This window comes from Myxine glutinosa, chromosome 11 (genome assembly GCF_964187855.1).
Source record: "Myxine glutinosa chromosome 11, kmMyxGlut1.1, whole genome shotgun sequence".
Taxonomy (NCBI): domain Eukaryota; kingdom Metazoa; phylum Chordata; class Myxini; order Myxiniformes; family Myxinidae; genus Myxine; species Myxine glutinosa.
Genome location: NC_136271.1, coordinates 6,132,404 through 6,204,492, shown reverse-complemented (window position 1 = coordinate 6,204,492; position 72,089 = coordinate 6,132,404).

The following is a 72,089-nucleotide window of genomic DNA, read 5'->3' as shown; positions in this document are numbered from 1 at the left end:
TTAAGAGAGGTGCTTCGTCATGTTAGTAAAAATGGGTGATTAGGAGAGGTGCTTCGTCATGTTAGTAAAAATGGGTGATTAAGAGACGTGCTTCGTCATGTTAGTCAAAATGGGTGATTGAGAGAGGTGCTTCATCATGTTAGTAAAAATGGGTGATTAAGAGAGGTGCTTCGTCATGTGAGTAAAAATGGGTGATTGAGAGAGGTGCTTCGTCATGTTCGTCAAAATGGGTGATTGAGAGAGGTGCTTCATCATGTTAGTAAAAATGGGTGATTAAGAGAGGTGCTACGTCATGTTAGTACAAATGGGTGATTGAGAGAGGTGCTTCGTCATGTTCGTCAAAATGGGTGATTGAGAGCGGTGCTTCATCATGTTCGTAAAAATGGGTGATTAAGAGAGGTGCTACGTCATGTTAGTAAAAATGGGTGATTGAGAGAGGTGCTTCGTCATGTTAGTAAAAATGGGTGATTGAGAGAGGTGCTTCGTCATGTTAGTTAAAATGGGTGATTAAGAGAGGTGCTTCGTCATGTTAGTAAAAATGGGTGATTAAGAGACGTGCTTCGTCATGTTAGTGAAAATGGGTGATTGAGAGAGGTGCTTCATCATGTTCGTAAAAATGTGTGATTAAGAGAGGTGCTTCGTCATGTTAGTAAAAATGGGTGATTAGCAGAGGTGCTTCGTCATGTTAGTAAAAATGGGTGATTAAGAGACGTGCTTCGTCATGTTAATAAAAATGGGTGATTGAGAGAGGTGCTTCATCATGTCAGTAAAAATGGGTGATTGAGAGAGGTGCTTCATCATGTTAGTAAAAATGGGTGATTGAGAGAGGTGCTACGTCATGTTAGTAAAAATGGGTGATTAAGAGACGTGCTTCGTCATGTTAGTAAAAATGGGTGATTGAGAGAGGTGCTTCGTCATGTTGGTAAAAATGGGTGATTAAGAGAGGTGCTTCGTCATGTTAGTAAAAATGGGTGATTAGGAGAGGTGCTTCGTCATGTAAGTAAAAATGGGTGATTGAGAGAGGTGCTTCATCATGTTAGTAAAAATGGGTGATTGAGAGAGGTGCTTCGTCTTGTTCGTAAAAATGGGTGATTAGGAGAGGTGCTTCGTCATGTTAGTAAAAATGGGTGATTCAGAGAGGTGCTTCGTCATGTTCGTAAAAATGGGTGATTAAGAGACGTGCTTCGTCATGTTAGTAAAAATGGGTGATTAAGAGAGGTGCTTCGTCATGTTAGTAAAAATGGGTGATGAAGAGACGTGCTTCGTCATGTTAGTAAAAATGGGTGATTAAGAGAGGTGCTTCGTCATGTTAGTAAAAATGGGTGATTAAGAGAGGTGCTTCGTCATGTTAGTAAAAATGGGTGATTAAGAGACGTGCTTCGTCATGTTAGTAAAAATGGGTGATTGAGAGAGGTGCTTCGTCATGTTAGTAAAAATGGGTGATTAAGAGAGGTGCTTCGTCATGTTAGTAAAAATGGGTGATTAGGAGAGGTGCTTCGTCATGTAAGTAAAAATGGGTGATTGAGAGAGGTGCTTCATCATGTTAGTAAAAATGGGTGATTAAGAGAGGTGCTTCGTCGTGTTAGTAAAAATGGGTGATTAAGAGACGTGCTTCGTCATGTTAGTAAAAATGGGTGATTAGGAGAGGTGCTTCGTCATGTTCGTAAAAATGGCCGCCATAGTCGTGTTCAAAACAATACGACATCTCATGAAATGTTCACAAACATATCCTTGTTATGTTTATTCATAATATTCTTGAAATGTTCTTTTCATACTTTAATTGGTATTTCGACGATTTCATTGGTTGTCATGTTGTTTTGCATGTGCTTTGGCAAAAACTGTATTTCTCTTTTTACGATTAATCAATTAATTGAACAATTCATTTATTATTATCGATTAATTAAGAACTTATTTATTTCCTTTCTCATCTGGGCAATATCTCAGGCACCTTTTGAGTTATGAAGATGATATTTGGACACGACAGTGACCAAGTGATTTGGCTATGAAGGTTATTTTGATTTATTGATTAATGAGTTAATCGATTTATTCTTACATTTTTCGATTAATTATTAAATTTTCAGAAAGTTACAGATTTGGATGAAGCAGTCGTGGTTGATGTATGCTATTAGCCAATAAATTAAGAAATTAATGATTTTATGATTCTTAGTTATTTTAGTTACGCAATTAATCAATCAATTATTATGCACTGCTCCCTCCTAATTCCGTCTGCATACGTTGATAGCTGAGATATCGCCCGGACAAATAAACAAACAAGAAACTTGAGTGAAAACCTGGTACTCCCTTTCACGATGCGTCATTGCCAGGCCCCCTTCGGTGCCCGGCCCCCTTCGGTGCCCGGCGATGACGTCATGCGACGCCTGGAGATTGAATAGGAAAGGAGCGGTGCACCGTTACGTCTCAAACCATCCCTCTTGCAAACTTGCACTTGGCAACTGTGGTACAAATGATAAACTCTCGTATATTCTACGAGCCATTGCGTTTGTACTTTTCAAGATCATCTTGTTCTAATTTTGTCATTAAGTTTTGAATTTTGTAAAATAATTGTAAAAATGTTGTTGAGTTTAATTTCAAATGAAATGAACATTTCTCCTGTTCCTGCCCTTGTCTCTTTCCATATATTCTCCAGAATGTTGCTGTGGAGGAAGGAGTGATGTGCAAGGTTTGCGATGTGGCGTTTGTCATATTTGCCTTGTTGTTGTTCGCATGGGTAAATTCATTTGAACCATCATGTTGGTTCAGGAAGGAGAGACACAAAAAAAAGAGCTGCACTCACGGGTAAAGAACACAAGTGATTTTTAATCAATATTTATAATACCTTCATCCAAGGTGACAAGATAGCTCAGAAATGTGAAACGAGTTTGCCTTGAATGATCACAAGTAATCAAGTCTGACAAACGAATGCCTGGTCCATTGACAACAGGGAGTACTTGAACATGAAGCATACTACTCTCCTTGACAGGTGACATTGAGTCACCAGTGATACTCGTCATGGAAACATGAAATCATGTTCGTTGTCCGGAACCGGGCCAGTTTCTTGTCTGAATCCTGACAAACCATGATTAAAGTGGTCATGTGCTGGTCCACCCTCCTGTTCAGATGCTCCGCCATGAGTCGAGGTCTTGTATGCCGCTCCACCGCACGTTGGTGAAATGTTTGAGCCGATTGAGCGCCGTGCTGGTACTTCCCTAATGCCCATACCGACAACGCACAAAGAGAAAACCGTGTAGCCCCCACAGTGTGGACCGAGTCTCCGCCTGGTCCCCTTTTCACCCATCTTTATCCCTTTGGTGCACACTCCACCTTGTGACGTCATGCAGCTCCTCCCCTAAGGCACTTATTGGTCTTTTGGCCATTCATCAGGGGGAACCCCTCCCCTGAGCTTCTCTTTGATTCTTCCGAAAATCTCCGGGGCTCACCCTCCCACCAAAACATGTGCCTTTTACAGCACATTTCGGACAGATTACAAAGGAAATAACATAAACAAGGGATTTTCCACAAAAGTGGTTTTAGACACATATTTAGGAGGGGAGGTGACAGCTCTGTACAAATATCGACGCACAATCCTACATCACAATTAAATTACCTCACTCTTATGCTAATACATACAATATGGAAATAACTATTGCCCAGCTTTGGAATATTATCCCCTTTGAGCCATTCCCACAACACTATGATTCTGTCTTTCATCAGCATCATCCCTTGAGTCACTCTTTTGAATATATCCAGTCTTCTTCTTCTTCTTCTTCTTCTCCTTTAATGGCCACTATTACTCCCACGTTATTGTGGGGTTCCCCGGGGGAAGTCTACTCTTCATGAAGGACACTGTGGGATCTTTCCCGTTTAGTTGAATGTCCATCCGAGGGGATGCACACACATTGATAGCTGAACACCTCATTGGGGAGTGTGCTTACCTCTAAGTCTAAGACATCCTACCAGCTACCTGAATGGAAACTCTCTCTGCTTCAGGAAATATTCTTGGCTTAATTAGCAATTATGGTCTCAGTTTGTTATTTTGGAAGAGGAAAAGCAAGGAAGAGGAAATGAGGAAAAGGGATGAGGAAGCGCAGGAGTAATTATTTTGGTGAAACCTTTAACTACTCACAATGAAGTTAGAACCTTTCAAAGGTAGATCAGAGCTTCATCATTTCGTATGCATCCAGTGGCTGCTGGTTGCATCATTGATCGGAACGTGCCAAAACCACTGATGCAGTGCCCCCTATTTCCAGTAAGCTGGTACCCATTTTGCCAACCTTGGAAGGATGGCAGTTGAGTCAGTCCACCTGGGGTTATTTAACGGCACGACAGGGGCTCAAACCCAAGACCATAAGATTGAAAGCCAGACACCTTAACCGTTAAGCGAACACCTGCCTTACCAGCAAGCTCAATGTTTTACATCCTGTAACAATGCTACACTCATGGAACATGCTTTTCATCTTTTCTCAAACTGACAAACATTGTCTTTGTTTCTGCAGTTTTCGACGTGGCTGGAAGAATGAACAGAAAAAACAGGTAAGGAAAGAGCGGCCGTTGGTCCAGGAGTTTCAATAAAAGGAAGTAGTGGAGATGCGAGGAGTAAAGGAAGAGGAGAATCAGGGAAAGGAAGAAAAAAATGCATTACTAGCTAAACGAGAGGTGCAGAAGGAACAGAAAAAAGAACACCAATTAGAGCTTGAATCCACTAATTACCACTAATTACCAACTAATAATTATCATTATCGTTGCTTGTATGTGTGAATTATTATCTTCATTATAATATTTCTGTCTCTTCATGAGCGCAATGTTTCTACCACACAGGTTGAGGTTCTTTCACAATGCTTGAGCATTAAAGATGATCAATTCGATGAGATCACCATGAAAAACAACAAACTTTCGGAGGATCTCAAAAAAGTTTCCAACAGTTTGTCCGAAGTGCAACTTCAGCTCGAGGAGCAGCAACAACAACATGAGGAACAGCAACAGAAGAACATTGAGAGCTGCCAACAGGTAAATAACCGTTATCAAACATGTGGGACGACAGATGGCCATGGGGGTGAACATCATGCTCACCTGCACATGTTCTGATGAGTTTTAACAACTTGCAGGGTTCATGCTGGTCATGAGACTTTCACAAATGGAAGACTGTTGATTGGAATTTGTGAAACTAGTACACCTGCTAACTATGGGAGGGGCAGGAAGGGTCATTCCTCTTTGGGGTATATAGATTACAGTAGATCTATGGTCCATTCAAAACCGTTAAGGAACGGCTGGCTTGGCAAGCGCTACCTAGCTGCTTGGTAAAGGAGCACAACCCGAGCTTGTCCATTTCAGTTTCGTGTTAAACAGAAGGAGCGAGTTTCAAAAGTTCACTACGAAAAACGCCACGTTAGCGCCAGGAAAGGCCATGTTATTACCCCAACACTTGTGGGTTATATAGAGTACAGTAGATCTTCGCTCAGTTCTGTAAGTAAATCTTACTTCACAGATGTCGGGATTCCTCCAAATTTCTTCATTTGTGTTATAAACAGCATTAGCGACTGTTTAAAAAGCTAATCATACGTGTTTGTAGTTTATAATATGTTTTACTTCCCGTTGAAGCCGTTGCTCCCACAGAAACGCCATGATAACTATAAGCTATTTATACACGTTATCACTGCAGAAAAAACGCCTTGGGGAAGTGGGACATTTGTAATGTATGTTTGAAGTGCATGCAATTGAAAAGCAACTACATGGTTGTTGTTGTTGGTTGTTGTTGTTGGTTGTTGTTGTTGGTTGTTGTTGGTTGTCCCGAGGGACCCAGAAAATTAAACGGACTTCCGGCGCAGACCGGATGGCCTGACATTGGAGTTTTGCTTATGTTACATTGTTGTAAAAACCAGAGTTACAACATTGTCTCAGATCGTGAGTTGAATTCTGAATCGATCTCTAGCAATACCTGTAAAGAAATCCAGCAAGCATCATATCAATATTCAGCATTCATAGGAATCAGTAATGGGTTTGCAAACTAGCACAAGGAAGCCTGGAACAAAAGTGATTATACGCACCATCTATTTATGCACCACAACATACAATAAATGTCACAGGAATGATCGTAGCGCTGACTGTCCGAGTTCTTATAACAGCCGCGCAGTGGACGGAAGTCGCATGACACCTGGGTTCAAACTTAGACACAATTTCACAACATTCTCCCCGGCGTTAAAACTACACTACCCCTAGTGGTGGAAACCAAGCTAGCAAGCTTGACATCACTCAACACTCAATTGGGCGAGGTTTCGTGTATTCGCAGCTCTCCACGCTCTCCATCGAAATCGAAGTTAAGTAATTGTTCCCATTTGTATTTTCGTTATAACTGTATTTATTTTATGGTGTGTGTATGTATATTGTGTCCCGAGGAAGATTTTCGGTGCAAATCTTTCATACCTGTACTGAAAATCGTGTTAATTCATGTCGTGTCTTGAGGCCTTGTACAGTGTACAACCTTGAGGCTTTGTTTTTCTCTCAGCGGTCCGTTGTTTGTGCTCCAATAACTTTCGTTCTCTGCTTTTCCCAGCCTTTTCACCCCATAGCCTACTTCCTTGTGTAAATCTCAACTCAGAAAAAACCAAGAAAAAAAAAAAACCAACATTTCCTTCTCTGTTCTTATTCTTTGTTCTCATTCGTTTATTCGTTCTTATTCGTTCGTTCGTTCTTCGACCACGTGTTTCTCCCCCATTTCCCCAGATAGTTTTCACCTTACAATGTTTACACTTTCCCCTCAAGTTCTGTATTCTGTCGTATATTATAACACCTTTTCTTCTTCTTCTTTAAAAGGTTGCTTTCGACTTGCTCACCAAATCTATTCATCCCCAAAAAAAATTCCATCTCCGATAGTGCCTTTTTTCTACATTCCCTAAACTCTCCTGCACTCCATCCTCCATCCAGCGTCCTTAAACGTATTTTGGACTTGAAGGTCACAAGAAACTCATTTTGCAATAAATGTTCGTTTCCCATTAATCGTACACTTTCTAAAATCCAATCTCACCCCTCCCCTCCAAATCTTCCCCATAACCCCTCCCCTCCAAATCTTCCCCATCACCCCTCCCCTCCAAATCTTCCCCATCACCCATCCCTTTCAAATCTTCCCCCTTTCCCCTCCCCTCCTAATCCTCCCCATCACCCACCCCTTTCAAATCTCCCCCTTGCACCCTCCCTCCTAAACTACCCCCTCACCCCTCCCCTCCAAGACTCCTCCCTCACTCCTCCCCTCCAAATCTCCCCCATATCCCATCCCTTTCAAATCCCTCCCCTTGTCCCTTCCCTCCCAAACTCCCCCCTCACCCCTCCCCTTCAAATCTCCCCACCCTCATTTCTTCTCAATTTCCCCCCTCTCACTCCCCCTCCTCAAAGCGTCCTCCCCGCTTCTTCCCCCTTCCAACTCTCACCTCCATCTCCCCCAACCTTCTGCCTCGCTCTTCCCCCTCCTCAAATAACACCTCATTGTGCCTCACCCAATCACCATCAAACCTTTTGTCCGCCCCATCCTTCCCTTTCTCCGAGCTATTCTGAAATCTCTGACACACCTTCAACAGCTCTCCCTTACCTCTTCCACCTCTTCCACATCTTACCCTACCCCTCCTCCCCCGTGTTCTGTATCCGATGCTGCCCCTTCCTCTTCATTAACGGTATGGTCCTCAAACATCCGGGGCCTTCATTCAAACTTAACTGATCTCTCCATACAGGTTGCTTCTGTCAAACCAGACGTGATCTGCTTAACAGAAACATTCCTCCTTCATGATGTCTCTGATTCCTTAGTATCTCTCCCGGGTTACTCCCTCCTCCGGTATGATAGACCTGAGCCTCGTCCTGGAGGTGGGGTTGCTATCTTTATCAAAAACTCTCTTCCTCACTCGCCCTGCACTGCACTCTCTCCACCTCACCCCCAGGAATACCTTTGGCTCCGGCTTCCCCTTCGCTCCCACCTCTTGTTCATATGTGTGTTGTACCGTCCACCAAACAGTGATGACTCCATCTACATCTCGCTGTCTGATAATATGGACCAACTTCTATCTACTCATCCCAACTCTCTCTTCCTCATATGTGGTGATTTCAATTGTCACCATGCCAGTTGGCTGGGTGTGGGTACCCCTCTCTCACCAGCCATGGCTCCTCAGCAAAGGACTTCTGCGACTCACTGGGACTGACACAATCTGTCAATTTCCCGACCCGGATCTCAGTCAACGGAGCATCTTCTCTTCTGGACTTGGTTATGACTAGAGTCCCTGTATAAAGAGAGTTGCGCCATGCGCTGACCCGAGATTTCTGGTCACGTGATTTCGTGGCGCCATTTTGTGTCTAACTTCACCGTGCGTGAACGTCAGCTTGGTACGGGAATGTTGTTTATTGCCAAACAAAATGACTGGTTGTTCTGCTTTTCGTTGTTCAAACCAATCTGGGAAATATAAGATGTATAGATTTCCAAGTGATAAAGTCAGAAGACAAATTTGGGAAGCGAAAGTCAGACGAAAGAGCTGGAAAGCGATCGACTCCTCGAGACTCTGCCAGGTAGGCCCACGCCGCTTGATGATCGATGTTCAAAAGCAATTCTATCTGCTCGGTTTTTTTTTTGGTTGTCTGTCCGTTGAAAACCCTTTTAAAGGGAAGTGATTTGTGTTTGTTTATAATCTTCAAGGAGCTGACCAAAAATGCATTTCCGTGGGAAGAACCCTGCTCAATTTTTTTCGGGTCGTCCTAGCGGACCGCATATTGTCATTGATTGATGAAATGTCCCGGTACAGTGACATTGCCTGGTCTGCGGTTGGGTAGTCTGCGGGCAATGTCACTGTACTTTTTCAGAGGGAATTAATTTTGATTTTATAGGGGTGGGAAACCCATGGTCCGTTTTGTTTTCAGTTGTCTGTCCGTCCATTCAAAACTTATTCCGAGGCAAGTTATTTTTTTGGTTTAAAATCTTTAGCCTAATCGGCAATCATAAAAGCAATTTTAGGGGGGGACCTGCTCAATTTTTTTGCGGGTTGTGCAGCCATCCATACGTCCAAAATTTGACGAGCTATTGTTTGCTTTGTACAGTGCTCATGCGTCTTGTGGCATATTTGCTCAAATATTTCCCACCCCGGGATTTATGGCCAAATTGTAGTGATGGAAGATTTTGCACATTGGACAATCCCTATATATTTAACCTGGTGACAGCTATCGTTCCCAAAACATACAATATTTCTAGGTGATTAATGCAGTAAAACAGGTGTATTTGTGTACCCACATTTAAAACTGGCTCAACTTTCAAAAGCTGTTATCCCTGTTTGATATCAATATACATGTGGTCCATAGAGCTAGCGATTTGTCTGGCCATCTTCCGGAAGATTGTCCATGTGATTTTCTGTTGTGGAAGTACTAGTACAATGGAAATTGAATATAAATGTCGATAAAACGAAAGTTGTACACTATAGAAATATGGCAATACCACGTACAGAATTTGTTTTAAGTGTGTTAGACTATATGTCGGCTGGAAGTCCTACACCGGAATTGCTCTCGGCACCCTTTAAAAAATATTGGATATGCCCACACTCCTTTCTAAAAGTTATTAAAATTCAGAGAACGACAGCATTGGTTTGTCTTACTTATAATGTTAGCTCTTATATGCAGTGTTGGCTTGTAATATGCATTGCCATACCACTTTTAATATCACCACACAGCTCTTTTTCACGGCAATAGCTGAGTTTTTGACAAAACAAATATCACCTGTATGTAATAATAAGACTAAATATGTGCAGTAAATTTTTTTTTAGCAGGTTTAGAATATATCACCCCATATCGCGAATGTACATGTATATCTAATCCGACACACTTAGACACAAAATGGCGTCCAAATTTGAGTTGACACAACTCTCTATATACAGGGACTCTAGTTATGACTAACTTCCCTGAAAATGTCTGCTGCTCTTCTTCTGCTCCAATCGGATCATCTGATCATGTCCTTGTTAAAGTGGACATCTCTCTGACCATTCTCAGGGAGCCTGCTCAGCGTCGCCGAGTCTGGCATTTCACTCAGGCCAACTGGCACGGTCTTCAAGCAGCCATCAATCATCTGGACTGGTCTCCCATCTCTACCACCTCTGACATCAACTCATCCTGGGAATTCTTCCAAAGTAAATTGCTCTCTCTCATGCACAGATTTATCCCATCTCGTCTTCAGTTGTCATACCCTTCCTCCCGTCCATGGTACACGGAATCTTGTGGTGAGGCTGTTGCCCAGAAACGACTTGCCTTCGTCTCCTGGAAAGCAAATCCAACGGAAGGAAAGCTCATTTCCTTTCACAAAGCCCGAAACAAGTGTGTGTCCACCCTCAGCAGAGCCAGGAAACAATATCTCTCCGTTCTCAAGACCGAACTCTCTTATCTGTCTCCCTCTTCCAAATCCTGGTGGCATCTGGTCAAATCTGTTTCTGGTGTTTGTTCCCCCTCCACCCCCTCCCTTACTTCAAACGGCTACACAGCTGACTCCGCACGTGAAAAAGCTGAATGCATCAACTCTGTGTTTGCCTCTAAATCTTGTGTCCCAAACCAATCCCTCTCTGTACCCACCATACCCAGTCGTACCCAGCTGCTCCTGGACTCCATGTCCTTTCCTCCTGACAAGGTGGAAAAGTTTCTGTCAACCCTCGACTCTGATTCTGCAACTGGACCTGACGGCATCAGCCCACGGGTCCTAAAATCCTGTTCTTCCACTCTTTCACTCCCTCTCTCTGTTCTCTTCACCCTCTCTTTTGCTCAAGGTCAACTGCCATCTGCTTGGAAATCAGCCAACATCACCGCTTTGCACAAAAAATGTGCAAAAACAGATCCTAGCAACTACAGACCAATCAGCATTCTCCCAATTATCAGCAAAGTCATGGAATCCATCATTGCTTCGGATATGAAATCTTTCCTCTTCTCCAATGGCTTGATCTCTGATCATCAATTTGGTTTCAGACCAGGTCACTCTACTCTGGACATGCTGCTTCTGCTGTCTCAACAATGGATGGAGGTCCTCAATGCCAAACAGGAAATTAGAGCTGTCTCCCTCGACATATCACGTGCCTTCGATACGGTCTGGCACCCCGCTCTGCTCACCAAACTCTCCTCCTTTGGTATCCATGGAAATCTCCACGCATGGCTGGCGGACTTCCTCTCTAGTCGTAGTCAACGTGTGGCCCTGAATGGGTTTCTCTCATCTCCTCTTCCTGTTCAGGCTGGAGTTCCCCAAGGCAGTGTTCTGGGCCCTGTGCTTTTTCTGGTCTTCATCAATGATCTCTCTGACTCTCTTGAAAATCCTCTCTATCTCTTTGCTGATGACTCCACTCTGCCGCTCCATTCCTCATCCCTCAGATCGGCAGTCTGCAGCCTCCTCACTCTCTGCAGACCTGGACAAAATCACAGACTGGGCAAACAAGTGGAACATGTCTTTCAATCCTGACAAATCTCACACTCTTACGATGTCTCTCCGAAAAGACTGACTGGACAACCCTCCCATCTACTTTCTGAATAATCCTCTCCAAGAAGTTCTGTCACTCAAGCTTTTGGGTCTCACTATCTGCCACTATCTTTCCTGGGAAAACCACATTTCCAAGCTGGCCTCCAAAGCCAGTCGCCGACTGGGCATCCTCCGTCGTGCGAAGTCCTTCCTTGGCACACCTGAGCTCCTCACCACATACAAGGCTTTCATCCGCAGCTCAATGGAGTACTGCTCTCCCCTCTGGGCTGGTGCTCCTGCCTCACACCTAGCTCGTCTTCACGCTGTTGAAACCAAAGCGTTCAGAATCATTGGAATCTCCCGCGATGACGCTATCTCCGAGGGCCTTTCACTTAATCACCGCAGGCAGGTTGGTGGTCTTTCCGTCTTCTACCGACTCCTCTCCGGCCTTGCTCCCCCAGCTCTGTCTGGGCTCTGTCCCCCAAATATTCCTGCAGGTCGCACAAGATCTGCCTGCAACCCTCTTATGGTTAAACTGCCAAAATCAAGACTCTCTGCTCACCTTCACTCCTTCATTCCTCTTTTCTCACGCCTCTGGAACAAACTCCCTCACTCTCTTCAATCCCACTCCTCCCTCCAGGTCTTTAAAATGGCTGTTCACCACCATCTCTTATCTTCCCCAATCCAAAACCTTTATCTTTTCTACCCCCGCTAATTTCACCCCAAATCCACTTTTTTGAGGTGACTTTTGACTTCTTTCCTGGAAGTCCTTGGTGTCCTTGTGTTTTATACCTATCCTGCCTCCCCCCAGGCCCTCTCCCTCCAAAAACATCTCCCGATGTCCCTGCTCTCAAATGTTGTGTTTGTGTGCTTCCTCCCCTTCTCTCCCCATCTTGTCGACCGCTCCCCTTTTTTATATACTTTGTTTGCTTGTTTGATTGATTTGTTTGTTTGATAAATGTTAGCTCTTTCACGAGCCTCGACTCTTTATACAAAAAAAAAGAAGAAAAAAAAAAGCTGTAGCAGTAGAGAAACTTCAGTTAGCAGCAGTCCATGTCAATCCCAGCCATAACGATCGGGGTGGCGAATTTCTCTTCCAGCACGCGTTCGATAGGCGTCAGGAGTTTCAACCGCGAGGCCAAATTTCCCCGCATCGAGATAACCGCCTAACTCGGGTGACGGCGGTGGCACCACAAGGCCGTCCGGATCGGGCGATTACGGAGGTGGGGTTGACAGTGAATTCCCCATCAATGGATTCCCCTGGCTGAGTTCCAGCCCAACAGCATCCCCGCACGGGGCAATATGACGCACCGAGACTGTAGACTCACGTCCATTTGGCAGCAGTACTCGAGCGTGCTCGGGGTTGGCTTGGAGAATATGAACCTTGTCGACGAGCGAATCATATTTACTTGAGTGGACCGCGCGTTTGAGGAAAGCCTGTCCGGGCTCAGCAAGCCAGCCCGGCAAAGGATGGATACCACCTGAACGACGCGAGTAACGAAACATACATTCGTGGGGAGTTTGATTTGTAGTAGTGCACAATAAAGTCCTGATCGAGCTTAACGCCCCGGGTACTATCCAGGCCCATCAGTCCAGTCCTAGTCCGCGGGACTTAAGGCCCAGAGTAATGGCCTTCCATATAATGCCATTCAATCGTTCCACCTGTCCGTTTGCAATATTGTGTACCTTCTCTAATCACAGGATAAAACCCATCGCAGCCGTGGATCTTCCTGTTCAGTACCGTGGCAAGACAGTCACCACAGCGTTTGAAGTGGTTGCTCTCCCACAGGAAAACATAATATCCGGAGATACAGCTGAAGTTCTGGGTATGATCATCAGACTCGATTCCGTTGGAACTGAGGTGGACTCTGGTGACGTTCTTGCTGAGCTGAAGGAGTATCCGGATCTCGTGCGAACTACTGGATCTCTGCCAGGAATGTATACAATTAAAGTGCAATCTGGTGCGAAGGGAGTAGTACACGCTTCGCGGCGACAACCAGCTTCCCTCTTGACACGTATTAAAACCGACTGGATGAGATGGAATCCGATGAATACATTGCCAAAGTTAATGAACCAACTGAATGGGTCACCTCAATGGTGGTTTCTCTCAGAAATGACAAACTGAGAATCTATCTTGATCCATCTGATCTCAACGAGGTCATCAAGAGGGAGCACCATCCCATGCGCACTGTTGAGGAGGTTGTTGCAAGTATACCTAATGCCAAGGTGTTCTCAGTGCTTGATGCAAAGTCAGGATTCCTTCAAATCAAACTGGACGAGGAATCATCTTATCTGACATGTTTCAACACACCGTTTGGTAGGTATAGGTGGCTTTGTCTTCCCTTTGGATTGAAATGTGCGTCTGAAAATTTCCAGAGGATTATGGACCAGATGATTGAAGGCATTGATGGAGCATTCACAATCATAGATGACATTGTTGTAGCTGGTCCAGACGTGGAGGTCCATGATCGAATCCTCAAAAAGGTCATCGAGAGAGTAACAAATTACAATCTGAAGTTGAATCTGCAGAAGTGTAAAATCTGCCAGTCAAGGGTACAGTACGTAGGACATGTACTGTCTGCTGATGGATTATCTCCCGATCCGGCCAAAGTAGAGGCAGTTCACAGTATGCCGATTCCAACCGATAAAGAAGCTGTGAGACGGTTCGTCGGATTTATCACGTATCTGTCAAAATTCATCCCTCCTTTGAGGGACGAGTTCGCTCCACTCTGAGAGCTGTTGAAATCGGACGTTGAATATCAATGGCAACCAGCTCAAGCGAGAGCATTTGAGAGACTGAAGGAACTTTGCTGTCATCCGCCTGTTCTTGCATACTACGACGTCAACAAACCAGTCGAGATCCACTGTGATACTAGCCAAAGTGGACTTGGTGCAGTTCTCATCCAGGACAACCGATCCACTGCATACAGTACCAGTACTCTCACAGAGATGGAGACACGGTATGCATAAATAGAGAAGGAGATGCTATCCATAGTCCATGCCTGCAAGAAGTTTCACTGTTATATATTTGGGAAAACGGTCACCGTCTACAATGACCATAAGCCTCTGGAGATGATCGCCAGAAAGCCATTGCTGTCCGTTCCGATGAGACTACAGAGCATGCTACTACGATTGCAATGGTATGATCTCAACATTCGGTACAGAATAGGGGAGGATATGTAGCTTCCAGACACCCTTTCTAGAGCCTATCTGCCAGACACCCGTTCGGAACTGGACAACTTGGAGCATATTTGAATGTTGGACTTTCTTTCTATATCTGACAAGAGGTATGCGGATCTTCAAAAAGCAACTTAGTCAGAACTCACTCAGTTACACTGCATGATTCTTGACGGATGGCCAGACACCAGGCAAGGTGCATCACCCTGTCTTCGACCATACTGGGATTCCCAGAGTGAACTTTCAGTTACGGATGGCATCCTATACAAAGGCATGCGAATTGTCATCCCACCTACTCTGAGACCCCGCATGCTGAGCCTGATTCACGAATCACATCTCGGAATAGTCAAGTGTAAGCAACGAGCTAGGGAGGTTCTATACTGGCCCTCCATGAATGTGGACATAGAGCAAACTGTTCAGAAGTGTTCCAAGTGTGCAGATTATCAAAATCGTCTGCCTGCTGAGCCCCTGGAACAGACTCCTACACCAGATCTACCTTGGAGTGAAATTGGGACAGATCTTTAATTGCTAAGTAATTAATAAGTAAGAATAAATTGATAAGTAAGACAGATTGGATAAGTAACGACAGAATGTGTTGGCGTCAAAAATTCATCAGACAGACACAAATGGCGTATGTTAGTGTCTTTGTGAACTTTGTGAACCATGTGAACCATGTAAACTTTGAACTTTAACCAGAATTGATCCCACTTTAGACTTGAGAAGGACACCTCCATAAAGTCTTGATAATGTGGAGATCAGAAAACAGTAACTTTTAATGTAGATTACACTGTCATGTTTCTACCACACAGGTCGAGGTTCTTTCACAATCCTTGAACCTGCAAGAAGATCAATTCGATGAGATCACGGTGAAAAACAACAAACTTTCAGATGATCTCACAAAAGTTTCGAGCACGTTGTCGGAAGTGCAACTTCACCTCGAGGAGCAGCAACAACAATATGAAGAACAGCAACAGAAGAACGCTGAGAGCTGCCAACAGGTAAACAACCGTTATCAAACAAGTGGGAGTACAGATGGCCAAGGGTGTGAACATCATGCTCACCTGCACATGTTCTGATGAGTTTTAACACCTTGCAGGGTTCATGCTGCTCATGAGATATTTACAAATGGAAGACTGTTGATTGGAATTTGTGAAATTCCATTTGAACTTTGCACTTTAACCAGAATTGATCCCACTTTAGACTTGAGACGGACACCTCCATAAAGTCTTGATTATGTGTAGATCAGAAAAGAATGACTTTTACTGTAGATTACACTGTCATGTTTCTACCACACAGGTCGACCTGCTTTCTGAGCTGTGGAAAGCAAATGAGCATAAATACAATGGGCTCGCTGTCCAAGTTGAAGGATTTTCAGGGCATCAGTCACACCTGGCTGAACTGGGCAGCAGGTTTGCTGCAGTGGAACAGCAGCAGCAAGAACAGCGAGAGAGGCAGGAGCACCAGGATGTTGATTACCATCAACAGGTACAACTTGCTCTGTACTGTGTAACCTTTGAACACAAAAGAGCAGATACCAAAGAGTTGAAAATAATTTTTCCCTTGATGTGTTTTTTGTGTTTTAATCACTTGCAGGTAACGCAGCTGGAGACAGATTTGGAAAATCGAGACAACCGCTGGAGAGACGTGGCCGTTAAAAACCACAACGCCGTGAAAGCGATGAACGAGCTGTTCAAGTGGATGGAGAAATTGAAGGAGAAGGAACAGGTGTGCCGAAAGAACGAGCAGCAGGTGTATCGATCACAGCCAAATAAGGCACTGCCGCACAATCTCAAGAAGCCAACACAAATACTACAGTTAACCCATTAAGTGTTCCATTTACTACTTAGCAGTTACTGTTCCACACAAATACTACAGTTAACCCATAAAGTGTTCCATTTACTACTTAGTAGTTACTGTTCTACACAAATACTACCGTTAACTCATAAAGTGCTCCATTTACTGCTTAGTAGTTACTGTTCTACACAAATACTACAGTTAACCCATAAAGTGCTCCATTTACTGCTTAGTAGTTACTGTTCTACACAAATACTACAGTTAACCCATAAAGTGCTCCATTTACTGCTTAGTAGTTATTGTTCTACACAAGTACTACCGTTAACCCATAAAGTGCTCCATTTACTGCTTAGTAGTTACTGTTCTACACAAATACTACAGTTAACCCATAAAGTGCTCCATTTACTGCTTAGTAGTTATTGTTCTACACAAGTACTACCGTTAACCCATAAAGTGCTCCATTTACTGCTTAGTAGTTACTGTTCTACACAAATACTACCGTTAACCCATAAAGTGCTCCATTTACTGCTTAGTAGTTATTGTTCTACACAAGTACTACCGTTAACACATAAAGTGCTCCATTTACTGCTTAGTAGTTACTGTTCTACACAAGTACTACCGTTAACCCATAAAGTGCTCCATTCACTGCTTAGTAGTTACTGTTCTACACAAATACTACAGTTAACCCATAAAGTGCTCCATTTACTGCTTAGTAGTTATTGTTCTACACAAGTACTACCGTTAACCCATAAAGTGCTCCATTTACTGCTTAGTAGTTACTGTTCTACACAAATACTACAGTTAACCCATAAAGTGCTCCATTTACTGCTTAGTAGTTATTGTTCTACACAAGTACTACCGTTAACCCATAAAGTGCTCCATTTACTGTTTAGTAGTTACTGTTCTACACAAATACCACAGTTAACCCATAAAGTGCTCCATTTACTGCTTAGTAGTTACTGTTCTACACAAATACCACCGTTAACACATAAAGTGCTCCATTTACTACTTAGTAGTTACTGTTCTACAAAAATACCACAGTTAACCCATAAAGTGCTCCATTTACTGCTTAGTAGTTACTGTTCTACACAAATACCACAGTTAACTCATAAAGTGCTCCATTTACTGCTTAGTAGTTACTGTTCTACACAAATACCACCGTTAACACATAAAGTGCTCCATTTACTGCTTAGTCGTTACTGTTCCACACAAATACCACAGTTAACCCATAAAGTGCTCCATTTACTGCTTAGTCGTTACTGTTCCACACAAATACTACAGTTAACCCATAAAGTGCTCCATTTACTACTTAGTAGTTACTGTTCTACACAAATACTACAGTTAACCCATAAAGTGCTCCATTTACTGCTTAGTAGTTTCTGTTCTACACAAATACTACCGTTAACCCATAAAGTGCTCCATTTACTGCTTAATAGTTTCTGTTCCACACAAATACCACAGTTAACCCATAATGTGCTCCATTTACTGCTTAGTAGTTACTGTTCCACACAAATACCACAGTTAACCCATAAAGTTCTCCATTTACTGCTTAGTAGTTACTGTTCCACACAAATACCACAGTTAACTCATAAAGTGCTCCATTTACTGCTTAGTAGTTACTTTTCCACACAAATACTACCGTTAACCCATGAAGTGCTCCATTTACTGCTTAGTAGTTTCTGTTCCACACAAATACTACCGTTAACCCATAAAGTGCTCCATTTACTGCTTAGTAGTTACTGTTCCACACAAATACTACCGTTAACCCATGAAGTGCTCCATTTACTGCTTAGTAGTTACTGTTCCACACAAATACTACCGTTAACCCATAAAGTCCTCCATTTACTGCTTAGTAGTTACTGTTCCACACAAATACTACCGTTAACCCATAAAGTGCTCCATTTACTGCTTAGTAGTTACTGTACCACACAAATACTACCGTTAACCCATAAAGTGCTCCATTTACTGCTTAGTAGTTACTGTTCCACACAAATACTACCGTTAACCCATAAAGTGCTCCATTTACTGCTTAGTAGTTACTGTTCTACACGAATACTACCGTTAACCCATGAAGTGCTCCATTTACTGCTTAGTAGTTACTGTTCCACACAAATACTACCGTTAACCCATAAAGTGCTCCATTTACTGCTTAGTAGTTACTGTTCCACACAAATACTACCGTTAACCCATGAAGTGCTCCATTTACTGCTTAGTAGTTACTGTTCCACACAAATACTACCGTTAACCCATAAAGTGCTCCATTTACTGCTTAGTAGTTACTGTTCCACACAAATACTACCGTTAACCCATAAAGTGCTCCATTTACTGCTTAGTAGTTACTGTTCCACACAAATACTACCGTTAACCCATAAAGTGCTCCATTTACTGCTTAGTAGTTACTGTTCCACACAAATACTACCGTTAACCCATAAAGTGCTCCATTTACTGCTTAGTAGTTACTGTTCCACACAAATACTACCGTTAACCCATAAAGTGCTCCATTTACTGCTTAGTAGTTACTGTTCCACAGAAATACTACCGTTAACCCATGAAGTGCTCCATTTACTGCTTAGTAGTTACTGTTCCACACAAATACTACCGTTAACCCATAAAGTGCTCCATTTACTGCTTAGTAGTTACTGTTCTACACGAATACTACCGTTAACCCATGAAGTGCTCCATTTACTGCTTCGTAGTTACTGTTCCACACAAATACTACCGTTAACCCATAAAGTGCTCCATTTACTGCTTAGTAGTTACTGTTCCACACAAATACTACCGTTAACCCATAAAGTGCTCCATTTACTGCTTAGTAGTTACTGTTCTACACGAATACTACAGTTAACTCATAAAGTGCTCCATTTACTGCTTAGTAGTTACTGTTCCACACAAATACTACCGTTAACCCATAAAGTGCTCCATTTACTGCTTAGTAGTTGCTGTTCTCCACAAATACGACCGTTAACCCATAAAGTGCTCCATTTACTGCTTAGTAGTTTCTGTTCCACACAAATACTACCGTTAACTCATAAAGTGCTCCATTTACTGCTTAGTAGTTTCTGTTCCACACAAATACCACAGTTAACCCATAAAGTGCTCCATTTACTGCTTTGTAGTTTCTGTTCCACACGAATACTACAGTTAACTCATAAAGTGCTCCATTTACTGCTTAGTAGTTTCTGTTCCACACGAATACCACACTTAACCCATAAAGTGCTCCATTTACTGCTTAGTAGTTTCTGTTCCACACGAATACCACACTTAACCCATAAAGTGCTCCATTTACTGCTTAGTAGTTACTGTTCTACACAAATACCACAGTTAACCCATAAAGTGCTCCATTTACTGCTTAGTAGTTTCTGTTCCACACGAATACCACACTTAACCCATAAAGTGCTCCATTTACTGCTTAGTAGTTACTGTTCTACACAAATACCACAGTTAACCCATAAAGTGCTCCATTTACTGCTTAGTAGTTTCTGTTCCACACGAATACCACAGTTAACCCATAACGTGCTCCATTTACTGCTTAGTAGTTTCTGTTCCACACGAATACCACACTTAACCCATAAAGTGCTCCATTTACTGCTTAGTAGTTACTGTTCTACACAAATACCACACTTAACCCATAAAGTGTTCCATTTACTGCTTAGTAGTTTCTGTTCCACACGAATACCACACTTAACCCATAAAGTGCTCCATTTACTGCTTAGTAGTTACTGTTCTACACAAATACCACAGTTAACCCATAAAGTGCTCCATTTACTGCTTAGTAGTTTCTGTTCCACACGAATACCACAGTTAACCCATAAAGTGCTCCATTTACTGCTTAGTAGTTACTGTTCCACACGAATACCACAGTTAACCCATAAAGTGCTCCATTTACTGCTTAGTAGTTTCTGTTCCACACGAATACCACACTTAACCCATAAAGTGCTCCATTTACTGCTTAGTAGTTATTGTTCTCCACAAATACCACAGTTAACCCATAAAGTGATCCATTTACTGCTTCGTAGTTTCTGTTCCACACAAATACCACAGTTAACCCATAAAGTGATCCATTTACTGCTTAGTAGTTACTGTTCCACACAAATAGCACAGTTAACCCATAAAGTGATCCATTTACTGCTTAGTAGTTACTGTTCTACACAAATACCACAGTTAACCCATAAAGTGCTCCATTTACTGCTTAGTAGTTACTGTTCTACACAAATACCACAGTTAACCCATAAAGTGATCCATTTACTGCTTAGTAGTTACTGTTCTACACAAATACCACAGTTAACCCATAAAGTGCTCCATTTACTGCTTAGTAGTTACTGTTCTACACAAATACCACAGTTAACCCATAAAGTGATCCATTTACTGCTTAGTAGTTACTGTTCTACACAAATACCACAGTTAACCCATAAAGTGCTCCATTTACTGCTTAGTAGTTACTGTTCTACACAAATGCCACAGTTAACCCATAAAGTGATCCATTTACTGCTTAGTAGTTACTGTTCCACACAAATACTACAGTTAACCCATAAAGTGCTCCATTTACTGCTTAGTAGTTACTGTTCCACACAAATACTACAGTTAACCCATAAAGTGCTCCATTTACTGCTTAGTAGTTACTGTTCCACACAAATAGCACAGTTAACCCATAAAGTGATCCATTTACTGCTTAGTAGTTATTGTTCCACACAAATACTACAGTTAACCCATAAAGTGCTCCATTTACTGCTTAGTAGTTACTGTTCCACACAAATAGCACAGTTAACCCATAAAGTGCTCCATTTGATAGCTTAGTAGTTACTGTTCCACACAAATACTACAGTTAACCCATAAAGTGCTCCATTTACTGCTTAGTAGTTACTGTTCTCCACAAATACCACAGTTAACCCATAAAGTGATCCATTTACTGCTTAGTAGTTTCTGTTCCCCACAAATACCACAGTTAACCCATAAAGTGTTCCATTTACTGCTTAGTAGTTACTGTTCTACACAAATACCACAGTTAACCCATAAAGTGATCCATTTACTGCTTAGTAGTTACTGTTCCACACAAATACTACAGTTAACCCATAAAGTGCTCCATTTACTGCTTAGTAGTTACTGTTCCACACAAATACTACAGTTAACCCATAAAGTGCTCCATTTACTGCTTAGTAGTTACTGTTCCACACAAATAGCACAGTTAACCCATAAAGTGCTCCATTTACTGCTTAGTAGTTACTGTTCTACACAAATACCACAGTTAACCCATAAAGTGATCCATTTACTGCTTAGTAGTTACTGTTCTACACAAATACTACCGTTAACCCATAAAGTGCTCCATTTACTGCTTAGTAGTTACTGTTCCACACAAATACTACAGTTAACCCATAAAGTGCTCCATTTACTGCTTAGTAGTTATTGTTCCACACAAATACTACAGTTAACCCATAAAGTGCTCCATTTACTGCTTAGTAGTTATTGTTCCACACAAATAGCACAGTTAACCCATAAAGTGCTCCATTTACTGCTTCGTAGTTACTGTTCCACACAAATACTACAGTTAACCCATAAAGTGCTCCATTTACTGCTTAGTAGTTATTGTTCCACACAAATAGCACAGTTAACCCATAAAGTGCTCCATTTACTGCTTAGTAGTTACTGTTCTACACAAATACCACCGTTAACCCATAAAGTGCTCCATTTACTGCTTAGTAGTTATTGTTCCACACAAATAGCACAGTTAACCCATAAAGTGCTCCATTTACTGCTTAGTAGTTACTGTTCTACACAAATACTACAGTTAACCCATAAAGTGCTCCATTTACTGCTTAGTAGTTACTGTTCCACACAAATACTACAGTTAACCCATAAAGTGATCCATTTACTGCTTAGTAGTTACTGTTCCACACAAATACTACAGTTAACCCATAAAGTGATCCATTTACTGCTTAGTAGTTACTGTTCCACACAAATACTACAGTTAACCCATAAAGTGCTCCATTTACTGCTTAGTAGTTACTGTTCCACACAAATACTACAGTTAACCCATAAAGTGATCCATTTACTGCTTCGTAGTTTCTGTTCCACACAAATACCACAGTTAACCCATAAAGTGATCCATTTACTGCTTAGTAGTTACTGTTCCACACAAATAGCACAGTTAACCCATAAAGTGATCCATTTACTGCTTAGTAGTTACTGTTCTACACAAATACCACAGTTAACCCATAAAGTGCTCCATTTACTGCTTAGTAGTTACTGTTCTACACAAATACCACAGTTAACCCATAAAGTGATCCATTTACTGCTTAGTAGTTACTGTTCTACACAAATACCACAGTTAACCCATAAAGTGCTCCATTTACTGCTTAGTAGTTACTGTTCTACACAAATACCACAGTTAACCCATAAAGTGATCCATTTACTGCTTAGTAGTTACTGTTCTACACAAATACCACAGTTAACCCATAAAGTGCTCCATTTACTGCTTAGTAGTTACTGTTCTACACAAATGCCACAGTTAACCCATAAAGTGATCCATTTACTGCTTAGTAGTTACTGTTCCACACAAATACTACAGTTAACCCATAAAGTGCTCCATTTACTGCTTAGTAGTTACTGTTCCACACAAATACTACAGTTAACCCATAAAGTGCTCCATTTACTGCTTAGTAGTTACTGTTCCACACAAATAGCACAGTTAACCCATAAAGTGATCCATTTACTGCTTAGTAGTTATTGTTCCACACAAATACTACAGTTAACCCATAAAGTGCTCCATTTACTGCTTAGTAGTTACTGTTCCACACAAATAGCACAGTTAACCCATAAAGTGCTCCATTTGATAGCTTAGTAGTTACTGTTCCACACAAATACTACAGTTAACCCATAAAGTGCTCCATTTACTGCTTAGTAGTTACTGTTCTCCACAAATACCACAGTTAACCCATAAAGTGATCCATTTACTGCTTAGTAGTTTCTGTTCCCCACAAATACCACAGTTAACCCATAAAGTGTTCCATTTACTGCTTAGTAGTTACTGTTCTACACAAATACCACAGTTAACCCATAAAGTGATCCATTTACTGCTTAGTAGTTACTGTTCCACACAAATACTACAGTTAACCCATAAAGTGCTCCATTTACTGCTTAGTAGTTACTGTTCCACACAAATACTACAGTTAACCCATAAAGTGCTCCATTTACTGCTTAGTAGTTACTGTTCCACACAAATAGCACAGTTAACCCATAAAGTGCTCCATTTACTGCTTAGTAGTTACTGTTCTACACAAATACCACAGTTAACCCATAAAGTGATCCATTTACTGCTTAGTAGTTACTGTTCTACACAAATACTACCGTTAACCCATAAAGTGCTCCATTTACTGCTTAGTAGTTACTGTTCCACACAAATACTACAGTTAACCCATAAAGTGCTCCATTTACTGCTTCGTAGTTATTGTTCCACACAAATACTACAGTTAACCCATAAAGTGCTCCATTTACTGCTTAGTAGTTATTGTTCCACACAAATAGCACAGTTAACCCATAAAGTGCTCCATTTACTGCTTAGTAGTTACTGTTCCACACAAATACTACAGTTAACCCATAAAGTGCTCCATTTACTGCTTAGTAGTTATTGTTCCACACAAATAGCACCGTTAACCCATAAAGTGCTCCATTTACTGCTTAGTAGTTATTGTTCCACACACATAGCACAGTTAACCCATAAAGTGCTCCATTTACTGCTTAGTAGTTACTGTTCTACACAAATACTACAGTTAACCCATAAAGTGCTCCATTTACTGCTTAGTAGTTACTGTTCCACACAAATACTACAGTTAACCCATAAAGTGATCCATTTACTGCTTAGTAGTTACTGTTCCACACAAATACTACAGTTAACCCATAAAGTGATCCATTTACTGCTTAGTAGTTACTGTTCCACACAAATACTACAGTTAACCCATAAAGTGCTCCATTTACTGCTTAGTAGTTACTGTTCCACACAAATACTACAGTTAACCCATAAAGTGCTCCAATTACTGCTTAGTAGTTACTGTTCCACACAAATACTACAGTTAACCCATAAAGTGATCCATTTACTGCTTAGTAGTTACTGTTCCACACAAATACTACAGTTAACCCATAAAGTGCTCCATTTACTGCTTAGTAGTTACTGTTCCACACAAATACTACAGTTAACCCATAAAGTGCTCCATTTACTGCTTAGTAGTTACTGTTCCACACAAATACCACAGTTAACCCATAAAGTGATCCATTTACTGCTAAGTAGTTACTGTTCTACACAAATACTACAGTTAACCCATAAAGTGATCCATTTACTGCTTAGTAGTTACTGTTCTACACAAATAGCACAGTTAACCCATAAAGTGCTCCATTTACTGCTTAGTAGTTACTGTTCCACACAAATAGCACAGTTAACCCATAAAGTGCTCCATTTACTGCTTAGTAGTTACTGTTCTACACAAATACCACAGTTAACACATAAAGTGCTTCATTTACTGCTTAGTAGTTACTGTTCCACACAAATACCACAGTTAACCCATAAAGTTCTCCATTTACTGCTTAGTAGTTACTGTTCCACACAAATACCACAGTTAACTCATAAAGTGCTCCATTTACTGCTTAGTAGTTACTTTTCCACACAAATACTACCGTTAACCCATGAAGTGCTCCATTTACTGCTTAGTAGTTTCTGTTCCACACAAATACTACCGTTAACCCATAAAGTGCTCCATTTACTGCTTAGTAGTTACTGTTCCACACAAATACTACCGTTAACCCATGAAGTGCTCCATTTACTGCTTAGTAGTTACTGTTCCACACAAATACTACCGTTAACCCATGAAGTGCTCCATTTACTGCTTAGTAGTTACTGTTCCACACAAATACTACCGTTAACCCATAAAGTCCTCCATTTACTGCTTAGTAGTTACTGTTCTACACAAATACCACAGTTAACTCATAAAGTGCTCCATTTACTGCTTAGTAGTTACTGTTCCACACAAATACTACCGTTAACCCATAAAGTGCTCCATTTACTGCTTAGTAGTTACTGTTCTACACGAATACTACAGTTAACTCATAAAGTGCTCCATTTACTGCTTAGTAGTTACTTTTCCACACAAATACTACCGTTAACCCATGAAGTGCTCCATTTACTGCTTAGTAGTTACTGTTCCACACAAATACTACCGTTAACCCATGAAGTGCTCCATTTACTGCTTAGTAGTTACTGTTCCACACAAATACTACCGTTAACCCATAAAGTCCTCCATTTACTGCTTAGTAGTTACTGTTCCACACAAATACTACCGTTAACCCATAAAGTGCTCCATTTACTGCTTAGTAGTTACTGTTCCACACAAATACTACCGTTAACCCATAAAGTGCTCCATTTACTGCTTAGTAGTTACTGTTCCACACAAATACTACCGTTAACCCATAAAGTGCTCCATTTACTGCTTAGTAGTTACTGTTCCACACAAATACTACCGTTAACCCATAAAGTGCTCCATTTACTGCTTAGTAGTTACTGTTCCACACAAATACTACCGTTAACCCATAAAGTGCTCCATTTACTGCTTAGTAGTTACTGTTCCACACAAATACTACCGTTAACCCATAAAGTGCTCCATTTACTGCTTAGTAGTTACTGTTCCACAGAAATACTACCGTTAACCCATGAAGTGCTCCATTTACTGCTTAGTAGTTACTGTTCCACACAAATACTACCGTTAACCCATAAAGTGCTCCATTTACTGCTTAGTAGTTACTGTTCTACACGAATACTACCGTTAACCCATGAAGTGCTCCATTTACTGCTTCGTAGTTACTGTTCCACACAAATACTACCGTTAACCCATAAAGTGCTCCATTTACTGCTTAGTAGTTACTGTTCCACACAAATACTACCGTTAACCCATAAAGTGCTCCATTTACTGCTTAGTAGTTACTGTTCTACACGAATACTACAGTTAACTCATAAAGTGCTCCATTTACTGCTTAGTAGTTACTGTTCCACACAAATACTACCGTTAACCCATAAAGTGCTCCATTTACTGCTTAGTAGTTGCTGTTCTCCACAAATACGACCGTTAACCCATAAAGTGCTCCATTTACTGCTTAGTAGTTTCTGTTCCACACAAATACTACCGTTAACTCATAAAGTGCTCCATTTACTGCTTAGTAGTTTCTGTTCCACACAAATACCACAGTTAACCCATAAAGTGCTCCATTTGCTGCTTTGTAGTTTCTGTTCCACACGAATACCACACTTAACCCATAAAGTGCTCCATTTACTGCTTAGTAGTTTCTGTTCCACACGAATACCACACTTAACCCATAAAGTGCTCCATTTACTGCTTAGTAGTTACTGTTCTACACAAATACCACAGTTAACCCATAAAGTGCTCCATTTACTGCTTAGTAGTTTCTGTTCCACACGAATACCACACTTAACCCATAAAGTGCTCCATTTACTGCTTAGTAGTTACTGTTCTACACAAATACCACAGTTAACCCATAAAGTGCTCCATTTACTGCTTAGTAGTTTCTGTTCCACACGAATACCACAGTTAACCCATAACGTGCTCCATTTACTGCTTAGTAGTTTCTGTTCCACACGAATACCACACTTAACCCATAAAGTGCTCCATTTACTGCTTAGTAGTTACTGTTCTACACAAATACCACACTTAACCCATAAAGTGCTCCATTTACTGCTTAGTAGTTTCTGTTCCACACGAATACCACAGTTAACCCATAAAGTGCTCCATTTACTGCTTAGTAGTTACTGTTCCACACGAATACCACAGTTAACCCATAAAGTGCTCCATTTACTGCTTAGTAGTTTCTGTTCCACACGAATACCACACTTAACCCATAAAGTGCTCCATTTACTGCTTAGTAGTTATTGTTCTCCACAAATACCACAGTTAACCCATAAAGTGATCCATTTACTGCTTCGTAGTTTCTGTTCCACACAAATACCACAGTTAACCCATAAAGTGATCCATTTACTGCTTAGTAGTTACTGTTCCACACAAATAGCACAGTTAACCCATAAAGTGATCCATTTACTGCTTAGTAGTTACTGTTCTACACAAATACCACAGTTAACCCATAAAGTGCTCCATTTACTGCTTAGTAGTTACTGTTCTACACAAATACCACAGTTAACCCATAAAGTGATCCATTTACTGCTTAGTAGTTACTGTTCTACACAAATACCACAGTTAACCCATAAAGTGCTCCATTTACTGCTTAGTAGTTACTGTTCTACACAAATACCACAGTTAACCCATAAAGTGATCCATTTACTGCTTAGTAGTTACTGTTCTACACAAATACCACAGTTAACCCATAAAGTGCTCCATTTACTGCTTAGTAGTTACTGTTCTACACAAATGCCACAGTTAACCCATAAAGTGATCCATTTACTGCTTAGTAGTTACTGTTCCACACAAATACTACAGTTAACCCATAAAGTGCTCCATTTACTGCTTAGTAGTTACTGTTCCACACAAATACTACAGTTAACCCATAAAGTGCTCCATTTACTGCTTAGTAGTTACTGTTCCACACAAATAGCACAGTTAACCCATAAAGTGATCCATTTACTGCTTAGTAGTTATTGTTCCACACAAATACTACAGTTAACCCATAAAGTGCTCCATTTACTGCTTAGTAGTTACTGTTCCACACAAATAGCACAGTTAACCCATAAAGTGCTCCATTTGATAGCTTAGTAGTTACTGTTCCACACAAATACTACAGTTAACCCATAAAGTGCTCCATTTACTGCTTAGTAGTTACTGTTCTCCACAAATACCACAGTTAACCCATAAAGTGATCCATTTACTGCTTAGTAGTTTCTGTTCCCCACAAATACCACAGTTAACCCATAAAGTGTTCCATTTACTGCTTAGTAGTTACTGTTCTACACAAATACCACAGTTAACCCATAAAGTGATCCATTTACTGCTTAGTAGTTACTGTTCCACACAAATACTACAGTTAACCCATAAAGTGCTCCATTTACTGCTTAGTAGTTACTGTTCCACACAAATACTACAGTTAACCCATAAAGTGCTCCATTTACTGCTTAGTAGTTACTGTTCCACACAAATAGCACAGTTAACCCATAAAGTGCTCCATTTACTGCTTAGTAGTTACTGTTCTACACAAATACCACAGTTAACCCATAAAGTGATCCATTTACTGCTTAGTAGTTACTGTTCTACACAAATACTACCGTTAACCCATAAAGTGCTCCATTTACTGCTTAGTAGTTACTGTTCCACACAAATACTACAGTTAACCCATAAAGTGCTCCATTTACTGCTTAGTAGTTATTGTTCCACACAAATACTACAGTTAACCCATAAAGTGCTCCATTTACTGCTTAGTAGTTATTGTTCCACACAAATAGCACAGTTAACCCATAAAGTGCTCCATTTACTGCTTCGTAGTTACTGTTCCACACAAATACTACAGTTAACCCATAAAGTGCTCCATTTACTGCTTAGTAGTTATTGTTCCACACAAATAGCACAGTTAACCCATAAAGTGCTCCATTTACTGCTTAGTAGTTACTGTTCTACACAAATACCACCGTTAACCCATAAAGTGCTCCATTTACTGCTTAGTAGTTATTGTTCCACACAAATAGCACAGTTAACCCATAAAGTGCTCCATTTACTGCTTAGTAGTTATTGTTCCACACAAATAGCACAGTTAACCCATAAAGTGCTCCATTTACTGCTTAGTAGTTACTGTTCTACACAAATACTACAGTTAACCCATAAAGTGCTCCATTTACTGCTTAGTAGTTACTGTTCCACACAAATACTACAGTTAACCCATAAAGTGATCCATTTACTGCTTAGTAGTTACTGTTCCACACAAATACTACAGTTAACCCATAAAGTGCTCCATTTACTGCTTAGTAGTTACTGTTCCACACAAATACTACAGTTAACCCATAAAGTGATCCATTTACTGCTTCGTAGTTTCTGTTCCACACAAATACCACAGTTAACCCATAAAGTGATCCATTTACTGCTTAGTAGTTACTGTTCCACACAAATAGCACAGTTAACCCATAAAGTGATCCATTTACTGCTTAGTAGTTACTGTTCTACACAAATACCACAGTTAACCCATAAAGTGATCCATTTACTGCTTAGTAGTTACTGTTCTACACAAATACCACAGTTAACCCATAAAGTGCTCCATTTACTGCTTAGTAGTTACTGTTCTACACAAATACCACAGTTAACCCATAAAGTGATCCATTTACTGCTTAGTAGTTACTGTTCTACACAAATACCACAGTTAACCCATAAAGTGCTCCATTTACTGCTTAGTAGTTACTGTTCTACACAAATACCACAGTTAACCCATAAAGTGATCCATTTACTGCTTAGTAGTTACTGTTCTACACAAATACCACAGTTAACCCATAAAGTGCTCCATTTACTGCTTAGTAGTTTCTGTTCCCCACAAATACCACAGTTAACCCATAAAGTGTTCCATTTACTGCTTAGTAGTTACTGTTCTACACAAATACCACAGTTAACCCATAAAGTGATCCATTTACTGCTTAGTAGTTACTGTTCTCCACAAATACCACAGTTAACCCATAAAGTGATCCATTTACTGCTTAGTAGTTTCTGTTCCCCACAAATACCACAGTTAACCCATAAAGTGCTCCATTTACTGCTTAGTAGTTTCTGTTCCCCACAAATACCACAGTTAACCCATAAAGTGTTCCATTTACTGCTTAGTAGTTACTGTTCTACACAAATACTACAGTTAACCCATAAAGTGCTCCATTTACTGCCTAGTAGTTACTGTTCTCCACAAATACCACAGTTAACCCATAAAGTGATCCATTTACTGCTTAGTAGTTTCTGTTCCCCACAAATACCACAGTTAACCCATAAAGTGTTCCATTTACTGCTTAGTAGTTACTGTTCTACACAAATACCACAGTTAACCCATAAAGTGATCCATTTACTGCTTAGTAGTTACTGTTCCACACAAATACTACAGTTAACCCATAAAGTGCTCCATTTACTGCTTAGTAGTTACTGTTCCACACAAATACTACAGTTAACCCATAAAGTGCTCCATTTACTGCTTAGTAGTTACTGTTCCACACAAATAGCACAGTTAACCCATAAAGTGCTCCATTTACTGCTTAGTAGTTACTGTTCTACACAAATACCACAGTTAACCCATAAAGTGATCCATTTACTGCTTAGTAGTTACTGTTCTACACAAATACTACCGTTAACCCATAAAGTGCTCCATTTACTGCTTAGTAGTTACTGTTCCACACAAATACTACAGTTAACCCATAAAGTGCTCCATTTACTGCTTCGTAGTTATTGTTCCACACAAATACTACAGTTAACCCATAAAGTGCTCCATTTACTGCTTAGTAGTTATTGTTCCACACAAATAGCACAGTTAACCCATAAAGTGCTCCATTTACTGCTTAGTAGTTACTGTTCCACACAAATACTACAGTTAACCCATAAAGTGCTCCATTTACTGCTTAGTAGTTATTCTTCCACACAAATAGCACCGTTAACCCATAAAGTGCTCCATTTACTGCTTAGTAGTTATTGTTCCACACAAATAGCACAGTTAACCCATAAAGTGTTCCATTTACTGCTTAGTAGTTACTGTTCTACACAAATACTACAGTTAACCCATAAAGTGCTCCATTTACTGCTTAGTAGTTACTGTTCCACACAAATACTACAGTTAACCCATAAAGTGATCCATTTACTGCTTAGTAGTTACTGTTCCACACAAATACTACAGTTAACCCATAAAGTGATCCATTTACTGCTTAGTAGTTACTGTTCCACACAAATACTACAGTTAACCCATAAAGTGCTCCATTTACTGCTTAGTAGTTACTGTTCCACACAAATACTACAGTTAACCCATAAAGTGCTCCAATTACTGCTTAGTAGTTACTGTTCCACACAAATACTACAGTTAACCCATAAAGTGATCCATTTACTGCTTAGTAGTTACTGTTCCACACAAATACTACAGTTAACCCATAAAGTGCTCCATTTACTGCTTAGTAGTTACTGTTCCACACAAATACTACAGTTAACCCATAAAGTGCTCCATTTACTGCTTAGTAGTTACTGTTCCACACAAATACCACAGTTAACCCATAAAGTGATCCATTTACTGCTTAGTAGTTACTGTTCTACACAAATACTACAGTTAACCCATAAAGTGATCCATTTACTGCTTAGTAGTTACTGTTCTACACAAATAGCACAGTTAACCCATAAAGTGCTCCATTTACTGCTTAGTAGTTACTGTTCTACACAAATAGCACAGTTAACCCATAAAGTGCTCCATTTACTGCTTAGTAGTTACTGTTCTACACAAATACCACAGTTAACACATAAAGTGCTTCATTTACTGCTTAGTAGTTACTGTTCCACACAAATACTACAGTTAACCCATAAAGTGCTCCATTTACTGCTTAGTAGTTACTGTTCCACACAAATACTACAGTTAACCCATAAAGTGCTCCATTTACTGCTTAGTAGTTACTGTTCCACACAAATATCACCGTTAACCCGTAAAGTGCTCCATTTACCACTTAGTAACTGCGTAGTAACTTTATAGGTTAAAAACAACATTGTTCGGCAGTCATCAAAACACGGAAACCAACTCGCATTGCTGAACATTCGAATCATTTTCCAATCTGGTTTTACTGTGGAACACGATATTTACGAGTGAAGAACTCGTCCTCAGGTTCGGGTTAATTCCGTGGGAAATGGCCCATTTTAGTCTAACTTGTAATATCGACTTTCACCACCAGGAGGCGCGACACGATAAACATTTACATAGAGAGAATTGGTGTACACCTCCACCCTGAACCCTGGGGACTGAATTGTTTTTACCCCCTAAAACTTTCCTGTGCACACCCCTCATACAACCAAAAGTTTTCAACTCATTTTGTCCAGTGGTTCAGGAGTGCATGGATGTCAAACAAACACACAAACAAACTATAACTGCACTCCGTAGAGACATACCTCCTCCAGGTGAACAGGTCACGTTTTGTATCCCAGAGTCGACCAGAAAATCACAACACAGAATCACATTTAATCAAAATCATCCGTCCACAACTTTTTGACATATCCTGCTTTGTGTCGCTTTTGGCCCAATCTCCCGATGGTGAAGAATCGCTTAAAAATTAAACTAGCCGGATCCGGATCTTCACCAAAATCGAATCGTTTCGTCCTCCTCACATCTCTGTCAAATTTCGTCCACATCCATCCACAACTTTTTGAGATATCTTGTTCACAAACGGACAGACGGACAGACAAATGGACAAACGGACAGACAGACAGACAGGGGTGAAAACATAATCTCCGTCCATCTTTGGTGGCGGAGGTAACAAACACACAAACAAACACACAAACAGTCAAACACACAAACAAACACACAAACACACAAACAGTCAAACACACAAACAGTCAAATAAACAAATGAAAAATCAGTCAGAGACCAAGGGACTTGCCGGAATGTACTTTTTTATCTGCCATTTTGGACAAATATGGCGGCCGAACCACGTGAACGATGACATCATCATTATTTGTTTTCTAAACTAATTTATTCCTTGATGATACTCAAGAAATTTCATCTTCATCAGATGAAGTTTTGTACTTGTCGAATTATGACATCATAATGGAGGCACCTATGACATCATCATTGACATATTTTATTCCCCATGGAGAGTTCTTTACAATGAGCCATGTCTCAAGTTTTTCTATTCAGCACTTTCAGAGACATAGAGGTGCAAAGTTTTTCGGTTTTTCCAAGATGGCGGCCGAACCACGTGACCAATGAGGTCATCATTATTTTTTTTGTCCACCTGTTTATGCCATCATGTCGCTCATGAAATTGCATCTTGATTGGATGAAGTTTTGTCCTTGTCGAATTATCAAATTATGACGTCATAATGGAGGCTTTGGGCTGAGAGAGTTAAAAATTGGGCACAGTCTATTCCAGGACAAGACAAATATGTGTATAAAGTTTGGAGATTCTATGTGCAACGGTGTAGACATAGTGCTGCGCACAAACAGACAAACAGACAGACAGACAGACAAACAGATGAAAAATCGGTCAGAGACAGAGGACTTGCTGGAATGTACTTTCTTATCATCCATTTTGGACAAATATGGCGGCCGAACCATGTGACGGATGACGTCATCATTATTTGTTTTCTAAACGAATTTATTCCTTGATGATGCTCAAGAAATTGCATCTTGATCGGATGAAGTTTTGTACTTGTCGAATTATGATGTCATAATGGAGGCACCAATGACATCATCATTAACATATTTTATTCCCCATGGAGAGTTCTTTACAATGAGCCATGTCTCAATTTTTTCTATTCAGCACTTTCAGAGATATAGAGGTGCAAAGTTTTTCCGTTTTTCCAAGATGGCGGCCGAACCACGTGAACGATGACGTCATCATTATTCGTTTTCTCCACCAGTTTATGCCAACATGGCGCTCAAGAAATTGCATCTTTTTCGGATGAAGTTTTGTACTTGTCGAATTATGATGTCATAATGGAGGCACCAATGACATCATCATTAACATATTTTATTCCCCATGGAGAGTTCTTTACAATGAGCCATGTCTCAATTTTTTCTATTCAGCACTTTCAGAGCTATAGAGGTGCAAAGTTTTTCCGTTTTTCCAAGATGGCGGCCGAACCACGTGAACGATGACGTCATCATTATTCGTTTTCTCCACCAGTTTATGCCAACATGGCGCTCAAGAAATTGTATCTTTTTCGGATGAAGTTTTGTATTTGTCGAATTATGACGTCATAATGGAGGCATCTCTGACATCATTATTAACATATTTTATTCCCCATGGACAGTTCTTTACAATGAGCTATGTCTCAATTTTTTCTATTCAGCACTTTCGGAGATATAGAGGTGCAAATTTTTTCGTTTTTTCCAAGATGGCGGCTGAACCACGTGACCGATGACATCATCATTAACATATTTTATTCCCCATGGAGAGTTCTTTCCAATGAGCCATCTCTCAATTTTTTCTATTCAGCACTTTTGGAGATATAGAGGCATAGATATATAACACTAGATGTCGCGCGACACTTCCCCGGATACGTAGAACAGTCCGCCATCTTGGGGAGGTCCTTCAAAGCTGGCACGCTGGTGCAGTTAAAAGCGGCGAAATGCCGCAATTTTGTGCAGCGTACGGCTGCACAAATAAACGTACATTGGAGTCAAGGGACAAAGGCATCACATTCCACAAGTAAGTCATGTCGATGGACTCAGGTAATCGTGTTGATGAGCAGGAAACCACCATTACTGATTGTGTTGAATTCAAAAGTTAACACGTTGACGGACTCGAGTCGAACGTGAAACAACTGGATGATTTACACGGATTAACAAGATTGAGGTTGAGATCCTGCGCGCGGCGTATGATAGGTGAACATATGAAGATTTGTTATTTCTTTTTTTTGTATACAAAGTCGAGGCTCGTGGAAGAGCTAACGCATTAAACACAAAAAAAGACAAACAGACACATGTAGTCAGGTTCACTATGTTTTTTCGTTCAAAATCATGGTAGATATGCAAACCTATACATTTTTGGAAACGTTATTACATGGAAAATCTGAAAATCAATGTTTACATTTGCCAATTCCGACCAATTCGATTCGACCAATTCGACAATTCGACCAATCGCTTCGATCGACCATTCGACCAATTCGATCGATTCGATTCGAATCGATTCATCGAATTCGATTCGATCGACCATTCGACCAATTTATTCGATTTGCCAATCAATTTGACCGACCTTTGCTTGTGTGGAACGGACTGTGAAAACGATGCTGACTATATTGTCGGATACGACACACAGGACAGTGATGACGAACTCTGAATGGCATATTCTGTAATCGTGTATGTTTGATGCCATTGCCTGCCTGTGTATATTTTGTCATTGACTGCCTGTGTAGATGTGAAGTTATACCGACTGCATGTGTATATATGATTTTGCTGACTGCCTGTGTATGTTTGGTGATGTGAATTATTGTGACACATTTTGATGTTATTAACTGCCTGTACAAAATGATAACATGTATTTGATTATGCAACTTATCGCGAATATAAAGACAGTATTTTGCAATTCAAAACCTTTGATTCGTGTCTTACCATTCCCCATAGCACTAATTTGACACTTTCATTGGATTCCTTGTCCCTGAAAATATAGGTTTAGTATATTTTAAAAAGTTTTTAGGGTAATTAGAGGCAGAAATAGAACAAAATATGTATTTTACAGTGGCCATTTTGAAAATACAAAATGGCCGCCATACAGGTATCTCTCCAAATGTAAACATTGATTTTTAGTTTCCTTATGCTATAACCTTTCCAAAAATGTATAGGTTTGCTTATCTACCATGATTTTGAACGAAATATAATTTATTGACAGAGTGAACCTGACTAATAAAACATAAAATGAAGGGAGCGGGAGACAAGAGGGGCAGAGAGTGGGAAACACACAAACACAACAGTAGAGATCAGGGACATCGGGAGATCTATGGAAGGGAGAGGGCTGGAGGTTGTTGGAGATGGGGGGGGGGGGGGGGGGTACACAGAATATAACAAATGGACATTGCTAGGAATTTCCGGAATGAAGTCGGAGATTCAAAGAGGTGGATTTGGGATGTATTAACGGGGGTAGAAAAGATCAAGGTTTTGAATGGGGGAAGATAAGAGATAGTAGTGAACAGCTGTTTTAATGAAAGCTACGTTCATTTTACCCCACAAAACACAGACACATACACACAAACACACACAAACACACACGCACACACACACACACACGCATAAACACAGCCATATACACACACACACACACACATACACACAGGCACACACATAAACACACATATACACACACATAAACGCACACAGACATGCACACACACACACACACACACAAACACACACACACACACACACACACACACACACACACATACATACATACAAACATATACACACACACAAACACAGGCATACACACACACATGCATACATACACTGTCTCTGCCGTGCCTGTGGGGGTCTGTCTGCCAAGCCGGTCTGTCTGTGTCTCCTGTCTCTGTTGCGCCGGTCTGTCTCTGTTGCGCCGGTCTGTGTCTGCCGTGCGAGTCTGTGTATGTGTCTGTCTCTTGACACAGGTGTGTGTCTGTCTCTGCCGCGCCAAGCGAACAACACTCAGCCTACCGTGCACACATCTCCCATCCAAGCACAAACCGAGTTTCTTAGATGACAGGATTATGTGTGTTATACATGTACATCCATTTAAACACAACAATTGTTTGAGGTAGGGATTAATTGATTGAGCTTAATTGATAGCCTTTTTAAAAAGTATTATTTGGTTACTCCATATTTAACATCATGTTATATGTACATCTAATCTTAATTAATTTCCTGTGAGTCACAGAGAATGTTTATTCAGTCTCTGGTCTGCTCCTGCTGTGTGGGTGGTCTGCGATTCTGGATGGGTCCGCTTATTCTGGCCAGTCTGCTTTTTACAGTACCCCCAACATTCCTCCTATGAAAAACTTTGCTCTTATTAAATAGAAATTTTCCTCAGCATTAAAATGAGGTATTAATTGTACAGGTCCGTTCATTATTCACCGAGCTACGGTCAAGGAGTCAATTTTTTAGCCTTGTTGATAGGCCATGCGGCATCTAGTAATATATCTATGTATAGAGTTGCAAAGTTTTTCGGTTTTTCCAAGATGGCGGCCGAACCACGTGACCGATGACGTCATCAATTGGACACAGTCTATTCCAGGGCAAGACAAATATGTGTGTAAAGTCTGGCGATTCCACGTGCAACGGTGTAGATGTAGTACTGTGAACAGACAAACAGACAGACAGATGAAAAATCGGTCAGAGACTGAGGACTTGCCGAATGTACTTTTTTGTCGGCCATTTTGGACAAATATGGCGGCCGAACCACGTGACCGATGACGTCATCATTAACATATTTTATTCCCCATGGAGAGTTCTTTAGAATGAGCCATGTCTCAATTTTTTCTATTCAGCACTTTTGGAGATATAGAGGTGCAAAGTTTTCCCGTTTTTCCAAGATGGCAGCCGAACCACGTGACTGATGACATCATCATTAACATATTTTATTCCCCATGGAGAGTTCTTTACAAAGAGCCATGTCTCAATTTTTTCCATTGAGCACTTTCGCAGATAGAGGTTTAAAGTTTTTCCGTTTTTCCAAGATCGCGGCCGAACCACGTGCCCGATGACATCATCATTAACATATTTTATTCCCAAATGGAGAGTTGTTTACAATGAGCCATCTCTCAATTTTTTTTTTCAACACTTTCGGAGATAGAGGTGCTATGTTTTCGGTTTTTCCAAGATGGCGGCCGAACCACGTGACCGATGACGTCATGATGAACATATTTTATTCCCCATGGAGAGTTCTTTGCAATGAGCCACGTCTCAATTTTCTCTATTCAGCACTTTCAGAGATATAGAGGTGCAAAGTTTTTCGGTTTTCCAAGATGGCGGCCGAACCACGTGACTGATGACGTCATCAATTGGGCACAGTCTATTCCAGGGCAAGACAAATATGTGTGTAAAGTTTGGCGATTCTACGTGCAACGGTGTAGACATAGTGCTGCAAAAAGACATACGGACAGACAAACAGATGAAAAATCGGTCAGAGACCGAGGACTTGCCGGAATTTACTTTTTTTATCGGCCATTTCGGACAAATATGGCGGCCGAACTACGTGAACGATGACATCATCATTAACATATTTTATTCCCCATGGAGAGTTCTTTACAATGAGCCATGTCTCAATTTTTTATATTCAGCACTTTTGGAGATATAGAGGTGCAAAGTTTTTCCGTTTTTCCAAGATGGCAGCCGAACCACGTGACCGATGACATCATCATGAACATATTTTATTCCCCATGGAGAGTTCTTTAGAATGAGCCATCTCTCAATTTTTTCTATTCAGCACTTTTGGAGATATAGAGGTGCAAAGTTTTTCCGATTTTCCAAGATGGCAGACGAACCACGTGACTGATGACATCATCATTAACACATTTTAATCCCCATGGAGAAGAGTTCTTTACAAAGAGCCATGTCTCAATTTTTTCCATTCAGCACTTTCGGAGATATAGAGGTTTAAAGTTTTTCCGTTTTTCCAAGATCGTGGCCGAACCACGTGCCCGATAACGTCATCAATTGGGCACAGTCTATTCCAGGGCAAGACAAATATGTGTCTAAAGTTTGGCGATTCCACGTGCAACGGTGTAGACGTAGTACTGTGAACAGACAAACAGACAGACAGATGAAAAATCGGTCAGAGACCGAGGACTTCCCGGGATGTACTTTTTGTCGGCCATTTTGGACAAATATTGCGGCCGAACCACGTGACCGATGACGTCATCATGAACATATTTTATTCCCCATGGAGAGTTCTTTACAATGAGCCACGTCTCAATTTTTTCTATTCAGCACTTTCGGAGATATAGAGGTGCTAAGTTTTTCGGTTTTTCCAAGATGGCGGCCGAACCACGTGACCGATGACGTCATCAATTGGGCACAGTCTATTCCTGGGCAAGACAAATACGTGTGCAAAGTTTGGCCATTCTACGTGCAATGGTGTAGACGTAGTGCTGCAAACAGGCAGACAAAAAGACAGACAGACAAACGAACAGATTAACGTACTTGCCGGAATCTTTTCCGGCAAGTACCAAACAGACAGACAAACAGACAGACAGACAAACGAACAGATTAACATACTTGCCGGAATCTTTTCCGGCAAGTAACAAACAAACACACAAACAGACAAACACACAAACAAACAAGCACACAAACAAAGACTTCTCCAGTGATAAATTCGATGATTCCTATTATTATTATATTATTATTATATTCCTATTATTATTATTATTATGATTATTATGATTATCATTATTAATATTATCATTTTTGGAGCAAGTGCGGTGTCCACTTTACAGTATTGTCATATCATGTTTTTCTGCTGCTGTTTTATTTGAAAAACTCTTCATTTGTTTCCACAGGGTGCTCGCGTTGTGAAGCACGTCACCCCAAGTGGTCTGGACCTCAAAACTTCCAGCCATGCCTGGAGGCCCAGCACGAAAAGAGGGATGACAAGTTGTGATCAAGTGAGTTTGGTGTGTTCTATTTGAGAGGGTTTTTTTTTTTGGTTTTTTTTGTACACTGAATCGAGGCTCGTGAAAGAGCGAACATTTATTTCACAAACAAATCAACCAGACAAACAAAATATATAACAAGTATACATACATTCAAAGTACACCGCCCCCATGCCAAATAATTAAATATGCTGCAGCGCGGCATTGCTGGGGCGCCTCTGGCGCCCGGCAATACCGCAGTGCAGCTCATTGAGGCTGCATTGGGAGGGAGAGGTGTACACTAATTGATTGATTAATTGTATAATGAAAATCAATAAAAGATTATCACAAAATATTTTCACAATCAATTGGCTAATCGCATAACTAAACCACTAGTGCTTCATCCAAAGATGTATCTTTTAGAAATTTAATTAAATAAGTCATTTATAAAAAATTAAATAATTAATTGATTACTCCATAAATAATTAATCGATTAATCAATAAATAATTAATAGATGAAATGATTAATCAATAAATCAAAAATATCCTTAATAGCCACATCACTTGGTCACTCATGTCCAAATATTAGCTTCCCAGCTCAAAAGGTGCCTGAGATATTGGCCAAATGAGAAAGAAAATAAATAAATGATTAATAATGAAAATAAATAAATAATAATCATAAAAAAATTAAATTATTAATCAATTTGGTCAGAGAACACATAAACTACCACGATATCATCAGAATCTGTAACTTAAAAAAAAAATTTTTTTTGTCATTAATCGAATAATTAAATAATTCATCGATTAATTGATTAATTAATAGATAAAAAATATCCTTTGCAGCCAAATCACCTGGTCAGTGGCATGTCCAAATGTCAGCTTCCTAACTCAAAAGGTGCCTGAGTTAATGGTCAGAAGAGAAAGGAAATTTGATTAATTAAATAAGTACTTAATTAATCGCTAATAATTAAATAACTCCTCAATTTATTGATTAATCAAAAAACAAAAAATACCGTTTTTGACAAAGGACTTGCTCACTACTGTGCCGAAATTTCAGCTTCCTAGCTAAAAGGATGGCTGAGATATCGCCCGGACAACCAAGAAACAAACAAGTACACATACATTCAAAGTACACCGCCCCATGCCAAATAATTAAATATGCTGCAGCGCGGCATTGCCGGGGCGCCTACGGCGCCCGGCAATACCGCAGTGCAGCTCATTGAGGCTGCATTGGGAGGGAGAGGTGTACACTAATTGATTGATTAATTGTATAATTAAAATCAATAAAAGCTTATCACAAAATATTTTCATAATCAATTGGCTAATAGCATACCTGAAGCACTAGTGCTTCATCCGAAGATGTATCTTTTAGAAATTTAATTAAATAAGTCATTTATAAAAAATTAAATAATTAATTGATTACTCAATAAAAAATTAATCGATTAATCAATAAATAATTAATAGATGAAACAAGTACAAATACATTCAAAGTACACCGCCCCATGCCAAATAATTAAATATGCTGCAGCGCGGCATTGCCGGGGCGCCTCCGGCGCCCGGCAATACCGCAGTGCAGCTCATTGAGGCTGCATTGGGAGGGAGAGGTGTACACTAATTGATTGATTAATTGTATAATTAAAATCAATAAAAGATTATCACAAAATATTTTCATAATCAATTGGCTAATCGCATAACTAAACCACTAGTGCTTCATCCGAAGATGTATCTTTTAGAAATTTAATTAAATAAGTCATTTATAAAAAATTAAATAATTAATTGATTACTCAATAAATAATTAATCGATTAATCAATAAATAATTAATAGATGAAATGATTAATCAATAAATCAAAAATATCCTTGATAGCCACATCACTTGGTCACTCATGTCCAAATATTAGCTTCCCAGCTCAAAAGGTGCCTGAGATATTGGCCAAATGAGAAAGAAAATAAATAAATGATTAATAATGAAAATAAATAAATAATAATCATAAAAAAATTAAATTATTAATCAATTTGGTCAGAGAACACATAAACTACCACTATTTCATCAGAATCTGTAACTTAAAAAAAAAAAAATTTTTTGTCATTAATCGAATAATTAAATAATTAATCGATTAATTGATTAATTAATAAATCAAAAATATCCTTTGCAGCCAAATCACCTGGTCATTGGCATGTCCAAATATCAGCTTCCTAACTCAAAAGGTGCCTGAGTTAATAATGGTCAGAAGAGAAATGAAATTTAATTAATTAAATAAGTACTTAATTAAACGCTAATAATTAAATAACTCCTCAATTAATTGATTATTCAAAAAACAAAAAATACCGTATTTGACAAAGGACTTGCTCACTACTGTGCCGAAATTTCAGCTTCCTAGCTCAAAGGATGGCTGAGATATCGCCCGGACAACCAAGAAAACAAGAAAGAAAACAAACAAGAAAACAAACAAGTACAAATACATTCAAAGTACACCGCCCCATGCCAAATAATTAAATATGCTGCAGCGCGGCAGGCGCCCGGCAATACCACAGTGCAGCTCATTGAGGCTGCATTGGGAGGGAGAGGTGTACACTAATTGATTGATCAATTGTATAATTAAAATCAATAAAAGATTATCACAAAATATTTTCATAATCAATTGGCTAATCGCATAACTAAACCACTAGTGCTTCATCCGAAGATGTATCTTTTAGAAATTTAATTAAATAAGTCATTTATAAAAAATTAAATAATTAATTGATTACTCAATAAATAATTAATCGATTAATTAATAAATAATTAATAGATGAAATGATTAATCAATAAATCAAAAATATCCTTGATAGCCACATCACTTGGTCACTCATGTCCAAATATTAGCTTCCCAGCTCAAAAGGTGCCTGAGATATTGGCCAAATGAGAAAGAAAATAAATAAATGATTAATAATGAAAATAAATAAATAATAATCATTAAAAAATTAAATTATTAATCAATTTGGTCAGAGAACACATAAACTACCACTATTTCATCAGAATCTGTAACTTCCCAAAAAAATTTTTTTGGTCATTAATCGAATAATTAAATAATTAATCGATTAATTGATTAATTAATAAATCAAAAATATCCTTTGCAGCCAAATCACCTGGTCATTGGCATGTCCATATATCAGCTTCCTAACTCAAAAGGTGCCTGAGTTAATGGTCAGAAGAGAAAGGAAATTTGATTAATTAAATAAGTACTTAATTAATCGCTAATAATTAAATAACTCCTCAATTTATTGATTAATCAAAAAAAAAAAATTCCGTTTTTGACAGAGGACTTGCTCACTCTTGTGCCGAAATTTCAGCTTCCTAGCTCAAAGGATGGCTGAGATATCGTCCGGACAACCAAGAAAGCAAACAAGAAAGAAAACAAACAAGAAAACAAACAAGTACACATACATTCAAAGTACACCGCCCCATGCCAAATAATTAAATATGCTGCAGCGCGGCATTGCCGGGGCGCCTCCGGCGCCCGGCAATACCGCAGTGCAGCTCATTAAGGCTGCATTGGGAGGGAGAGGTGTACACTAATTGATTGATTAATTGTATAATTAAAATCAATAAAAGATTATCACAAAATATTTTCATAATCAATTGGCTAATCGCATAACTAAACCACTAGTGCTTCATCCGAAGATGTATCTTTTAGAAATTTAATTAAATAAGTCATTTATAAAAAATTAAATAATTAATTGATTACTCAATAAATAATTAATCGATTAATCAATAAATAATTAATAGATGAAATGATTAATCAATAAATCAAAAATATCCTTGATAGCCACATCACTTGGTCACTTATGTCCAAATATTAGCTTCCCAGCTCAAAAGGTGCCTGAGATATTGGCCAAATGAGAAAGAAAATAAATAAATGATTAATAATGAAAATAAATAAATAATAATCATAAAAAAATTAAATTATTAATCAATTTGGTCAGAGAACACATAAACTACCACTATTTCATCAGAATCTGTAACTTAAAAAAAAAATTTTTTTGGGTCATTAATCGAATAATTAAATAATTAATCGATTAATTGATTAATTAATAAATCAAAAATATCCTTTGCAGCCAAATCACCTGGTCATTGGCATGTCCAAATATCAGCTTCCTAACTCAAAAGGTGCCTGAGTTAATAATGGTCAGAAGAGAAATGAAATTTAATTAATTAAATAAGTACTTAATTAAACGCTAATAATTAAATAACTCCTCAATTAATTGATTATTCAAAAAACAAAAAATACCGTATTTGACAAAGGACTTGCTCACGACTGTGCCGAAATTTCAGCTTCCTAGCTCAAAGGATGGCTGAGATATCGTCCGGACAACCAAGAAAGAAAACAAACAAGAAAGAAAACAAACAAACAAGAAACCAGAGTGAAAACTGAGTACTCTCTTTCAGCGTGCGTCACTGCCGAGCCCCCTTTGGTGCCCGGCAATGACGATTTGCAATGCCTGGAGATGGCATAGGAAAGGAGCGGTGTACAACAAACAAGAAAGAAACCAGAGTGAAAACTGAGCACTCTCTTTCAGCGTGCGTCACTGCCGAGCCCCCTTTGGTGCCCGGCAATGACGATTTGCAATGCCTGGAGATGGCATAGGAAAGGAGCGGTGTACAACAAGAAAACAAACAAGAAACCAGAGTGAAAACTGAGTACTCTCTTTCAGCGTGCGTCACTGCCGAGCCCCCTTCGGTGCCCGGCAATGACGATTTGCAATGCCTGGAGGTGGCATAGGAAAGGAGCGGTGTACAACAAGAAACCAGAGTGAAAACTGAGTACTCTCTTTCAGCGTGCGTCACTGCCGAGCCCCCTTCGGTGCCCGGCAATGACGATTTGCAATGCCTGGAGGTGGCATAGGAAAGGAGCGGTGTACAATGATTAATCAATAAATCAAAAATATCCTTGATAGCCACATCACTTGGTCACTCATGTCCAAATATTAGCTTCCCAGCTCAAAAGGTGCCTGAGATATTGGCCAAATGAGAAAGAAAATAAATAAATGATTAATAATGAAAATAAGTAAATAATAATCATAAAAAAATTAAATTATTAATCAATTTGGTCAGAGAACACATAAACTACCACTATTTCATCAGAATCTGTAACTTTAAAAAAAAAAAAAAAGTTGTCATAAATCAAATAATTAAATAATTAATCGATTAATTGATTAATTCATAAATCAAAAATATCCTTTGCAGCCAAATCACCTGGTTATTGGCATGTCCAAATATCAGCTTCCTAACTCAAAAGGTGCCTGAGTTAATGGTCAGAAGAGAAAGGAAATTTGATTAATTAAATAACTACTTAATTAATCGCAAATAATCAAATAACTCCTCAATTTAATGATTAATCAAAAAACAAAAAATACCGTTTTTGACAAAGTACTTTCTCACTATTGTGCCAAAATTTCAGCTTCCTAGGTCAAAGGATGGCTGAGATATCGCCCGGACAACCAAACAAACAAGAAACCAGAGTGAAAACTGAGTACTCTCTTTCAGCGTGCGTCACTGCCGAGCCCCCTTCGGTGCCCGGCAATGACGATTTGCAATGCCTGGAGATGGCATAGGAAAGGAGCGGTGTACAACAAACAAACAAGAAAGAAAGAAAACAAACAAACAAACAAGTACACATACATTCAAAGTTCACCGCCCCCATGCCAAATAATTATATATCCTAAAGCGCGGCATTGCCGGGGCGCCTTCGGCGCCCGGCAATACCGCAGTGCAGCTCATAGAGGCTGCATTGGGAGGGAGAGGTGTACACTGATTGATTGATTAATTGTATAATTAAAATCAATAAAAGATTATCACAAAATATTTTCTTAATCAATTAGCTTATAGCATAACTAAACCACTAGTGCTTCATCCGAAGATGTATCTTTCAGAAATTTAATTAAATAAGTCATTAATAAAAAATTAAATAATTAATTGATTACTCAATAAATAATTAATCGATTAATCAATAAATAATTCATCGATTAAATGATTAATCAATAAATCAAAAATATCCTTGATAGCCACATCACTTGGTCACTCATGTCCAAATATTAGCTTCCCAGCTCAAAAGGTGCCTGAGATATTGGCCAAATGAGAAAGAAAATAAATAAATGATTAATAATGAAAATAAATAAATAATAATCATAAAAAAATTAAATTATTAATCAATTTGGTCAGAGAACACATAAACTACCACAATTTCATCAGAATCTGTAACTTTAAAAAAAAAATTTTTTTTGTCATTAATCGAATCATTAAATAATTAATCGATTAATTGATTAATTAATAAATCAAAAATATCCTTTGCAGCCAAATCACCTGGTCATTGGCATGTCCAAATGTCAGCTTCCTAACTCAAAAGGTGCCTGAGTTAATGGTCAGAAGAGAAAGGAAATTTGATTAATTAAATAAGTACTTAATTAATCGCTAATAATTAAATAACTCCTCAATTTATTGATTAATCAAAAAAAAAAAAATACCGTTTTTGACAAAGGACTTGCTCACTATTGTGCCGAAATTTCAGCTTCCTAGCTCAAAGGATGGCTGAGATATCACCCGGACAAACAAACAAGAAAGAAAACAAGAGAGAAAACAAGAAAACAAACAAACAAACAAACAACCAGAGTGAAAACTGAGTACTCTCTTTCAGCGTGCGTCACTGCCGAGCCCCCTTCGGTGCCCGGCAATGGCGATTTGCAATGCCTGGAGATGGCATTGGAAAGGAGCGGTGTACAACAAGTACACATACATTCAAAGTACACCGCCCCATGCCAAATAATTAAATATGCTGCAGCGCGGCATTGCCGGTGCGCCCCCTGGGCGCCCGGCAATACCGCAGTGCAGCTCATTGAGGCTGCATTGGGAGGGAGAGGTGTACACTAATTGATTGATTAATTGTATAATTAAAATCAATAGAAGATTATCACAACATATTTTCATAATCAATTGGCTAATCGCATAACTAAACCACTAGTGCTTCATCCGAAGATGTATCTTTCAGAAATTTAATTAAATAAGTCATTAATAAAAAATTAAATAATTAATTGATTACTCAATAAATAATTAATCGATTAATCAATAAATAATTAATCGATTAAATGATTAATCAATAAATCAAAAATATCCTTGATAGCCACATCACTTGGTCACTCATGTCCAAATATTAGCTTCCCAGCTCAAAAGGTGCCTGAGATATTGGCCAAATGAGAAAGAAAATAAATAAATGATTAATAATGAAAATAAATAAATAATAATCATAAAAATATTAAATTATTAATCAATTTGGTCAGAGAACACATAAACTACCACAATTTCATCAGAATCTGTAACTTAAAAAAAAAATTTTTTTTTGTCATTAATCGAATAATTAAATAATTAATCGATTAATTGATTAATTAATAAATCAAAAATATCCTTTGCAGCCAAATCACCTGGTCATTGGCATGTCCAAATGTCAGCTTCCTAACTCAAAAGGTGCCTGAGTTAATGGTCAGAAGAGAAAGGAAATTTGATTAATTAAATAAGTACTTAATTAATCGCTAATAATTAAATAACTCCTCAATTTATTGATTAATCAAAAAAAATATGTACCGTTTTTGACAAAGGACTTGCTCACTATTGTGTCGAAATTTCAGCTTCCGAGCTCAAAGGATGGCTGAGATATCGCCCGGACAAACAAACAAGAAAGAAAACAAGAAAACAAACAAACAAACAACCAGAGTGAAAACTGAGTACTCTCTTTCAGCGTGCGTCACTGCCGAGCCCCCTTCGGTGCCCGGCAATGACGATTTGCAATGCCTGGAGATGGCATAGGAAAGGAGCGGTGTACAACAAACAACCAGAGTGAAAACTGAGTACTCTCTTTCAGCGTGCGTCACTGCCGAGCCCCCTTCGGTGCCCGGCAATGACGATTTGCAATGCCTGGAGATGGCGTAGGAAAGGAGTGGTGTACAAAAAGAGGGAGCGGAAGACAAGATGGGGAGAGAAGGGGAAACACACAAACACAACAGTAGAGAGCAGGGACATCGGGAGATCTATGGAAGGGAGAGGGCTGGAGGTTGTTGGAGATGGGGGGGGGGGGGGGGGGGGGGGAGTGGTACACAGAATATAACAAATGGACATTGCTAGGAATTTCCGGAATGAAGTCGGAGATTCAAAGAGGTGGATTTGGGATGTATTAACGGGGGTAGAAAAGATCAAGGTTTTGAATGGGGGAAGATAAGAGATGGTAGTGAACAGCTGTTTTAATGAAAGATACGTTCATTTTACCCCACAAAAACACATACACACACACACACACACACATACACACACACATAAACACACACACACACACACACACACACACGCATAAACACAGCCATATACACACACACACACACATACACACAGGCACACACATAAACACACATATACACACACATAAACGCACACAGACATGCACACACACACACACACACACACACACACACACACACACACACACACACATACACACACACATACATACAAACATACACACACACACACACACACACACACACAAACACAGGCATACACACACACATGCATACATACACTGTCTCTGCCGTGCCTGTGGGTGTCTGTCTGCCAAGCCGGTCTGTCTGTGTCTCCTGTCTCTGTTGCGCCGGTCTGTCTCTGTTGCGCCGGTCTCTGTCTGTGTCTGCCGTGCGAGTCTGTGTATGTGTCTGTCGATCCGTGCCAGTCTGTTTTTGTCTCTTGACACAGGTGTGTGTCTGTCTCTGCCGCGCCAAGCGAACAACACTCAGCCTTCCATGCACACATCTCCCATCCAAGCACAAACCGAGTTTCTTAGATGACAGGATTATGTGTGTTATACATGTACATCCATTTAAACACAACAATTGTTTGAGGTAGGGATTAATTGATTGAGCTTAATTGATAGCCTTTTTTAAAAGTATTATTTGGTTAGTCCATATTTAACATCATGTTATATGTACATCTAATCTTAATTAATTTCCTGTGAGTCACAGAGAATGTTTATTCAGTCTCTGGTCTGCTCCTGCTGTGTGGGTGGTCTGCGATTCTGGATGGTCCGCTTATCTGGCCGGTCTGCTTTTTACAGTACCCCAACTTTCCTCCTATGAAAAACTTTGCTCTTATTAAATAGAAATTTTCCTCAGCATTAAAATGAGGTATTAATTGTACAGATCCGTTCATTATTCACCGAGCTACGGTCAAGGAGTCAATTTTTTAGCCTTGGATCCAATGATCACACATGCTGGTTGTACCTCCGCAAGATGGCCGCGCTTCCGACGTATCGCGACAGCAAGCGCTGATAGGCCATGCGGCATCTAGTAATATATCTATGTATAGAGGTGCAAAGTTTTTCGGTTTTTCCAAGATGGCGGCCGAACCACGTGACCGATGACATCATCAATAGGGCACAGTCTATTCCAGGGCAAGACAAATATGTGTGTAAAGTTTGGCGATTCCATGTGCAATGGTGTAGACGTAGTACTGTGAACAGACAAACAGACAGACAGATGAAAAATCGGTCAGAGACCGAGGACTTGCCGGAATTTACTTTTTTTATCGGCCATTTCGGACAAATATGGCGGCCGAACCACGTGAACGATGACATCATCATTAACATATTTTATTCCCCATGGAGAGTTCTTTAGAATGAGCCATGTCTCAATTTTTTCTATTCAGCACTTTTGGAGATATAGAGGTGCAAAGTTTTTCCGTTTTTCCAATATGGCAGCCGAACCACGTGAGTGATGACATCATCATTAACACATTTTAATCCCCATGGAGAAGAGTTCTTTACAAAGAGCCATGTCTCAATTTTTTCCATTCAGCACTTTCGGAGATATAGAGGTTTAAAGTTTTTCCGTTTTTCCAAGATCGTGGCCGAACCACGTGCCCGATAACGTCATCAATTGGGCACAGTCTATTCCAGGGCAAGACAAATATGTGTCTAAAGTTTGGCGATTCCACGTGCAACGGTGTAGACGTAGTACTGTGAACAGACAAACAGACAGACAGATTAAAAATCGGTCAGAGACCGAGGACTTCCCGGGATGTACTTTTTTGTCGGTCATTTTGGACAAATATTGCGGCCGAACCACGTGACCGATGACGTCATCATGAACATATTTTATTCCCCATGGAGAGTTCTTTACAATGAGCCACGTCTCAATTTTTTCTATTCAGCACTTTCGGAGATATAGAGGTGCTAAGTTTTTCGGTTTTTCCAAGATGGCGGCCGAACCACGTGACCGATGACGTCATCAATTGGGCACAGTCTATTCCTGGGCAAGACAAATACGTGTGCAAAGTTTGGCCATTCTACGTGCAATGGTGTAGACGTAGTGCTGCAAACAGACAGACAAACAGACGAACAGATTAACATACTTGCCGGAAAACAGACAGACAAACAGACAGACAGACAAACGAACAGATTAACATACTTGCCGGAATCTTTTCCGGCAAGTAACAAACAAACACACAAACACACAAACAAACAAGCACACAAACAAAGACTTCTCCAGTGATAAATTCGATGATTCCTATTATTATTATATTATTATTATATTCCTATTATTATTATTATTATGATTATTATGATTATCATTATTAATATTATCATTTTTGGAGCAAGTGCGGTGTCCACTTTACAGTATTGTCATATCATGTTTTTCTGCTGCTGTTTTATTTGAAAAACTCTTCATTTGTTTCCACAGGGTGCTCGCGTTGTGAAGCACGTCACCCCAAGTGGTCTGGACCTCAAAACTTCCAGCCATGCCTGGAGGCCCAGCACGAAAAGAGGGATGACAAGTTGTGATCAAGTGAGTTTGGTGTGTTCTATTTGAGAGGGTTTTGTTTTTTGGTTTTTTTTGTACACTGAATCGAGGCTCGTGAAAGAGCGAACATTTATTTCACAAACAAATCAACCAGACAAACAAAATATATAACAAGTATACATACATTCAAAGTACACCGCCCCCATGCCAAATTATTAAATATGCTGCAGCGCGGCATTGCTGTGGCGCCTCTGGCGCCCGGCAATACCGCAGTGCAGCTCATTGAGGCTGCATTGGGAGGGAGAGGTGTACACTAATTGATTGATTAATTGTATAATGAAAATCAATAAAAGATTATCACAAAATATTTTCACAATCAATTGGCTAATCGCATAACTAAACCACTAGTGCTTCATCCAAACATGTATCTTTTAGAAATGTAATTAAATAAGTCATTTATAAAAAATTAAATAATTAATTGATTACTCAATAAATAATTAATCGATTAATCAATAAATAATTAATAGATGAAATGATTAATCAATAAATCAAAAATATCCTTGATAGCCACATCACTTGGTCACTCATGTCCAAATATTAGCTTCCCAGCTCAAAAGGTGCCTGAGATATTGGCCAAATGAGAAAGAAAATAAATAAATGATTAATAATGAAAATAAATAAATAATAATCATAAAAAAATTAAATTATTAATCAATTTGGTCAGAGAACACATAAACTACCACGATATCATCAGAATCTGTAACTTAAAAAAAATTTTTTTTTTGTCATTAATCGAATAATTAAATAATTAATCGATTAATTGATTAATTAATAGATAAAAAATATCCTTTGCAGCCAAATCACCTGGTCAGTGGCATGTCCAAATATCAGCTTCCTAACTCAAAAGGTGCCTGAGTTAATGGTCAGAAGAGAAAGGAAATTTGATTAATTAAATAAGTACTTAATTAATCGCTAATAATTAAATAACTCCTCAATTTATTGATTAATCAAAAAACAAAAAATACCGTTTTTGACAAAGGACTTGCTCACTACTGTGCCGAAATTTCAGCTTCCTAGCTAAAAGGATGGCTGAGATATTGCCCGGACAACCAAGAAACAAACAAACAAACAAGAAAGAAAGAAAACAAGTACACATACATTCAAAGTACACCGCCCCATGCCAAATAATTAAATATGCTGCAGCGCGGCATTGCCGGGGCGCCTCTGGCGCCCGGCAATACCGCAGTGCAGCTCATTAAGGCTGCATTGGGAGGGAGGGGTGTACACTAATTGATTGATTAATTGTATAATTAAAATCAATAAAAGATTATCACAAAATATTTTCATAATCAATTGGCTAATCGCATAACTAAACCACTAGTGCTTCATCCGAAGATGTATCTTTTAGAAATTTAATTAAATAAGTCATTTATAAAAAATTAAATAATTAATTGATTACTCAATAAATAATTAATCGATTAATCAATAAATAATTAATAGATGAAATGATTAATCAATAAATCAAAAATATCCTTGATAGCCACATCACTTGGTCACTCATGTCCAAATATTAGCTTTCCAGCTCAAAAGGTGCCTGAGATATTGGCCAAATGAGAAAGAAAATAAATAAATGATTAATAATGAAAATAAATAAATAATAATCATAAAAAAATTAAATTATTAATCAATTTGGTCAGAGAACACATAAACTACCACTATTTCATCAGAATCTGTAACTTTAAAAAAAAATTTTTTTTTGTCATTAATCGAATAATTAAATAATTAATCGATTAATTGATTAATTAATAAATCAAAAATATCCTTTGCAGCCAAATCACCTGGTCATTGGCATGTCCAAATATCAGCTTCCTAACTCAAAAGGTGCCTGAGTTAATAATGGTCAGAAGAGAAATGAAATTTAATTAATTAAATAAGTACTTAATTAAACGCTAATAATTAAATAACTCCTCAATTAATTGATTATTCAAAAAACAAAAAATACCGTATTTGACAAAGGACTTGCTCACTACTGTGCCGAAATTTCAGCTTCCTAGCTCAAAGGATGGCTGAGATATCGTCCGGACAACCAAGAAAGAAAACAAACAAACAAACAAGTACACATACATTCAAAGTACACTGCCCCATGCCAAATAATTAAATATGCTGCAGCGCGGCATTGCCGGGGCGCCTACGGCGCCCGGCAATACCGCAGTGCAGCTCATTGAGGCTGCATTGGGAGGGAGAGGTGTACACTAATTGATTGATTAATTGTATAATTAAAATCAATAAAAGCTTATCACAAAATATTTTCATAATCAATTGGCTAATAGCATACCTGAAGCACTAGTGCTTCATCCGAAGATGTATCTTTTAGAAATTTAATTAAATAAGTCATTTATAAAAAATTAAATAATTAATTGATTACTCAATAAAAAATTAATCGATTAATCAATAAATAATTAATAGATGAAATGATTAATCAATAAATCAAAAATATCCTTGATAGCCACATCACTTGGTCACTCATGTCCAAATATTAGCTTCCCAGCTCAAAAGGTGCCTGAGATATTGGCCAAATGAGAAAGAAAATAAATAAATGATTAATAATGAAAATAAGTAAATAATAATCATAAAAAAATTAAATTATTAATCAATTTGGTCAGAGAACACATAAACTACCACTATTTCATCAGAATCTGTAACTTTAAAAAAAAAAAAAAAGTTGTCATAAATCAAATAATTAAATAATTAATCGATTAATTGATTAATTCATAAATCAAAAATATCCTTTGCAGCCAAATCACCTGGTTATTGGCATGTCCAAATATCAGCTTCCTAACTCAAAAGGTGCCTGAGTTAATGGTCAGAAGAGAAAGGAAATTTGATTAATTAAATAACTACTTAATTAATCGCAAATAATCAAATAACTCCTCAATTTAATGATTAATCAAAAAACAAAAAATACCGTTTTTGACAAAGCACTTTCTCACTATTGTGCCAAAATTTCAGCTTCCTAGGTCAAAGGATGGCTGAGATATCGCCCGGACAACCAAACAAACAAGAAACCAGAGTGAAAACTGAGTACTCTCTTTCAGCGTGCGTCACTGCCGAGCCCCCTTCGGTGCCCGGCAATGACGATTTGCAATGCCTGGAGATGGCATAGGAAAGGAGCGGTGTACAACAAACAAACAAACAAGTACACATACATTCAAAGTACACCGCCCCATGCCAAATAATTAAATATGCTGCAGCGCGGCATTGCCGGGGCGCCTCCGGCGCCCGGCAATACCGCAGTGCAGCTCATTGAGGCTGCATTGGGAGGGAGAGGTGTACACTAATTGATTGATTAATTGTATAATTAAAATCAATAAAAGATTATCACAAAATATTTTCATAATCAATTGGCTAATCGCATAACTAAACCAGTAGTGCTTCATCCGAAGATGTATCTTTTAGAAATTTAATTAAATAAGTCATTTATAAAAAATTAAATAATTAATTGATTACTCAATAAATAATTAATCGATTAATCAATAAATACTTAATAGATGAAATGATTAATCAATAAATCAAAAATATCCTTGATAGCCACATCACTTGGTCACTCATGTCCAAATATTAGCTTCCCAGCTCAAAAGGTGCCTGAGATATTGGCCAAATGAGAAAGAAAATAAATAAATGATTAATAATGAAAATAAATAAATAATAATCATAAAAAAATTAAATTATTAATCAATTTGGTCAGAGAACACATAAACTACCACTATTTCATCAGAATCTGTAACTTAAAAAAAAAAAATTTTTTTGTCATTAATCGAATAATTAAATAATTAATCGATTAATTGATTAATTAATAAATCAAAAATATCCTTTGCAGCCAAATCACCTGGTCATTGGCATGTCCAAATATCAGCTTCCTAACGCAAAAGGTGCCTGAGTTAATAATGGTCAGAAGATAAATGAAATTTAATTAATTAAATAAGTACTTAATTAAACGCTAATAATTAAATAACTCCTCAATTAATTGATTATTCAAAAAACAAAAAATACCGTATTTGACAAAGGACTTGCTCACTACTGTGCCGAAATTTCAGCTTCCTAGCTCAAAGGATGGCTGAGATATCGTCCGGACAACCAAGAAAGAAAACAAACAAACAAGAAAACAAACAAGTACAAATACATTCAAAGTACACCGCCCCATGCCAAATATTTAAATATGCTGCAGCGCGGCATTGCCAGGGCGCCTTTCGGCGCCCGGCAATACCGCAGTGCAGCTCATTGAGGCTGCATTGGGAGGGAGAGGTGTACACTAATTGATTGATTAATTGTATAATTAAAATCAATAAAAGATTATCACAAAATATTTTCATAATCAATTGGCTAATCGCATAACTAAACCACTAGTGCTTCATCCGAAGATGTATCTTTTAGAAATCTAATTAAATAAGTCATTTATAAAAAATTAAATAATTAATTGATTACTCAATAAATAATTAATCGATTAATCAATAAATAATTAATAGATGAAATGATTAATCAATAAATCAAAAATATCCTTGATAGCCACATCACTTGGTCACTCATGTCCAAATATTAGCTTCCCAGCTCAAAAGGTGCCTGAGATATTGGCCAAATGAGAAAGAAAATAAATAAATGATTAATAATGAAAATAAATAAATAATAATCATAAAAAAATTAAATTATTAATCAATTTGGTCAGAGAACACAAAAACTACCACTATTTCATCAGAATCTGTAACTTAAAAAAAAAAAATTTTTTTGTCATTAATCAAATAATTAAATAATTAATCGATTAATTGATTAATTAATAAATCAAAAGTATCCTTTGCAGCCAAATCACCTGGTCATTGGCATGTCCAAATATCAGCTTCCTAACTCAAAAGGTGCCTGAGTTAATGGTCAGAAGAGAAAGGAAATTTGATTAATTAAATAAGTACTTAATTAATCGCTAATAATTAAATAACTCCTCAATTTTATTGATTAATCAAAAAAAAAAAATACCGTTTTTGACAAAGGACTTGCTCACTATTGTGCCAAAATTTCAGCTTCCTAGCTCAAAGGATGGCTGAGATATCGCCCGGACAACCAAGAAAGAAAACAAACAAACAAACAACCAAGAAAACAAACAAACAAGAAACCAGAGTGAAAACTGAGTACTCTCTTTCAGCGTGCGTCACTGCCGAGCCCCCTTCGGTGCCCAGCAATGACGATTTGCAATGCCTGGAGATGGCATAGGAAAGGAGCGGTGTACAACAAGAAACCAGAGTGAAAACTGAGTACTCTCTTTCAGCGTGCGTCACTGCCGAGCCCCCTTTGGTGCCCGGCAATGACGATTTGCAATGCCTGGAGATGGCATAGGAAAGGAGCGGTGTACAACAAGTACACATACATTCAAAGTTCACCGCCCCCATGCCAAATAATTATATATCCTAAAGCGCGGCATTGCCGGGGCGCCTTCGGCGCCCGGCAATACCGCAGTGCAGCTCATAGAGGCTGCATTGGGAGGGAAAGGTGTACACTGATTGATTGATTAATTGTATAATTAAAATCAATAAAAGATTATCACAAAATATTTCCTTAATCAATTAGCTTATAGCATAACTAAACCACTAGTGCTTCATCCGAAGATGTATCTTTCAGAAATTTAATTAAATAAGTCATTAATAAAGAATTAAATAATTAATTGATTACTCAATAAATAATTAATCGATTAATCAATAAATAATTCATCGATTAAATGATTAATCAATAAATCAAAAATATCCTTGATAGCCACATCACTTGGTCACTCATGTCCAAATATTAGCTTCCCAGCTCAAAAGGTGCCTGAGATATTGGCCAAATGAGAAAGAAAATAAATAAATGATTAATAATGAAAATAAATAAATAATAATCATAAAAATATTAAATTATTAATCAATTTGGTCAGAGAACACATAAACTACCACAATTTCATCAGAATCTGTAACTTTAAAAAAAAAATTTTTTTTGTCATTAATCGAATCATTAAATAATTAATCGATTAATTGATTAATTAATAAATCAAAAATATCCTTTGCAGCCAAATCACCTGGTCATTGGCATGTCCAAATGTCAGCTTCCTAACTCAAAAGGTGCCTGAGTTAATGGTCAGAAGAGAAAGGAAATTTGATTAATTAAATAAGTACTTAATTAATCGCTAATAATTAAATAACTCCTCAATTTATTGATTAATCAAAAAAAAAAAATACGGTTTTTGACAAAGGACTTGCTCACTATTGTGCCGAAATTTCAGCTTCCTAGCTCAAAGGATGGCTGAGATATCGCCCGGACAAACAAACAAGAAAGAAAACAAGAAAACAAACAAACAAACAACCAGAGTGAAAACTGAGTACTCTCTTTCAGCGTGCGTCACTGCCGAGCCCCCTTCGGTGCCCGGCAATGACGATTTGCAATGCCTGGAGATGGCATAGGAAAGGAGCGGTGTACAACAAACAACCAGAGTGAAAACTGATTACTCTCTTTCAGCGTGCGTCACTGCCGAGCCCCCTTCGGTGCCCGGCAATGACGATTTGCAATGCCTGGAGATGGCGTAGGAAAGGAGTGGTGTACAAAAAGAGGGAGCGGAAGACAAGATGGGGAGAGAAGGGGAAACACACAAACACAACAGTAGAGAGCAGGGACATCGGGAGATCTATGGAAGGGAGAGGGCTGGAGGTTGTTGGAGATGGGGGGGGGGGGGGGGGTGGGGGGGAGTGGTACACAGAATATAACAAATGGACATTGCTAGGAATTTCCGGAATGAAGTCGGAGATTCAAAGAGGTGGATTTGGGATGTATTAACGGGGGTAGAAAAGATCAAGGTTTTGAATGGGGGAAGATAAGAGATGGTAGTGAACAGCTGTTTTAATGAAAGATACGTTCATTTTACCCCACAAAAACACATACACACACACACACACACATACACACACACATAAACACACACACACACACACATGCATAAACACAGCCATATACACACACACACACACACACATACACACAGGCACACACATAAACACACATATACACACACATCAACGCACACAGACATGCACACACACACACACACACACACACAGACACACACACACATACACACACACATACATACAAACATACACACACACACACACAAACACAGGCATACACACACACATGCATACATACACTGTCTCTGCCGTGCCTGTGGGTGTCTGTATGCCAAGCCGGTCTGTCTGTGTCTCCTGTCTCTGTTGCGCCGGTCTGTCTCTGTTGCGCCGGTCTCTGTCTGTGTCTGCCGTGCGAGTCTGTGTATGTGTCTGTCGATCCGTGCCAGTCTGTGTTTGTCTCTTGACACAGGTGTGTGTCTGTCTCTGCCGCGCCAAGCGAACAACACTCAGCCTTCCATGCACACATCTCCCATCCAAGCACAAACCGAGTTTCTTAGATGACAGGATTATGTGTGTTATACATGTACATCCATTTAAACACAACAATTGTTTGAGGTAGGGATTAATTGATTGAGCTTAATTGATAGCCTTTTTTAAAAGTATTATTTGGTTAGTCCATATTTAACATCATGTTATATGTACATCTAATCTTAATTAATTTCCTGTGAGTCACAGAGAATGTTTATTCAGTCTCTGGTCTGCTCCTACTGTGTGGGTGGTCTGCGATTCTGGATGGTCCGCTTATCTGGCCGGTCTGCTTTTTACAGTACCCCAACTTTCCTCCTATGAAAAACTTTGCTCTTATTAAATAGAAATTTTCCTCAGCATTAAAATGAGGTATTAATTGTACAGATCCGTTCATTATTCACCGAGCTACGGTCAAGGAGTCAATTTTTTAGCCTTGGATCCAATGATCACACATGCTGGTTGTACCTCCGCAAGATGGCCGCGCTTCCGACGTATCGCGACAACAAGCGCTGATAGGCCATGCGGCATCTAGTAATATATCTATGTATAGAGGTGCAAAGTTTTTCGGTTTTTCCAAGATGGCGGCCGAACCACGTGACCGATGACGTCATTAATAGGGCACAGTCTATTCCAGGGCAAGACAAATATGTGTGTAAAGTTTGGCGATTCCATGTGCAACGGTGTAGACGTAGTACTGTGAACAGACAAACAGACAGACAGATGAAAAATCGGTCAGAGACCGAGGACTTGCCGGAATTTACTTTTATTATCGGCCATTTCGGACAAATATGGCGGCCGAACCACGTGAACGATGACATCATCATTAACATATTTTATTCCCCATGGAGAGTTCTTTAGAATGAGCCATGTCTCAATTTTTTCTATTCAGCACTTTTGGAGATATAGAGGTGCAAAGTTTTTCCGTTTTTCCAATATGGTAGCCGAACCACGTGAGTGATGACATCATCATTAACACATTTTAATCCCCATGGAGAAGAGTTCTTTACAAAGAGCCATGTCTCAATTTTTTCCATTCAGCACTTTCGGAGATATAGAGGTTTAAAGTTTTTCCGTTTTTCCAAGATCGTGGCCGAACCACGTGCCCGATAACGTCATCAATTGGGCACAGTCTATTCCAGGGCAAGACAAATATGTGTCTAAAGTTTGGCGATTCCACGTGCAACGGTGTAGACGTAGTACTGTGAACAGACAAACAGACAGACAGATTAAAAATCGGTCAGAGACCGAGGACTTCCCGGGATGTACTTTTTTGTCGGTCATTTTGGACAAATATTGCGGCCGAACCACGTGACCGATGACGTCATCATGAACATATTTTATTCCCCATGGAGAGTTCTTTACAATGAGCCACGTCTCAATTTTTTCTATTCAGCACTTTCGGAGATATAGAGGTGCTAAGTTTTTCGGTTTTTCCAAGATGGCGGCCGAACCACGTGACCGATGACGTCATCAATTGGGCACAGTCTATTCCTGGGCAAGACAAATACGTGTGCAAAGTTTGGCCATTCTACGTGCAATGGTGTAGACGTAGTGCTGCAAACAGACAGACAAACAGACGAACAGATTAACATACTTGCCGGAAAACAGACAGACAAACAGACAGACAGACAAACGAACAGATTAACATACTTGCCGGAATCTTTTCCGGCAAGTAACAAACAAACACACAAACAGACAAACACACAAACAAACAAGCACACAAACAAAGACTTCTCCAGTGATAAATTCGATGATTCCTATTATTATTATATTATTATTATATTCCTATTATTATTATTATTATGATTATTATGATTATCATTATTAATATTATCATTTTTGGAGCAAGTGCGGTGTCCACTTTACAGTATTGTCATATCATGTTTTTCTGCTGCTGTTTTATTTGAAAAACTCTTCATTTGTTTCCACAGGGTGCTCGCGTTGTGAAGCACGTCACCCCAAGTGGTCTGGACCTCAAAACTTCCAGCAATTCCTGGAGGCCCAGCACGAAAAGAGGGATGACAAGTTGTGATCAAGTGAGTTTGGTGTGTTCTATTTGAGAGGGTTTTTTTTTTTGTTTTTTTTTGTACACTGAATCGAGGCTCGTGAAAGAGCGAACATTTATTTCACAAACAAATCAACCAGACAAACAAAATATATAACAAGTACACATACATTCAAAGTACACCGCCCCCATGCCAAATAATTAAATATGCTGCAGCGTGGCATTGCCGGGGCGCCTCTGGCGCCCGGCAATACCGCAGTGCAGCTCATTGAGGCTGCATTGGGAGGGAGAGGTGTACACTAATTGATTGATTAATTGTATAATGAAAATCAATAAAAGATTATCACAAAATATTTTCACAATCAATTGGCTAATCGCATAAGTAAACCACTAGTGCTTCATCCGAAGATGTATCTTTTAGAAATTTAATTAAATAAGTCATTTATAAAAAATTAAATAATTAATTGATTACTCAATAAATAATTAATCGATTAATCAATAAATAATTAATAGATGAAATGATTAATCAATAAATCAAAAATATCCTTGATAGCCACATCACTTGGTCACTCATGTCCAAATATTAGCTTCCCAGCTCAAAAGGTGCCTGAGATATTGGCCAAATGAGAAAGAAAATAAATAAATGATTAATAATGAAAATAAATAAATAATAATCATAAAAAAATTAAATTATTAATCAATTTGGTCAGAGAACACATAAACTACCACGATATCATCAGAATCTGTAACTTAAAAAAAAAAATTTTTTTGTCATTAATCGAATAATTAAATAATTAATCTATTAATTGATTAATTAATAGATAAAAAATATCCTTTGCAGCCAAATCACCTGGTCAGTGGCATGTCCAAATATCAGCTTCCTAATTCAAAAGGTACCTGAGTTAATGGTCAGAAGAGAAAGGAAATTTGATTAATTAAATAAGTACTTAATTAATCGCTAATAATTAAATAACTCCTCAATTTATTGATTAATCAAAAAACAAAAAATACCGTTTTTGACAAAGGACTTGCTCACTACTGTGCCGAAATTTCAGCTTCCTAGCAAAAAGGATGGCTGAGATATCGCCCGGACAACCAAGAAACAAACAAACAAACAAGAAAGAAAGAAAACAAACAAACAAACAAGTACACATACATTCAAAGTTCACCGCCCCCATGCCAAATAATTATATATCCTAAAGCGCGGCATTGCCGGGGCGCCTTCGGTGCCCGGCAATACCGCAGTGCAGCTCATTGAGGCTGCATTGGGAGGGAGAGGTGTACACTGATTGATTGATTAATTGTATAATTAAAATCAATAAAAGATTATCACAAAATATTTTCTTAATCAATTAGCTTATAGCATCACTAAACCACTAGTGCTTCATCCGAAGATGTATCTTTCAGAAATTTAATTAAATAAGTCATTAATAAAAAATTAAATAATTAATTGATTACTCAATAAATAATTAATCGATTAATCAATAAATAATTCATCGATTAAATGATTAATCAATAAATCAAAAATATCCTTGATAGCCACATCACTTGGTCACTCATGTCCAAATATTAGCTTCCCAGCTCAAAAGGTGCCTGAGATATTGGCCAAATGAGAAAGAAAATAAATAAATGATTAATAATGAAAAAAAATAAATAACAAGTACAAATACATTCAAAGTACACCGCCCCATGCCAAATAATTAAATATGCTGCAGCGCGGCATTGCCGGGACGCCTCCGGCGCCCGGCAATACCGCAGTGCAGCTCATTGAGGCTGCATTGGGAGGGAGAGGTGTACACTAATTGATTGATTAATTGTATAATTAAAATCAATAAAAGATTATCACAAAATATTTTCATAATCAATTGGCTAATCGCATAACTAAACCACTAGTGCTTCATCCGAAGATGTATCTTTTAGAAATTTAATTAAATAAGTCATTTATAAAAAATTAAATAATTAATTGATTACTCAATAAATAATTAATCGATTAATCAATAAATAATTAATAGATGAAATGATTAATCAATAAATCAAAAATATCCTTGATAGCCACATCACTTGGTCACTCATGTCCAAATATTAGCTTCCCAGCTCAAAAGGTGCCTGAGATATTGGCCAAATGAGAAAGAAAATAAATAAATGATTAATAATGAAAATAAATAAATAATAATCATAAAAAAATTAAATTATTAATCAATTTGGTCAGAGAACACATAAACTACCACGATATCATCAGAATCTGTAACTTAAAAAAAAAATTTTTTTTGTCATTAATCGAATAATTAAATAATTAATCTATTAATTGATTAATTAATAGATAAAAAATATCCTTTGCAGCCAAATCACCTGGTCAGTGGCATGTCCAAATATCAGCTTCCTAATTCAAAAGGTACCTGAGTTAATGGTCAGAAGAGAAAGGAAATTTGATTAATTAAATAAGTACTTAATTAATCGCTAATAATTAAATAACTCCTCAATTTATTGATTAATCAAAAAACAAAAAATACCGTTTTTGACAAAGGACTTGCTCACTACTGTGCCGAAATTTCAGCTTCCTAGCAAAAAGGATGGCTGAGATATCGCCCGGACAACCAAGAAACAAACAAACAAACAAGAAAGAAAGAAAACAAACAAACAAACAAGTACACATACATTCAAAGTTCACCGCCCCCATGCCAAATAATTATATATCCTAAAGCGCGGCATTGCCGGGGCGCCTTCGGTGCCCGGCAATACCGCAGTGCAGCTCATTGAGGCTGCATTGGGAGGGAGAGGTGTACACTGATTGATTGATTAATTGTATAATTAAAATCAATAAAAGATTATCACAAAATATTTTCTTAATCAATTAGCTTATAGCATCACTAAACCACTAGTGCTTCATCCGAAGATGTATCTTTCAGAAATTTAATTAAATAAGTCATTAATAAAAAATTAAATAATTAATTGATTACTCAATAAATAATTAATCGATTAATCAATAAATAATTCATCGATTAAATGATTAATCAATAAATCAAAAATATCCTTGATAGCCACATCACTTGGTCACTCATGTCCAAATATTAGCTTCCCAGCTCAAAAGGTGCCTGAGATATTGGCCAAATGAGAAAGAAAATAAATAAATGATTAATAATGAAAAAAAATAAATAACAAGTACAAATACATTCAAAGTACACCGCCCCATGCCAAATAATTAAATATGCTGCAGCGCGGCATTGCCGGGACGCCTCCGGCGCCCGGCAATACCGCAGTGCAGCTCATTGAGGCTGCATTGGGAGGGAGAGGTGTACACTAATTGATTGATTAATTGTATAATTAAAATCAATAAAAGATTATCACAAAATATTTTCATAATCAATTGGCTAATCGCATAACTAAACCACTAGTGCTTCATCCGAAGATGTATCTTTTAGAAATTTAATTAAATAAGTCATTTATAAAAAATTAAATAATTAATTGATTACTCAATAAATAATTAATCGATTAATCAATAAATAATTAATAGATGAAATGATTAATCAATAAATCAAAAATATCCTTGATAGCCACATCACTTGGTCACTCATGTCCAAATATTAGCTTCCCAGCTCAAAAGGTGCCTGAGATATTGGCCAAATGAGAAAGAAAATAAATAAATGATTAATAATGAAAATAAATAAATAATAATCATAAAAAAATTAAATTATTAATCAATTTGGTCAGAGAACACATAAACTACCACTATTTCATCAGAATCTGTAACTTAAAAAAAAAAATTTTTTTTGTCATTAATCGAATAATTAAATAATTAATCGATTAATTGATTAATTAATAAATCAAAAATATCCTTTGCAGCCAAATCACCTGGTCATTGGCATGTCCAAATATCAGCTTCCTAACTCAAAAGGTGCCTGAGTTAATAATGGTCAGAAGATAAATGAAATTTAATTAATTAAATAAGTACTTAATTAAACGCTAATAATTAAATAACTCCTCAATTAATTGATTATTCAAAAAACAAAAAATACCGTATTTGACAAAGGACTTGCTCACTACTGTGCCGAAATTTCAGCTTCCTAGCTCAAAGGATGGCTGAGATATCGTCCGGACAACCAAGAAAACAAACAAGAAAACAACCAGAGTGAAAACTGAGTACTCTCTTTCAGCGTGCGTCACTGCCGAGCCCCCTTCGGTGCCCGGCAATGACGATTTGCAATGCCTGGAGGTGGCATAGGAAAGGAGCGGTGTACAATAATCATAAAAAAATTAAATTATTAATCAATTTGGTCAGAGAACACATAAACTACCACTATATCATCAGAATCTGTAACTTAAAAAAAAATTTTTTTTTGTCATTAATCGAATAATTAAATAATTAATCGATTAATTGATTAATTAATAGATAAAAAATATCCTTTGCAGCCAAATCACCTGGTCAGTGGCATGTCCAAATATCAGCTTCCTAACTCAAAAGGTGCCTGAGTTAATGGTCAGAAGAGAAAGGAAATTTGATTAATTAAATAAGTACTTAATTAATCGCTAATAATTAAATAACTCCTCAATTTATTGATTAATCAAAAAACAAAAAATACCGTTTTTGACAAAGGACTTGCTCACGACTGTGCCGAAATTTCAGCTTCCTAGCTCAAAGGATGGCTGAGATATCGCCCGGACAAACAAACAAGAAAGAAAACAAGAGAGAAAACAAGAAAACAAACAAACAAACAAACAACCAGAGTGAAAACTGAGTACTCTCTTTCAGCGTGCGTCACTGCCGAGCCCCCTTCGGTGCCCGGCAATGACGATTTGCAATGCCTGGAGATGGCATTGGAAAGGAGCGGTGTACAACAAGTACACATACATTCAAAGTACACCGCCCCATGCCAAATAATTAAATATGCTGCAGCGCGGCATTGCCGGTGCGCCCCCTGGGCGCCCGGCAATACCGCAGTGCAGCTCATTGAGGTTGCATTGGGAGGGAGAGGTGTACACTAATTGATTGATTAATTGTATAATTAAAATCAATAAAAGATTATCACAACATATTTTCATAATCAATTGGCTAATCGCATAACTAAACCACTAGTGCTTCATCCGAAGATGTATCTTTCAGAAATTTAATTAAATAAGTCATTAATAAAAAATCAAATAATTAATTGATTACTCAATAAATAATTAATCGATTAATCAATAAATAATTAATCGATTAAATGATTAATCAATAAATCAAAAATATCCTTGATAGCCACATCACTTGGTCACTCATGTCCAAATATTAGCTTCCCAGCTCAAAAGGTGCCTGAGATATTGGCCAAATGAGAAAGAAAATAAATAAATGATTAATAATGAAAATAAATAAATAATAATCATAAAAATATTAAATTATTAATCAATTTGGTCAGAGAACACATAAACTACCACAATTTCATCAGAATCTGTAACTTTAAAAAAAAAAAATTTTTTTGTCATTAATCGAATAATTAAATAATCAATCGATTAATTGATTAATTAATAAATCAAAAATATCCTTTGCAGCCAAATCACCTGGTCATTGGCATGTCCAAATGTCAGCTTCCTAACTCAAAAGGTGCCTGAGTTAATGGTCAGAAGAGAAAGGAAATTTGATTAATTAAATAAGTACTTAATTAATCGCTAATAATTAAATAACTCCTCAATTTATTGATTAATCAAAAAAAATATATACCGTTTTTGACAAAGGACTTGCTCACTATTGTGTCTAAATTTCAGCTTCCTAGCTCAAAGGATGGCTGAGATATCGCCCGGACAAACAAACAAGAAAGAAAACAAGAAAACAAACAAACAAACAACCAGAGTGAAAACTGAGTACTCTCTTTCAGCGTGCGTCACTGCCGAGCCCCCTTCGGTGCCCGGCAATGACGATTTGCAATGCCTGGAGATGGCATAGGAAAGGAGCAGTGTACAACAAACAACCAGAGTGAAAACTGAGTACTCTCTTTCAGCGTGCGTCACTGCCGAGCCCCCTTCGGTGCCCGGCAATGACGATTTGCAATGCCTGGAGATGGCGTAGGAAAGGAGTGGTGTACAAAAAGAGGGAGCGGAAGACAAGATGGGGAGAGAAGGGGAAACACACAAACACAACAGTAGAGAGCAGGGACATCGGGAGATCTATGGAAGGGAGAGGGCTGGAGGTTGTTGGAGATGGGGGGGGGGGGGGGGGGGAGTGGTACACAGAATATAACAAATGGACATTGATAGGAATTTCCGGAATGAAGTCGGAGATTCAAAGAGGTGGATTTGGGATGTATTAACGGGGGTAGAAAAGATCAAGGTTTTGAATGGGGGAAGATAAGAGATGGTAGTGAACAGCTGTTTTAATGAAAGATACGTTCATTTTACCCCACAAAAACACATACACACACACACACACACACATACACACACACATAAACACACACACACACACACACATACACACACACACACACACACACACACGCATAAACACAGCCATATACACACACATAAACGCACACAGACATGCACACACACACACACACACACAGACACACACACACATACACACACACATACATACAAACATACACACACACACACACAAACACAGGCATACACACACACATGCATACATACACTGTCTCTGCCGTGCCTGTGGGTGTCTGTCTGCCAAGCCGGTCTGTCTGTGTCTCCTGTCTCTGTTGCGCCGGTCTGTCTCTGTTGCGCCGGTTTCTGTCTGTGTCTGCCGTGCGAGTCTGTGTATGTGTCTGTCGATCCGTGCCAGTCTGTGTTTGTCTCTTGACACAGGTGTGTGTCTGTCTCTGCCGCGCCAAGCGAACAACACTCAGCCTTCCATGCACACATCTCCCATCCAAGCACAAACCGAGTTTCTTAGATGACAGGATTATGTGTGTTATACATGTACATCCATTTAAACACAACAATTGTTTGAGGTAGGGATTAATTGATTGAGCTTAATTGATAGCCTTTTTAAAAAGTATTATTTGGTTAGTCCATATTTAACATCATGTTATATGTACATCTAATCTTAATTAATTTCCTGTGAGTCACAGAGAATGTTTATTCAGTCTCTGGTCTGCTCCTGCTGTGTGGGTGGTCTGCGATTCTGGATGGTCCGCTTATCTGGCCGGTCTGCTTTTTACAGTACCCCAACTTTCCTCCTATGAAAAACTTTGCTCTTATTAAATAGAAATTTTCCTCAGCATTAAAATGAGGTATTAATTGTACAGATCCGTTCATTATTCACCGAGCTACGGTCAAGGAGTCAATTTTTTAGCCTTGGATCCAATGATCACACATGCTGGTTGTACCTCCGCAAGATGGCCGCGCTTCCGACGTATCGCGACAACAAGCGCTGATTGGCCATGCGGCATCTAGTAATATATCTATGTATAGAGGTGCAAAGTTTTTCGGTTTTTCCAAGATGGCGGCCGAACCACGTGATCGATGACGTCATAAATAGGGCACAGTCTATTCCAGGGCAAGACAAATATGTGTGTAAAGTTTGGCGATTCCATGTGCAACGGTGTAGACGTAGTACTGTGAACAGACAAACAGACAGACAGATGAAAAATCGGTCAGAGACCGAGGACTTGCCGGAATTTACTTTTTTTATCGGCCATTTCGGACAAATATGGCGGCCGAACCACGTGAACGATGACATCATCATTAACATATTTTATTCCCCATGGAGAGTTCTTTAGAATGAGCCATGTCTCAATTTTTTCTATTCAGCACTTTTGGAGATATAGAGGTGCAAAGTTTTTCCGTTTTTCCAATATGGCAGCCGAACCACGTGACCGATGACATCATCATTAACATATTTTATTCCGCATGGAGAGTTCTTTAGAATGAGCCATGTCTCAATTTTTTCTATTCAGCACTTTTGGAGATATAGAGGTGCAAAGTTTTTCCGTTTTTCCAATATGGCAGCCGAACCACGTGAGTGATGACATCATCATTAACACATTTTAATCCCCATGGAGAAGAGTTCTTTACAAAGAGCCATGTCTCAATTTTTTCCATTCAGCACTTTCGGAGATATAGAGGTTTAAAGTTTTTCCGTTTTTCCAAGATCGTGGCCGAACCACGTGCCCGATAACGTCATCAATTGGGCACAGTCTATTCCAGGGCAAGACAAATATGTGTCTAAAGTTTGTTCACAGTACTACGTCTACACCGTTGCACGTGGAATCCCCAGACAAACAGACAGACAGATGAAAAATCGGTCAGAGACCGAGGACTTCCCGGGATGTACTTTTTTGTCGGCCATTTTGGACAAATATTGCGGCCGAACCACGTGACCGATGACGTCATCATGAACATATTTTATTCCCCATGGAGAGTTCTTTACAATGAGCCACGTCTCAATTTTTTCTATTCAGCACTTTCGGAGATATAGAGGTGCTAAGTTTTTCGGTTTTTCCAAGATGGCGGCCGAACCACGTGACCGATGACGTCATCAATTAGGCACAGTCTATTCCTGGGCAAGACAAATACGTGTGCAAAGTTTGGCCATTCTACGTGCAATGGTGTAGACGTAGTGCTGCAAACAGACAGACAAACAGACAGACAGACAAACGAACAGATTAACATACTTGCCGGAATCTTTTCCGGCAAGTAACAAACAAACACACAAACAGACAAACACACAAACAAACAAGCACACAAACAAAGACTTCTCCAGTGATAAATTCGATGATTCCTATTATTATTATATTATTATTATATTCCTATTATTATTATTATTATGATTATTATGATTATCATTATTAATATTATCATTTTTGGAGCAAGTGCGGTGTCCACTTTACAGTATTGTCATATCATGTTTTTCTGCTGCTGTTTTATTTGAAAAACTCTTCATTTGTTTCCACAGGGTGCTCGCGTTGTGAAGCACGTCATCCCAAGTGGTCTGGACCCCAAAACTTCCAGCAATGCCTGGAGGCCCAGCACGAAAAGAGGGATGACAAGTTGTGGTCAAGTGAGTTTGGTGTGTTCTATTTGAGAAGATTTTTTTTTTTTTTTTTTTTTTTGTATACTGAATCGAGGCTCGTGAAAGAGCGAACATTTATTTCACAAACAAATCAACCAGACAAACAAAATATATAAAAAGAGGGAGCGAAAGACAAGATGGGGGGAGAAGGGGAAACACACAAACACAACATTTGAGAGCAGGGAGATGTTCTGGAGGGATAGGGCTTAGGGGGAGGAGGCGTGGGAAGGGAGGTGGGTGGGGTGGGAGAAGTATAAAACACAAGGACACCAAGGACTTCCAGGACAGAAGTTGGTATTTCAAATAAGTGGATTTGGGGTGAAATTAGCGGGGGTAGAAAATATCAAGGTTTTGGATGGGGGAAGATAAGAGATGGTGGTGAACAGCTGTTTTAAAGACCTGGAGGGAGGAGTGGGATTGAAGAGAGTGAGGGAGTTTGTTCCAGAGGTGGGAGAAAAGTGGAATGAAGGAGTGAAGGTGAGCAGAGAGTCTTGATTTTGGCAGTTTAACCATAAGAGGGTTGCAGGCAGATCTTGTGCGATCTGTAGGAATATTTGGGGGACAGAGCCCAGAGAGAGCTGGGGGGGGGGGGGGGGGGTGCAAGGCCAGAGAGGAGTCAGTAGAAGACGGAAAGACCACCAACCTGCCTGCAGTGAGTGAGTGAAAGGCCCTTGGAGTTAGCTTCATCGCGGGAGATTCCAATGATTCTGAACGCTTTGGTTTCAATAGCGTGAAGACGAACTAGGTGTGAGGCAGGAGGACCAGCCCAGAGGGGAGAGCAGTATTCCATTGAGCTGCGGATGAAAGCCTTGTATGTGGTGAGGAGCTCAGGTGTGCCAAGGAAGGACTTCGCACGACGGAGGATGCCCAGTCAGCGACTGGCTTTGGAGGCCAGATTTGAAATGTGGTTTTCCCAGGAAAGATCATGGCAGATAGTGAGACCCAAAAGCTTGAGTGACAGAACTTCTTGGAGAGGATTATACAGAAAGTGGATGGGAGGGTTGTCCAGTCGGTCTTTTCGGAGAGACATCGTAAGAGTGAGATTTTTCAGGATTGAAAGACATGTTCCACTTGTTTGCCCAGTCTGTGATTTTGTCCAGGTCTGCAGAGAGTGAGGAGGCTGCAGACTTCCGATCTGAGGGATGAAGAATGGAGCGACAGAGAGTAGAGTCATCAGCAAAGAGATAGAGAGGAATTTCAAGAGAGTCAGAGAGATCATTGATGAAAACCAGAAAAAGCACAGGGCCCAGAACACTGCCTTGGGGAACTCCAGCCTGAACAGGAAGAGGAGATGAGAGAAACCCATTCAGGGCCACACGTTGACTACGACTCGAGAGGAAGTCCGCCAGCCATGCGTGGAGATTTCCATGGATACCAAAGGAGGAGAGTTTGGTGAGCAGAGCGGGGTGCCAGATCGTATCGAAGGCACGTGATATGTCAAGGGAGACAGCTCTAATTTCCTGTTTGGCATTGAGGACCTTCATCCATTGTTGAGAAAGCAGAAGCAGCATGTCCAGAGTAGAGTGACCAGGTCTGAAATCAAATTGATGATCAGAGATCAAGCCATTGGAGAAGAGGAAAGATTTCATATCTGAAGCAATGATGGATTCCATGACTTTGCTGATAATTTGGAGAAGGCTGATTGGTCTGTGGTTGATAGGATCCGTTTTTGCACCTTTTTTGTGCAAAGCGGTGATGTTGGCTGATTTCCAAGCAGATGGCAGATGACCTTGAGCAAAAGAGAGGGTGAAGAGAACAGAGAGAGGGAGTGAAAGAGCGGAAGAACAGGATTTTAGGACCCGTCGGCTGATGCCGTCAGGTCCAGTTACAGAATCAGAGTCGAGGGTTGACAGAAACTTTTCCACCTTGTCAGGAGGAAAGGACACAGAGTCCAGGAGCAGCTGGGTACGACTGGGTACGGTGGGTACAGAGAGGAATGGGTTTGGGACACAAGATTTAGAGGCAAACACAGAGTTGAGGCATTCAGCTTTTTCACGTGTGGAGTCAGCCGTGTAGCCGTTTGAGGTGAGGGAGGGGATGGAGGGGGGAACAAACACCAGAAACAGATTTGACCAGACGCCACCAGGATTTGGAAGAGGGAGACAGATAAGAGAGTTCGGTCTTGAGAATGGAGAGATATTGTTTCCTGGCTCTCCTGAGGGGGGACACACACTTGTTTCGGGCTTTGTGAAAGGAAATGAGATTTCCTTCTGTTGGATTTGCTTTCCAGGAGACGAAAGCAAGTTGTTTCTGGGCAACAGCCTCACCACAAGATTCCGTGTACCATGGACAGGAGGAAGGGTATGACAACTGAAGATGAGATGGGATAAATCTGTGCATGAGAGAGAGCAATTTACTTTGGAAGAATTCCCAGGATGAGTTGATGTCGTAAGTGGTGGAGATGGGAGACCAGTCCAGATGATTGATGGCTGCTTGAAGACCGTGCCAGTTGGCCTGAGTGAAATGCCAGACTCGTCGACGCTGAGGAGGCTCTCTGAGAATGGCCAGAGAGATGTCCACTTTAACAAGCACATGATCAGATGAGCCGATTGGAGCAGAAGAAGAGCAGCAGACATTTTCAGGGAAGTTAGTCATAACCAAGTCCAGAAGAGAAGATGCTCCGTTGACTGAGATCCGGGTCGGGAAATTGACAGATTGTGTCAGTCCCAGTGAGTCGCAGAAGTCCTTTGCTGAAGAGCCATGGCTGGTGAGAGAGGTACCCACAACCAGCCAACTGGCATGGTGACAAGTGAAATCACCACATATGAGGAAGAGAGAGTTGGGATGGGTAGATAGAAGTTGGTCCATATTATCAGACAGCGAGATGTAGATGGAGTCATCACTGTTTGGTGGACGGTACAACACACATGTGAACAAAAGGTGGGAGCGAAGGGGAAGCCGTAGCCAAAGGTATTCCTGGGGGTGAGGTGGAGAAAGAGGGCAGTGCAGAGCGAGTGAGGACCCAGAAGGGGTGATGGGGAAGTTTTGGAGGGGAGGGGTGATGGGGAAGTTTTGGAGGGAAGGGGTGATGGGGAAGATTTGGAGGGGAGGGGCAAAGGGGTAGATTTGGAGGGGAGGGGTGATGGGGAAGTTTTGAAGGGGAGGGGTGATGGGGAAGTTTTGGAGGGAAGGGGTGATGGGGAAGTTTTGGAGGGAAGGGGTGATGGGGAAGTTTTGGAGG